This window comes from Triticum aestivum, chromosome 2D (genome assembly GCF_018294505.1).
Source record: "Triticum aestivum cultivar Chinese Spring chromosome 2D, IWGSC CS RefSeq v2.1, whole genome shotgun sequence".
In the NCBI taxonomy this organism is placed as follows: domain Eukaryota; kingdom Viridiplantae; phylum Streptophyta; class Magnoliopsida; order Poales; family Poaceae; genus Triticum; species Triticum aestivum.
The window spans coordinates 388,147,415-388,219,503 of NC_057799.1; positions in this window are offsets into that span (position 1 = coordinate 388,147,415).

Sequence of the window (72,089 nt, forward strand, 5' to 3'; positions counted from 1 at the left end):
ATATACCTTTCACTTTGCCATCCTTCTTATCCGCCAAATACTTGGGGCAGTTCCGCTTCCAGTGACCAGTCCCTTGATACGTCTCCAACGTATCTACTTTTTCTCACGCTTTTCCTCTTGTTTTGGACTCTAATTTGCATGATTTGGATGAAACTAACCCCGGACTGACGCTGTTTTCAGCAGAACTACCATGGTGTTGTTTTTGTGCAGAAATAAAAGTTCTTGGAATGGAACGAAACTTTGCGAGGATTTTTTATATGACTAATAAGAATTTCTGGAGCAGAGACCCACCAGAGAGGGGCCCTTTGGCGCGCCCAGGTGGGTTGTCCCCACCCAGTGGCCCCGCAGACCTCAACCCTGATACTATAAATTCCTATTTTCAGAGAAAAAAATCAGGGAGAAAGAATTATCACGTTCCACAAGACGGAGCCGCCGCCAAGCCCTGTTCTTCCTCGGGAGGGCAGATATGGAGTCCGTTTGGGGCTCCGAAGAGGGGGATCTTCATTCTTCGTCATCACCAACCAATCTCCATCGCCAATTCCATGATGCTCCCCACCGAGAGTGAGTAATTCCTTCGTAGGCTCGCTGGTTGATGAGGAGTTGGATGAGATTCATCATGTAATCGAGTTAGTTTTGTTAGGGCCTGGTCCCTAGTATCCACTATGTTCTTAGATTGATGTTGCTATGACTTTGCTATGCTTAATGCTTGTCACTTTGGGCCCGGGTGCCATGAACTCAGATCTGAACCGTTTATGAATTCATCATTATATCCATGTTTTAGATCCGATCTTGCAAGTTATAGTCACCTACTACGTGTTATGATCCGGAAACCCCGGAGTGACAACAACCGGGCCCACTCCCGGTGATGACCATAGTTTGAGGAGTTCATGTATTCGCTACGTGTTAATGCTTTGTTTCGGTTCTCTATTAAAAGGAGGCCTTAATATCCCTTAGTTTCCAATACGGACCCCGCTGCCACGGGAGGGTAGGACAAAAGATGTCATGCAAGTTCTTTTAATAAAGCACGTATGACTATTTACGGAATATATGCCTACATTATATTGATGAACCAGAGCTAGTGCTGTATCGCCCTAGGTTATAACTGTTACATGATGAATATCATCCAACAAGTCACCGATCCAATGCCTATGAATTTATTTATTTATATTGATCTTGCTGCGTTACTACTGCTATCATCACTATTACAGTTGCTACAAAATTACTGCTATCACTGTTACTGTTATTGTTGCTGCTGTCACTACTATCAAAACTATCTTACTACTTTGCTACTGATCATGTTGCTGCAGATAATTAATCTCCAGGTGCGATTGAATTGACAACTCAGCTGCTGATACCTTCAAATATTCTTTGGCTCCCCTTGTGTCAAATCTATAAATTTGGGTTGAATACTCTACCCTCGAAAACTGTTATGATAAGGATTATGAATTCTCTGTTGACCCAGAGTTAATTACTTTGGTTGAATCTGATCCTTTCCATGGTTATGAAATTGAAACTGTTGTGGCACATCTTACTAAGTTGAATGATATAGCCACCCTTTTTACTCATGATGAGAAAACTCGCTATTACTTTATCCTCAAAATATTTCCTTTCCCATTAAAGGGTGATGCTAAAGCATGGTACAATACTCTTACTCCTGGTTGTGTGCGTAGTCCCCAGGATATGATTTATTATTTCTCTGAAAAATATTTTCCTGCTCATAAGAAACAAGCTGCCTTACAGGAAATATTTAACTTTGTGCAAACTAAAGAAGAGAGTCTCCCACAAGCTTACGGGATGCTTTGCCAGTTACTTAATGCTTTGCCTGATCATCCTCTTAAGAAAATTGAAATACTTGATATCTTCTATAATGGACTAACCGATGTTTCTAGGGACTTCCTAGATAGTTGTGCTGGTTGTGTTTTCAGGGAACGAACTATTGCTCAAGCTGAAGAATTATTGAATAATATATTGAACAATTATGATGATTGGACTCTTCCTGAACCACCGGCTAAACCCACTCCGAAGAAGAGGGGTATATTATATCTCAGTCCTGAAGATATGCAAGAGGCAAAGAAATCTATGAAGGAAAAAGTCACTAAAGCTGAGGATGTTAAACATTTACCTCCTATTGAAGAAATACATGGGCTTAATACACCAACACTGCCTAAGGTGGTAGAGGTAAATTCTCTAATGAAGTTGAATGAAAATGATAATCCTCACAATATGCATCCTAGTCAATGTCTTTATGAGTTTGAAAACTACATTAGAAAACAAGATCACTTCAATGCAAATATTATGAAACAATTGAAACACAATTCTGATATGATTGCTTACTTGAGTGACTTGTTATTTAGAATTTCAAATGATGTTAGAGGTGTTGGAAAACATGCTTCTATGGTACAAACCCAGTTAGAGCAAGTTGCTAAATCACAAAGAGAACTACTTGATGAAATGAATAATAATATGCATGACTTTGCTGTTGGAGTTGCAACTAGAGGAGGTAAAATTACTCAGGAACCACTTTATCCTGAGGGACACCCAAAAAGAATTGAACAAGACTCACAAAGAAATAACACCACTGCACCTAGTCCTTCTAAAAAGAAAAAGAAGAAGAAAAATGATAGGACTTTGCATGCTTCTAGTGAACCTGAAATAGAAAAACCTCCTGATAATGAAAATGAAACTTCTATCTCTGATGCTGAAACTCAATCTGGTAATGAACATCCACCTAGTGATAATGAAAAAGATAATGCTGATGTTCATGAAGATGCTCAACCTATTAATGATAAAGAACCAGATAATGAGGTTGAGATAGAACCACCTGTTGATCTCGATAACCCACAACCTAAGAATAAAAGATATGATAAAAGAGACTTTGTGGCTAGAAAACACGGTAAAGAAAGAGAACCGTGGGTTCAAAAACCTATGGCTTTTCCACCCAAGTCAAACAAAAAAGAATGATGATGAAGAATTTGAACGCTTTGCTGAAATGCTGAGGCCGGTCTTTTTGCGTACTCGCTTGACTGATATCTTGAAAATGCCTCCTTATGCAAAGTATATGAAAGACATCATCACTAATAAAAGAAAAATACCGGAAGCTGAAATCTCCACTATGCTTGCTAATTATACTTTCAAAGATGGAGTACCTAAAAAACTTTGAGATCCAGTAATACCACTATACCTTGCTCCATCAAAAAGAATTATGTGAAAACTGCTTTGTGTGATCTAGGAGCTGGTGTTAGTGTTATGCCTTTCTCTTTATATAAAAGACTTGACTTGAATAAACTCACACCCACTGAATTATCTTTGCAAATGGTTGACAAGTCAACTACCATACCTATCGGTATCAGTGAGGATGTGCCCGTTGTTGTTGCTAATGTTACTATTTTGACTGACTTTGTTATACTTGAGATGCCCGAGGACGACAACATGTCGATTATCCTTGGTAGACCCTTCTTGAATACTGCAGGGGCTATTATTGATTGCAATAAAAACAAGGTCACTTTTCATATCAATGGTAATGAGCATACGGTGCACTTTCCGAAGAAACAATTCCAAGTGAATGGTATTAATGTTATTGAAAAATCTCCGACAATCACTATTGGAAGTTTTCAAAAACCTCTATCTACTGTCGAAAAGAAATATGAAATGCTTATTGTTGGGGACATCCAAATCCCCATTGAGGTAACTTAGTGATTTACGAAAGTTCTTCGGTTTCATGCTAATCGAAAGTGGTTGTTAATAAGACCTGATCAACCTTATTAACGAATCATTTTTGAGCGGTATGAAGTTGATGAATTTACTAAGCACTACCTTCTGTCCCTACTTTTGTTTTCTGTTCTTTTAGTTGAATAAAATAAAATGCCATGTTTAGTCTATTTTCTGAATTTTCCGTGCAATAAAAAATGACCTAAAATAAAAGTTCTCAGAATGCCCTGAAAATTTTATATGATTTTTCTGAATATTTAAGAATTTTTGAGGCAAATAATTCCAGAGGGAGGTGCACCAGGTGCGCACAACCCACCTGGGCGCGCCTTGGTGGGTGTTGGTCCCCACGTGGGCCCACTCACTTATCTCTTTAGCCTACATCATCACTCACCTCCAGAAAAAATCCCTCTTAGTCTCTCCCCCCGTGTTCTTGAGCTCAAACCTGCGGATTTCCATCTCTTTGCTCGAAGCTCCGTTTCCGAAACTGTTTCGGGGGATTGTTGCTTGGTATGTGACTCCACCATTTGTCCAATTAGTTTTTGTTTTAGTGGTTTATACTTTGAATAAATAGCTACTCTTGGTGCTGCTGTAGATGTGCTTGCATGTCGAATTCTTAGTGTTCTAAGTAGTTTGAATGCTTCCTCTAGCCTCTATGTATCCCTATGAGTAGTTGCTATCAATTTTGTGAAGATTCGTTGGAAAAAATTGTGAACTAAAAATTCAGATTTTTGTTCATAGGAAAAACTGTACGCGGACATGAATATCTTCAGGAAATTTGGCTCAAAGAAGAACTCCAAGGGTGTTATTGGGGAGTCTTCTGACAGTGATCTCCACCCACGGAGGTTGGCAGAGGTACGGCCGTGCGAATGGCCGCACACCCCGTTCCTGCAAGAGGCTGGAATTCATGAGGAGTTGATACGTCTCTGTCGTATCTATAATTTTTTATTGTTCCATGCCAATATTATACAACTTTCACATACTTTTTGGCAACTTTTTATACTATTTTTGGGACTAACATATTAATCCAGTGCCCAGTGCCAGTTCCTGTTTGTTGCATGTTTTATGTTTCGCAGAAACCCCATATCAAACGGCCAAACGGAATAAAAACGGACGGAGAATATTTTTGGAACATTTGGAAAATATGGGAAGAAGAATCAATGCGAGACGGTGCCCGAGGTGGCCACGAGGCAGGGGGTGCGCCTGCCCCCTCGTGGGCCCCCCGTAAGGCAGTTGCTGCTCTTCTTCGGCCGCAAGAAAGCTAATTTTCAGAAGAAAAAAATCTTGACGAAGGTTTCAATCCAATCGGAGTTACGGATCTCCATATATATACGAAACGGTGAAAGGGCAGAACACCAGAACACAGAAATAGAGAGAGACAGAGAGACAGATCCAATCTCGGAGGGGCTCTCGCCCCTCCCATGCCATGGAGGCCAAGAACCAGAGGGGAAACCTTTCTCCCATCTAGGGAGGAGGTCAAGAAAGAAGAAGAAGAAGGGGGGCCCTCTGCCCCTCACTTCCGGTGGCGCTGGAACGCTGCCGTGGCCACCATCATCATCACCGCGATCTTCACCAACACCTCCGCCATCTTCACCAACATCTCCATCACCTTCCCCCTCTATCTACAACGGTCCACTCTCCCGCAACCCGCTATACCCTCTACTTGAACATGGTGCTCTATGCTTCATATTATTATCCAATGATGTGTTGCCATCCTATGATGTATGAGTAGATTTTCATTGTCCTATCGGTGGTTGATGAATTGCTATGATTGATTTAATTTGCTTTTGGTTATGTTGCTGTCCTTTGGTGCCCATCATATGAGCGCGCGCATGGATCACACCATATGGTTAGTTGTATGTTGATAGGACTATGTATTGGAGGGCAAGAGTGACAGAAGCTTCTACCTAGCATAGAAATTGATGCATACGGGATTGAAGGGGGACCAATATAACTTAATGCTATGGTTGGGTTTTACCTTAATGAACGTTAGTAGTTGCGGATGCTTGCTAATAGTTCCAATCATAAGTGCATAGAATTCCAAGTCAGGGATGACATGCTAGCAGTGGCCTCTTCCACATAAAACTTGCTACCGGTCTAGTAAAGTAGTCAATTGCTTAGGGACAATTTCGCAACTCCTACCACCACTTTTCCACACTCGCTATATTTACTTTATTGTGTCTTTATCTAAACAGCCCCTAGTTTTTATTTACATGCTCTTTATTATCTTGCAAACCTATCCAAAAAAACCTACAAAGTACTTCTAGTTCTATACTTGTTCTAGGTAAAGCGAACATCAAGCGTGCATAGAGTTGTATCGGTGGTCGATAGAACTTGAGGGAATATTTGCTCTACCTTTAGCTCCTCGTTGGGTTCGACACTCTTACTTATCAAAAGAGGCTACAATTGATCCCCTATACTGGTGGGTTATCAAGACCTTTTTCTGGCGCCGTTGCCGGGGAGTCATAGCGTGGGGTGAATATTCTCGTGTGTGCTTGTTTGCTTTATCACTAAGTAATTTTTATTTGCTGTTCTTAGTTGTTCTTTATCTTTAGTTATGGATATGGAACGCAAAATACCAAAAAAAGTAGTTGTACCTACTGAACCAATGGTTGAAAAACCACTCAAAATCTATCACACTCCTGAAGCTTATTACTTGGATCATCTTTGATCCCTATGTGCTCGTGCTGAAACCCCAACTAGCATAGTTGAGGGAAAATCTTTAGATGAGCATGCTTGTTATGTGTGACACCGCATATCTGAAAAAGGGAAATGTTTACTAGATCAAATTCATCGCTTGCAATGCTATGCTTGGAATTTATGCAAAATATATGATATTACTTGTTGTTCTGAAGACCCTAAGAAACACCTTCCCTACCAATGTTTGTTTAGTGATAATGGAATCGTATCTTCTTATGCTAAGGATGTTTATAATTACTATGATGTTCAACAAATTGAAGAATTTGTTGCTTTTAAGGGTGCTTATGAAGTTGCTTCTTTGATTGAAACGTATGATGCTACTCTTTACAAATCTGAAAATTTTGCCATACTTCAATATTGTTATGATAATTATGCTTCTAATGCCCCATATATCGAGGTCTCCTGTGCTGTCCAAGAAGAGACTAATATTTTGCAGGAGTCTATGGAAGAAGAAATTGATGAAACTGTGAGCTCATTGGATGAAAAAGATGATGAGGAGAGCGAAGAACAAAAGGAGGAAGAGTGGATTAGCTACCCATGCCCATCTTCTAATGAGAGTAACTCTTCAACTCATACATTGTTTAATTTCCCTTCGTGCTTACCGAAGGATGATTGCTATGATGACTGTTATGATCCCGTTGATTCTCTTGAAATATCCCTTTTTGATGATGCTTGCTATGCTTGTGGCCAAGATGCCAATATGAATTATGCTTATGGAGATGAACTTGCTATAGTTCCTTATGTTAAAAAAGAAATTGTTGCTATTGCACCCACGCATGATAGTCCTATTATCTTTTCGAATTCTCCCGAGTACACTATATCGGAGAAGTTTGCACTTATTAAGGATTATATTGATGGGTTGCCTTTTACCGTTGCACATGATGATTTTGATGAATATAATATGCATGTTCTTGCTTCTCCTACTTGCAATTATTAGTAGAGGGTAACTACATCTCTGCCCCTTTATGTTTCCAACATGAAAAAATTGCATGAAACTGTTTATACTATGCATTGGCCTTTACTATGTGTGCATGAATTGTTCTTTTATGACATGCCGATGCATAGGAAGAGAGTTATACTTCATCATTGTTTGATATATGTTGCTTTGTGCTCACTACTAAATGCCAAATCATTGCTAAATAAAATTGGCTTTGATATACCTTGGGATCCGGGTGGATTCACTACTTGAGCACTATATGCCTAGCTTAATGGCTTTAAAGAAAGCGCTGCCAGGGAGACAACCCGGAAGTTTTAGAGAGTCATTTATTTCTGTTGTGTGCTTTTATATAGTTAAAAAACAAAAAAATAAAGAGGGGAACCTAAAACTTTTCAAAAAGAAAAGTGAAAGTGAGATAGACAAGCATTGTGAAAGTGGGGGACGTCCTTGAACTTTGTTCATGCCCATGGAAACTTTGTGAATCTTAATTACAGAAACTTTTCAACAAAAATAATTATCCCCTTGTAAAATTCCATTGTATTATAAAAATAATGTGCCAAGGTTTGCCTTTAGGACGCTTACAATGCTTATTGGTTTGTACGGTGCAGGACAGAAACTTTGGCTGTAGTGCGCAATTTTTAATTTTTTACTGGAAAGTCAAAAGGTTCTGATTCTTTTTGAACTGTCTTTACCTACAAATTTTTATTTTTAGTAATTTTGGCAGAATTTTTCAAGTATCATAAGTATGGTTAATGTTCAGATTATTACAGACTGTTCTGTTTTAGACAGATTCTGTTTTTGATGCATAGTTTGCTTGTTTTGATGAAACTATCGATTTATATCAGTGGATGAAGCCATGAAAAAGTTATACTACAGTATACACAATGCAAAAAAAATATGAATTGGTTTTCAACAGTACTTAGAGTAGTGATTTTCTTTATTATACTAACGGATCTCATTTGAGTTTTCTGTTGAAGTTTTGTGTGGATGAAGTGTTCGATGATCGAGAAGGTCTCGATGTGAGAAGAAGGAAGAGAGGCAAGAGCTCAAGCTTGGGGCTGCCCGAGGCACCCCAAGTAAATATTCAAGGAGACTCAAGCGTCTAAGCTTGGGGATGCCCCGGAAGGCATCCCCTCTTTCTTCAACAAATATCGGTATGTTTTCGGATTCGTTTCATTCATGTGATATGTGCAAATCTTGGAGCGTCTTTTGCATTTAGTTTTCATTTTTTTATTTTATGCACCATGCTGGTATGAGATAGTCCTTGGTTGATTTATAGAATGCTATTTCCACTTCACTTATATTCTTTGAGTATGGCTTTATAGAATGCTTCACGTGCTTCACTTATATCATTTGAATCTTGGATTGCCTGTTTCTCTTTACATAGAAAACCGCCATTTGTAGAATGCTCTTTTACTTCACTTATATTTGTTAGAGTGTGGGCATATCTTTTGTAGAAAGAACTAAACTCTCTTGCTTCACTTATATCTATTTAGAGAGATGACAAGAATCGGTCATTCACATGGTTAGTCATAAAATCCTACATAAAACTTGTAGATCACTGAATATGATATGTTTGATTCCTTGCAATAGTTTTGCGATATAAAGATGGTGATATTAGAGTCATGCTAGTGGGTAGTTGTGGACTAGTAGAAATACTTGTGTTGAGGTTTGTGATTCCTGTAGCATGCACGTATGGTGAACCGTTATGTGATGAAGTCGGAGCATGATTTATTTATTGATTGTCTTCCTTATGAGTGGCGGTCGGGGACGAGCGATGGTCTTTTCCTACCAATCTACCCCCCTAGGAGCATGCGCGTAGTACTTTGTTTTGATGATTAATAGATTTTGCAATAAGTATGTGAGTTCTTTATGACTAATGTTGAGTCCATGGATTATACGCACTCTCACCCTTCCATCATTGCTAGCCTCTTCGGTACCGTGCATTGCCCTTTCTCACCTTGAGAGTTGGTGCAAACTTCGCTGGTGCATCCAAACCCCGTGATATGATACACTCTATCACACATAAGCCTCATTATATCTTCCTCAAAACAGCCACCATACCTACCTATCATGGCATTTCCATAGCCATTCCGAGATATATTGCCATGCAACTTCCATCATCATCATATACATGACTTGAGCATTCATTGTCATATTGCTTTGCATGATCGTAAGATAGCTAGCATGATGTTTTCATGGCTTGTCCATTTTTTGATGTCATTGCTACGCTAGATCATTGCACATCCTGATACACCTCCAGAGGCATTCATATAGAGTCATATCTTTGTTCTAGACATCGAGTTGTAATATTGAGTTGTAAGTAAATAAAAGTGTGATGATCATCATTATTAGAGCATTGCCCTAGTGAGGAAAGGATGATGGAGACTATGATTCCCCCACAAGTCGGGATGAGACTCCGGACTTTATCAAAACAATAAAAGAGGCCAAAGAAGCCCAAATAAAAAAAGAGGCCAAAGAAGCCCACCAAAAAAATATAAAAATATAAAAAAAGAAAGAAAGAAAAAATGAGAGAAAAATAGAGAAGGGGCAATGCTACTATCCTTTTACCAGACTTGTGCTTCAGAGTAGCACCATGTTCTTCATATAGAGAGTCTCTTGAGTTATCACTTTCATATACTAGTGGGAATTTTCATTATAGATCTTGGCTTGTATATTCCGATGATGGGCTTCCTCAAATGCCTGAGGCCTTCATGAGCAAGCAAGCTGGATGCACACCCACTTAGTTTCTAGTTTGAGCTTTCATACACTTATAGCTCTAGTGCATCCGTTGCATGGCAATCCCTACTGCTCACATTGACATCGATTGATGGGCATCTCCATAGCCCGTTGATTAGCCGCGTCGATGTGAGACTTTCTCCTTTTTGTCTTCTCCACACAACCTCCACCATCATATCCTATTCCACCTATAGTGCTATGTCCATGGCTCATGCTCATGTATTGCGTGAAAGTTGAAAAGGTCTGAGAACGTCAAAAGTATGAAATAATTGCTTGACTTGTCATCGGGGTTGTGCATGATGTGAATATTTTGTGTGGTGAAGATGGAGCATAGCCAGACTATATGATTTTGTAGGGTTAACTTTCTTTGGCCATGTTATTTCGAAAAGACATGATTGCTCTATTAGTAGGCTTGAAGTATTATTGTTTTGATGTCAAAAGATAGACTATTGCTTTGAATCACTCATGTCTTCATATTCATGCCATGATTAGATTACATGATCAAGATTATGCTAGGTAGCATTCCACATCAAAAATTATCTTTTTTATCATTTACCTACTCGAGGACGAGCATGAATTATGCTTGGGGATACTGATACGTCTCCGTCGTATCTATAATTTTTGATTGTTCCATGCCAATATTATACAACTTTCATATACTTTTTGGCAACTTTTTATACTATTTGTGGGACTAACATATTAATCAAGTGCCCAGTGCCAGTTCCTGTTTGTTGCATGTTTTATGTTTCGCAGAAACCCCATATCAAACGGAATCCAAACGGAATAAAAACAGACAGAGAATATTTTTGGAATATTTGGAAAATATGGGAAGAGGAATCAACGCGAGACGGTGCGCGAGGTGGCCATGAGGCAGGGGCGCGCCTGCCCCCCTCATGGCCCCCCCGTAAGGCGGTTGCTGCTCTTCTTCGGCCGCAAGAAAGCTAATTTTCAGAAAGAAAATCTTGGCGAAGGTTTCAATCCAATTGGAGTTACGGATCTCTATATATATACGAAACGGTGAAAGGGTAGAACACCATAATGCAGAAACAGAGAGAGACAGGAGACAGATCCAATCTCGGAGGGGCTCTCGCCCCTCCCATGCCATGGAGTCCAAGGACCAGAGGGGAAACCCTTCTTCCATCTAGGGAGGAGGTCAAGAAAGAAGAAGAAGAAGAAGAAGAAGGGGCCCCTCCCCTTCTCTTCCGGTGGCGCCGGAACGCTGCCGTGGCCACCATCATCATCACCGCGATCTTCACCAACACCTCCGCCATCTTCACCAACATCTCCATCACCTTTCCCCTCTATCTACAGCGGTCCACTCTCCCGCAACCCGCTATACCCTCTACTTGAACATGGTGCTCTATGCTTCATATTATTATCCAATGATGTGTTGCCATCCTATGATGTATGAGTAGATTTTCGTTGTCCTATTGGTGGTTGATGAATTGCTATGATTGATTTAATTTGCTTGTGGTTATGTTGCTGTCCTTTGGTGCCCATCATATGAGCGCGCGTGTGGATCACACCATAGGGTTAGTTGTATGTTGATAGGACTATGTATTGGAGGGCAAGAGTGACAGAAGCTTCTACCTAGCATAGAAATTGATGCATACGAGATTGAAGGGGGACCAATATAACTTAATGCTATGGTTGGGTTTTACCTTACGTTAGTAGTTGCGGATGCTTGCTAATAGTTCCAATCATAAGTGCATAGAATTCCAAGTCAGGGATGACATGCTAGCAGTGGCCTCTTCCACATAAAACTTGCTATCGGTCTAGTAAAGTAGTCAATTGCTTAGGGACAATTTCGTAACTCCTACCACCACTTTTCCACACTCGCTATATTTACTTTATTGTGTCTTTATCTAAACAGCCCCTAGTTTTTATTTACACGCTCTTTATTATCTTGCAAACCTATCCAAAAACACCTACAAAGTACTTCTAGTTTTAGACTTGTTCTAGGTAAAGCGAACATCAGGCGTGCGTAGAGTTGTATCGGTGGTCGATAGAACTTGAGGGAATATTTGTTCTACCTTTAGCTCCTCGTTGGGTTCGACACTCTTACTTATCGAGAGAGGCTACAATTGATCCCCTATACTTGTGGGTTATCAGGAGTTCATGCAATTTATTGCTAATGTGGCCTCATCGACTTCATCGCAGATGAGTGTGACCAACACCAAATCCTCACAAACATCTTTGTTCAAAGTTTTACTTTTCTGCCTAGAAATAATCCTCCTGAAGTGAGCTTTGACTAATATGCTGAAAACCATCAGATACCACTTACTGAGTTTTGTAACATATGCGTGATCCCTTCTGATGGGAGCTTGGCTGAGCCTAGGCCGGCTGAGTTTAAGGCCTTCTGTCGCACTTTGACAGTGGGTGATGAGAGAGTAGTGTGAGCCATCACTGCCGGTGGCTTACATTTTCCTGCTGTTTGTTACTTTGCACTCTTCATTACCAAATGCTTGCTTGCTAGAGAGAAGGTTGGTGTTCTCAGCTCACCAGACCTTGCTGTTTTACGTCGTGCATTAGAGGGCGACAACACTTATAGCTTGGGAGCTATTGTGGCTCGTCGCCTCCATCTTAATAAATCCCAGGGTAAAATACATGGTGGGATTTTTGCTACTCGGTTGGTGGCTCACTTCGAGGTTGAGATACACCCTGATGATTACCCTCTGACCAAGGTTTGCCTAGACCGAGCAGCCATGGATCACCATCACTTTCTTGCACATGATCGTCCGGATATTGCCATTCCTTATAACCTCGTCTATAGAATTGAAACTCATGATGTTATCCTCTTGCCTGCACCTGCTTTGTTTGATTCTGTTGCCAGGGGCGGATACCGGATTATGCCTGCAGACATCATCGCCTACTGGAATGCTCACGCTGCTATAGAGGCTGCACAGGTACCTCAGCAGTGGGATGAGTGGATGCCCGCTCCTCAGGATCCCTACTACCCTCCAGGCTACTGACCGACTACCAAGGAAGGCCAAAAGCCTAAGCTTGGGGGAGTACGTGTTTCTCACCGACATTATACTCATGTTCACTCATATCATTTTATTTGTCGGTGTTCACACTTTTTCATTGTATCATCCATGCTTAAATTTATTTTCTTGCTTTCTTCTTGTGTGTTTGAAGAACTTTAGAAAAACCAAAAAAATTAGTTGTACTAATTTACTTTCTATGCATGCTTAGTAGTAGCACTTAAAAGAAAACCCAAAAACATTTCCTTGTTCTTCTTTTGTTTGTTGGGAGCTTTCCCGTGTAAATAATTTTTCTCGTTTTTGCTTTTACTTTTTATTTGCTTGTCGAAGAAAACCAAAAACTCCAAAAATATTTCAGTGTGTTTCTCTGAATTTCTTTTCTTTTTATTCGAGTCTTACCGAGGAGAAGACCACGATGAAAATGTTGAGTGGCTCCCATATGAATAATTATTGAACTAATAAGAGCCCATTTTACCTTGTCTTCTCCTGTTGAATAAAATGTTTTGCAGACTCCAGCTTAGTCCATGGCACTCTTGCAAGTGAAAGGCAATAATGACGATATTCAATGAACTGGCCGTGGCAAAGAGAAACTGGTATGAACTCGACTTGTTCTTTTTGTGTAAATATGTTTAACCTAGTATCCAGGCTTCAGCCCGTTATGATTAAACATGTTTGCAATGACAATTAGAGATTATAGTTTCTCATGCCATGCATAAGTAGCTGGGAGTGGATAATGATTTATCTTGGATATCAACATAGCGTTAAAATGATTGTGATGTAGTATGACGATATGGTATCCTCCTCTGAATGTTCGAGTGGCTTGACTTGGTACATGTTCATGCATGTAGTTGAACCAAAACATGAAAAATAGTTCATCTCTTAAGTAATCAAACAAAAACTCCCAATGGAGTCAAAACCTTTACTTTTATCGCTTGGGAACCGCCACTAGCGTGCTTAGCATGGAAGATGTTGATAACTGATGGTCGTGAAGTGAATGAGAAGGGTGCATGTCTCAAAATATCATTTCTCTGTTTTAAAAATTGAGCTCTGGCACCTCTGCAAATCGCTGCTTCCCTCTGTGAAGGGACTTTCTATTTACTTTTATGTTGTGTCACCACCTTCTAAAACAAGCGCCGGAAACTGAGTAGAGCACAGTTGTCATGATTTATACATTGTGTATAGATAATGTTGGGTGCATCATGATTGGATCTTTTCTACCATGAACTACAATGTTTAGTCGCTTCTTGAACTTTGGAGGTGCTCTGCATTTATGTTTTGCGGTCTCAGAAAGGGCTAGCGAGATACCACTATTGTCATATTATATCATGATTGTTTTGACAATGTGTTGCTGTTTGAGATATCTTATTATTGCTCGCTAGCTGATTATGTCATTGATATGAGTTAATATAATCTTTAAATGTTATTTTTGACATGGTTAGTTATGATGTTGTCTGAAAACCTGGGTACTGTTTAAGCTTATTTATGCAAACCAAGAGCAAAAAAGTTCGTAAAAGTTTTTCTTTCTCACTTTCAGTTTATTAATTGAATTGCTTGAGGACAAGCAAAGGTTTAAGCTTGGGGGAGTTGATACGTCTCCAACGTATCTAATTTTTCTCACGCTTTTCCTCTTGTTTTGGACTCTAATTTGCATGATTTGGATGAAACTAACCCCGGGCTGACGTTGTTTTTAGCAGAACTACCATGGTGTTGTTTTTGTGCAGAAATAAAAGTTCTCAGAATGGAACGAAACTTTGCGAGGATTTTTTATATGAATAATAAGAATTTATTGAGCCAAGACCCACCAGAGAGGGGCCCCTGCGTGGGCACAACCCACCAGGGCGCGCCCCCTCTTCTGGCGCACACAGGTGGGTTGTACCCACCTGGTGGCCCCGCAGACCTCAACCCTGATACTATAAATTCCTATTTTTGGAGAAAAAAATCAGGGAGAAAGAATTATCGCATTCCACGAGACAGAGCCAGCGCCAAGCCCTGTTCTTCCTCGGGAGGGCAGATCTAGAGTGCGTTTGGGGCTCCAGAGAGGGGGATCTTCATTCTTCGTCATCACCAACCAATCTCCATCGCCAATTCCATGATGCTCACCACCGGGAGTGAGTAATTCCTTCGTAGGCTCGCTGGTCGGTGAGGAGTTGGATGAGATTCATCATGTAACCGAGTTAGTTTTGTTAGGGTCTGATCCCTAGTATCCACTATGTTCTTAGATTGATGTTGCTATGACTTTGCTATGCTTAATGCTTGTCACTTTGGGCCCGGGTGCCATGAACTCAGATCTGAACCGTTTATGAATTCATCATTATATCCATGTTTTAGATCCGATCTTACAAGTTATAGTCACCTACTACGTGTTATGATCCGGCAACCCCGGAGTGACAACAACCGGGCCCACTCCCGGTGATGACCGTAGTTTGAGGAGTTCATGTATTCACTATGTGTTAATGCTTTGTTCTGGTTCTCTATTAAAAGGAGGCCTTAATATCCCTTAGTTTCCAATATGGACCCCGCTGCCACGGGAGGGTAGGACAAAAGATGTCATGCAAGTTCTTTTAATAAAGCACATATGACTATTTACGGAATACATGCCTACATTATATCGATGAACTGGAGCTAGTGTCGTATCGCCCTAGATTATAACTGTTACATGATGAATATCATCCAACAAGTCACCGATCCAATGCCTACGAATTTATTTATTTATATTGATCTTGCTGCGTTACGACTGCTATCATCCCTGTTACACTTGCTACAAAATTACTGCTATCGCGGTTACTGTTACCGTTGCTGCTGTCACTACTATCAAAACTATCATACTACTTTGCTACTGATCACGTTGCTCCAGATAATTAATCTCCAGGTGTGGTTGAATTGACAACTCAGCTGCTAATACCTTCAAATATTCTTTGGCTCCCCTTGTGTCGAATCTATAAATTTGGGTTGAATACTCTACCCTCGAAAACTGTTGCGATCCCCTATACTTGTGGATTATCATCCTTTTGCAGTAGAACCACTAAGTTTCATGCTTAGGTCCATACTTGGGCTTCTTCCCCGGAGCAGCAACTTGCCTTCTTTTCTTCTTGAAGTTCCCCTTCTTCCCTTTGCCCTTTTTCTTGAAACTAGTGGTCTTGTTAACCATCAACACTTGATGCTCCTTCTTGATTTCTAGCTCCGCAGCCTTTAGCATCGCGAAGAGCTCGAGAATTGTCTTTTCCATCACTTGCATGTTATAGTTCATCACGAATCCTTTATAGCTTGTGGCGGTGATTGAAGAACTCTGTCAATGACAATATCATCAGGAAGATTAACTCCCAGTTGAGTCAAGTGGTTATGGTACCCAGACATTCTGAGTATGTGTTCACTGACAGAACTATTCTCCTCCATCTTGCAGCTATAGAACTTGTTGGAGACTTCATATCTCTCAACTCGGGCATTTGCTTCGAATATTAACTTCAACTGCTGGAACATCTCATATGCTCCATGACGTTCAAAACGTCTTTGAAGTCCCGATTCTAAGCCGTAAAGCAAGGCACACTGAACTATCGAGTAGTCATCAGCTTTAGTCTGCCAGACGTTCATAACGTCGGAGTTGCTCCTGCAGCGGGCCTCGCACCTAGCGGTGCTTTCAGGACGTAATTCTTCTGTGCAGCAATGAGGATAATCCTCAAGTTATGGACCCAGTCTGTGTAGTTGCTACCATCATCTTTCAACTTAGCTTTCTCTAGGAACGCATTAAAATTCAAGGGAACAGTAGCACAGGCCATTGATCTACAACAACATAGATATGCAAAAACTATCATGACTAAGTTCATGACAAATTAAAGTTCAATTAATCATATTACTTAAGAACTCCCACTTAGATAGACATCCATCTAGTCATTTAAATGACCACGTGATCCATATCAACTAAACCATGTCCGGTCTTCACGTGAGATGGAGTAGTTTTCAATGGTGAACATCTCTATGTTGATCATATCTACTATATGATTCACGTTCGACCTTTCGGTCTCGGTGTTCCGAGGCCATATCTGCATATGCTAGGCTCGTCAAGTTTAGCCCGAGTATTCTGCACGTGCAAAACTGGCTTGGACCCGTTGTATGTGAACTTAGAGCTTATCACCCGATCATCACGTGGTGTCTCGGCACGACGAACTATAGCAACACTGCATACTCAGGGAGAACACTTATACCTTGAAATTTAGTGAGGGATCATCTTATAATGCTACCGCCGTACTAGGCAAAATAAGATGCATAAAAAGATAAACATCACATGCAATCAAAATATGTGACATGATATGGCCATCATCATCGTGTGCCTTTGATCTCCATCTCCAAAGCACCGTCATGATCTCCATCGTCATCGGCTTGACACCTTGATCTCCATCGTAGTGTCGTTGTCGTCTCGCCAACTATTGCTTCTACGAATATCGCTACCACTTAGTCATAAAGTAAAGCAATTACATGGCAATTGCACTTCATACAATAAAGTGACAACCATAAGGCTCATGCCAATTGCCGATAACTTTTACAAAACATGATCATCTCATACAACAATTTATATCTCATCATGTATTGACCATATCACATCACAACATGCCTTGCAAAAACAAGTTAGACGCCCTCTACTTTGTTGTTGCAAGTTTTACATGGCTGCTACGGGCTTCTAGCAAGAACCGTTCTTACCTACGCATCAAAACCACAATGATTTTTTGTCAAGTGTGCTGTTTTAACCTTCAACAAGGACTGGCCGTAGTCAAATTCGATTCAACTAAAGTTGGAGAAGCAAACACCCGCCAGCCACCTGTATGCAAAGCACGTTGGTAGAACCGGTCTCATGAACGTGGTCATGTAATGTTGGCCCGGGCCATTTCATCCAACAATACCGCGAATTCAAAATAAGACGTTGGTGGTAAGCAGTATGACTGTTATCACCCACAACTCTTTGTGTTCTACTCATCCATATCATCTACGCATAGACCTGGCTCGGATGCCACTGTTGGGGAACATAGCATGCAATTACAAAAATTTCCTACGATCACGCAAGATCTATCTAGGAGATGCACAGCAACGAGAGGGGGAGAGTGTGTCCACGTACCCTCGTAGACCAAAAGCGGAAGCGTTAGGTTAAGGCGGTTGATCTAGTCGAACGTCTTCACGATCCAATCGATCTTAGTACCGAACATAGGGCACCTCCGAGTTCAGCACACGTTCAGCTCGATGACATCCCTCAAACTCTTGATCCAGCAGAGGGTCGAGGGAGAGTTCCTTCAGCACGACAGCATGGTGACGGTGATGGTGATGTGATAGGCGCAGGGCTTCGCCTAAGCACTACGATGCTATGACCAGAGAAGTAAACAGTGGAGGGGGGCACCGCACATGGCTAAGAGAACAATTGTTGTGCCTTTGTGGTGCCCCCTGCCCACGTATATAAAGGAGGGGAGGAGGAGGTGGCTGGCCAGGAGGGGCGCGCCATGGGGGGGAGTCCTACTAGGACTCCACTCCTAGTAGGATTCGTCCCCCCTCTTTTCCTTTCTTAGCGGAGGGGAAAATGAAGTAGTGGGGGAGAGAGAAGGAAAAGGGGGCACTGCCCCCTTCCCCTAGTCCAATTCGGACTGCCATGGGGGGCGGCCACCCCTTGCGGCCCTCCTCTCTCTCCACTAAGGCCCATGAGGCCCAATACTTCCCCCGGGGGGTTCCGGTAACCCCTCGGTACTCCGGTAAAATACCCGAACCACTCGAAACCATTCCGATGTCTGAATACTACTTTCCAATAGATGAATCTTTACCTCTCGACCATTTTGAGAATCCTCGTCATGTCCGTGATCTCATCCGGGACTCCGAACAAACTTCTTCCACCAAAACACATAACTCATAATACAAGTCGTCATCGAACGTTAAGCGTGCGGACCCTACGGGTTCGAGAACTATGTAGACATGACCGAGACACATCTTTGGTCAATAACCAACAACAGAACCTGGATGCTCATATTGGTTCCTACATATTCTACGAAGATATTTATCGGTCAAACCGCAATAACAACATACGTTATTCCCTTTGTCATCGGTATGTTACTTGCCTGAGATTCGATCGTCGGTATCATCATACCTAGTTCAATCTCGTTAACGGCAAGTCTCTTTACTCATTCCGTAATGCATTGATGTCTACTACGCAACTTTATTCTTGTAGACACGTGTTGGGCCTCCAAGCGCGGAGTTTTGTAGGACAGTACAATTTTCCCTCAAGTGGATGACCTAAGGTTTATGAATCCGTGAGAGGTGTAGGATGAAGATGGTCTCTCTCAAATGACCCTGCAACCAAATACAAGAAATCTCTTGTGTCCCCTACACACCCAATACAATGACAAATCCTATAGGTGCACTATTTCGGTGAAGAGATGGTGATAAAACTATAATATGGATGGTAGAGATATATATTTATAATCTGAATAAATAAAAACAGCAAGGTAGCAAATAGTAAACGGGCACAAAAACGGTCTTACAATGCTTGAAAATGAGGCCTAGGGTCCGTACTTTCGCTAGTGCAATCTCTCAACAATGCTAATATAATTGGATCATATAACCATCCCTCAAATTGCGATGAAGAATCACTCCAAAGTTCCTATCTATCGGAGAACATAAGAATAAACTGTTTGTAGGGTACGAAACCACCTCAAAGCTATTCTTTCCGTTCAATCTATTCAAGAGTTCGTACTAAAGTAACACAAAGCTATTCTTTCCGTTCGATCTATCCTAGAGTTCATACTAAAATAACACCAAAGCAAATTCATATTCATAATACTCAATCCAACACAAAGAACTTCAAAGAGTTACCCAAGATTTCTACCGGAGAAACATAGACACGAACGTGCATCAACCCCTATGCATAGATTACCCCAATGTCACCTCGGGAATCCGCAAGTTGAGTGCCAAAACATATATGAAGTGAATCAATATGATACCCCATTGTCACCACAAGTATTCAATTGCAAGACATATATCATGTGTTCTCAAATCCATAAAAGTATTCAATCCGATAACAACGAAATCTCAAAGGGGAAAACTCAATTCATCACAACAAGATAGAGAGGGGAAAACACCATATGATTCGACTATATTAACAAAGCCCGCGAAACATCAAGATCGTGACATCTCAAGAACACGAGAGAGAGAGAGAGAGAGAGAGAGAGAGAGAGAGATTAAACACATAGCTACTGCTACAAACCCTCAGCCCCGAGGGTGGACTACTCCCTCCTCATCATGGTGGCCGTCGGGACGATGAAGATGGCCACCGGAGATGATCCCCCTCCGGCAGGGTGCCGGAACGGGGTCTAGATTGGTTTTCGGTGGTTACAGAGCCTTGCGGCGGCGGAACTTCTGATCTAGGTCTACCCCGAAGGGTTTTGGAATATTTGTGAATTTATAAGGTAAAGAGGGGGTGCGAGAGGCCACCGAGGTGGGCACAACCCACCAGGGCGCGCCTGGGTTGTGCCCCCCTCAGGGCACCCCGCAGGTGCTGCTCTGGCCCAATGGATGTCTTCTGGTCCATAAAATATCTCCGTGGAGTTTCATTGCATTTGGACTCCATTTGGTATTGATTTCCTGCAATATAAAAAACAAGCAAAAAAACAGCAACTGGCACTAGGCACTGGGTCAATAGGTTAGTCCCAAAAATGATATAAAGTTGCTATAAAATTATTGTAAAACATCCAAGAATGATAAAATAACAACATGAATACTTCATAAATTATAGATACGTTGGAGACATATCAGCATCCCCAAGCTTAATTCCTACTCGTCCTCGAGTAGGTAAATGATAAAAGAAATAATTTATGACGTGTGAATGCTAGCAAAGTGCACAAGTTTGATCAATGAAAATTTCAATCACTTTTCCTAGCATCATAACATCAATTCTTTCTTATAGAACTTCTCATGTTACAGTAGCAACCAATTCACATGTTAAGGTTCAAACAATGAACTCTCTTGAAACTCAACAACCTATGTTGTTAGTCAGCAAGCAATTGCAATTCAATTTATTCAATAGAGTTTAAGTAAGAGTTCCACATACTCAACCATCATATAGTCTTCTATGATTGCTAACACTCACCACATACACATGAGCAAAATGTTTCAACCGGACACATAGAAAGATAGGGGCTTATTGTTTTGGCTCCCAACGTATTCACCTCAAGGGTGATGTCAACAATAATAACTCATGCTACCCATATTCAACTGGACATATGTGCCTAGATCCTTCCTCACCACATGATGCTTGCCGAAAGAGAAAAATAAAAGGGAATAGAGAGAATAACTTTGACTCTTTGCATAAAAATTAATACTGGAAATTAAAAGATAGGCCCTTCGCAGAGGGAAGCAGAGGTTGCCGTGCGCTTATTTGTTTGTATGCTCAACCCCTTAGTGCAAAAGAACGTCACGCTATATTGCCCCTTATGATAGCAACCTTTATTATGCAGTCCGTTGCTTTTATTGCTTTGCCATCACAAGTTCGTACAACACTCAGTTTTCTCCTACAGTAAATGATCTAACATTTTTAGAAGCATTTTTATTGCCTTATTGCACCAATGACAACTTACTTGAAGGAGCTTGCTCAATCCTTAGGTAGGTATGGTGGACTCTTGAAGATAAGATTTGGGTTTAAGGGTTTTTGGATGCACAAGTAGTATCTCTGCTTGGTGTGGAATTTTTGGCTAGCAAAGATGGGGGCAAGCACCACATGTTGAAGGATCTATGACAATATAACTTCTATGTGAATATGAACAAACATAAACCATTACGTTGTCTTCCTTATCCAACGTCAACAATTTTGGCATATAATATTTTGATGGGGGCGCACAATCACAAAAGATTTCCAAGATAGTGTATTTGCATGTGAAAGTTCTCTTCCTTATACTAATTATCCGTGAATTGCTTGTATGAACAATATTGTGATTGTCAAGCCTCAAAAGATTTCACTTTCTAAACCCAATGTGAAGCTACCACTAGGCATGACATGATTTCAACTTTATGACATTCGATTTATTCAACAATTTACTCATAGGATATAAGTGAAGCACAAGAGTAAATGACACAGAAAAGAGCTTCGTTGACGGGATGTGAATGCCGCTTACTTAGCCTCCTTGGCAACTATTTGAGGACTCTATTTTATTTAAAAACTTTGAGATCTAAGTATTTTATTAAAACAGCAATCAAAAAAATAATATGACATTCCAAGGATAGAAAAACTCATGTGAAGAGGCAAAAACTTAGGCTCAACCGATACTAACCGATAATTGTTGATGAAGAAAGGTGGGATGCCTGCCGGGGCATCCCCAAGCTTAGATGCTTGAGACTTCTTGAATATTATCTTGGGATGACTTGGGCATCCCCAAGCTTGAGCTTTGGTGTGTCCTTAATTCTTCTCATATCACGGCTTTCCTAAATCTCAAAAGCTTCATCCACACAAAACTCAACAAGAACTCGTGAGGTAAGTTAGTATAAACTAATGCAAAAACCTTATCAATCTCTACTGTAGCAAATCACTAAAATTATTATTCAACATTGCATACTAAATGCCTCCGCATATTTAATACTCCTATCCTCAAATAGATTCATCAAACAAGCAAGCATATGCAAACAATGCAAACATAACAGCAATCTGCCAAAACAGTGAAGTGTGTAAAGAATGTAAGAGTATCAATACTTATTCAACTCCAAACATTATGAAATTCTACCACACTGTAGAAAAATTATCAGAGCTTATTATGCAAAAAGTTTCAACATTTTATCACATTCTAACTTTCCTCGGGAATTTTTGCAACATTGATAAACTTTCTGTTTTCAAACAGCAACATGTATACTTGCAAGATAAGCATGGCAAAGGGTATCAATGCCACTTTTATTGGAATAAAAGATGCAAAAAATTATTCTAAATAACAGCAAGCAAATTCTTAACAAAATAAATTGACGCTCCAAGCAAAACACATATCATCTGACGAATGAAAACATAGCTCCAAGTGAGGTTACCGATAATGTTGAAGACAAAAGAGGGAATGCCTTCCGGGGCATCCCCAAGCTTAGTTGCTTGGATCTTCCTTGAATATTACCTTGGGGTGCCTTGCGCATCCCCAATCTTAGGGTCTTATCACTCCTTATTCTCCTCACTTTGGTACTGTCAAAGAAAAGATTCATAATTGTTTCCACATAATGCCTACTGTACCTCATCATTTCCACAATTTATATTGAGCAATATGAGCCATACAAACTAGAAAGCAAGCAAACTATGCATTGAAAACAGAATCTGTCAAAAACAGAACAGTCTGTAATGATCTACATAACTACCATACTTCTGTTACTCCAAAAATTATGAAAAAATTAGGAACACGTGAGAAATTTGTATATTAAACTTCTGCAAAATGAATCAACTCAAAATCACTCTTCTGTTAAAAATGAGACTTATTTTCGTGAGCGCAAAAGTTTCTTTTTATCAGCAGGGTCAAATCAACTATCACCCAACATGATCCCAAAGGCTTTACTTGGCACTTTATTGAAACAAAAGCGATAAAAAATGATTACTAAAGTAGAATAATCATGTGAACACACAAAAATAGTAAGTAAAAGTGTTGGGTTGTCTCCGAACAAGCGCTTTTATTTAATGCCTTTTAGCTAGGCATGATGATTTCAATGATGCTCGTATAAAAGATAACAATTGAAACATAAAGAGAGCATCACGAGTCATAAGTTCCTCTCTCATAATAATTTTCAGTAGCATCATGAATATATTCATTAATATAACCATTACATAAAGCATTCTTTTCATGATGCACAAGCATAGAAAATTTATTACTCTCCACATAAGCAATTTTATTCTCATTCATAATAGTAGGAGTATCATAGGAAACTCGAATACTATAAATTGTTCCCACATTAAAAGAGTAATGTTCAGTAAAAGGATATTCAAAATTATGACAATAACTATCACTACTTTTTATAACATAAGTATCATCACAATAATCATCATAAGTAGCAACTTTGTTCTCATCATAGATAGGAGGCATGCAACCATCATAGAAAGTTTGATCATTCAAAGTAGGGGGACTAAAAAGATCATCTTCATTAAACATAGCATCCCCAAGCTTGGGACAAACATTAATTGCAGCAAATAAATTCTCAAACATGTCATTCTCATCAAACATAGCATCCCAAGCTTGTGGCTTGGCATATCATAAGCATAATCACTATCATCATAATTTCCCAAGTTGGTGCCAAAAAGATTTCCAAGATTATAAGAAGTATCATTATCTTCCCAATCATAATCATCACAACAAGAAATAGGCATAACAAAATCATCATCCAGTGCATCATCTTCCACAATTATTTTTGATTCATTTTCATGAGGCACAACAATATTAGGAGCAACATTATTTGGGAGAGATACCTTTTTACCTCTATTCTTTCTTATTTTCTTCTTCTTCACCACATCATGTGTGGGTTTAATTAATATTTTCAAGCTTCTTATTGACAAGGTTGGTTGGATAGGAAGCTCCTCCTCGTTACCTGATTCATCATAATAAACACTAGGAGGGTATTGGGAAATATTTTCCCTTTCATTAGTACTCTCTTCATATTCTATTTGTTTTCTTGACTTTAGATAGTATGCAATATAAGGATTCTCAATGCAATTTACCACACAAAACATATAAATTTCCTCTAGATCAAAATCAAGAAATCTCTCAAGATTAAATTTTGGAATGCCCTTAGTTATACGTTTCATTTCTTCATACCCCAAAAGAAGACTAAGCTCTTTATGATGCACAAGGGTAATCAAGTTATCACAATTTTTGGACACGATTTGATCATGAAAGAATTTGCATTGTAGATTTAAATGACCACGTTCATTCCAAAGTTCACAAGGATGGTGAAAAAATTAAATCTTTCAGCACAATCATCTAGCCTCTCTTGCAACTTTTTCGTTTCTAAATATTTATGCTTCTTACAAAATCTATCTTCCCTTTTTGGTGTGCAATTGCACTCCCAATTCACTCCACAAAAAGTGACATGCTTATAAGAAACACCTTTGTCATGACTTGTGCAATCATCATTAGCATTTTGGATATTCAAAGAATTCATACTAACAACATTGCAATCATGATCATCATTCAAATGTTTTGTGCCAAGCATTTTATTGACTTCTTCTTCTAGCAATTGAGCACAATTTTCTGAACCATCGTTTTAAAGAAAGATATTATAAAGATGATCAATAATATGATGCAACCTAAATTCCATTTTTATGTAGTTTTCTTTTATAGACCAAACTAGTGATAAACAAGAAACTAAAAGATTGAATTGCAAGATCTAAATATATACCTTCAAGCACTCACCTCCCCGGCAACTGCGCCGGAAAAGAGCTTGATGTCTACTACGCAACTTTATTCTTGTAGACACGTGTTGGGCCTCCAAGCGCAGAGTTTTGTAGGACATCAGCAATTTTCCCTCAAGTGGATGACCTAAGGTTCATCAATCCGTGAGAGGTGTAGGATGAAGATGGTCTCTCTCAAACGACCCTGCAACCAAATATAAGAAATCTCTTGTGTCCCCAACACACCCAATACAATGGCAAATTGTATAGGTGCACTAGTTCGGCGAAGAGATGGTGATAGAAGTGTAATATGGATGGTAGAAATATATTTTTATAATCTGAATAAATAAAAACAGCAAGGTAGCAAATAGTAAACGGGCACAAAAACGGTATTGCAATGCTTGAAAATGAGGCCTAGGGTCCGTACTTTCGCTAGTGCAATCTCTCAACAATGCTAATATAATTGGATCATATAACAATCCCCCAAAGTGCGATGAAGAATCACTCCAAAGTTCCTATCTAGTGGAGAACATAAGAATAAATTGTTTGTAGGGTATGAAACCACCTCAAAGCTATTCTTTCTGTTAGATCTATTCAAGAGTTCGTACTAAAATAACACAAAGCTATTCTTTCCCTTAGATCTATCCTAGAGTTTGTACTAAAATGTCACCAAAGCAAATTCATATTCATAATACTCAATCCAACATAAAGAACTTCAAAGAGTGCCCCAAGATTTCTGTCAGGACCCCGATTCCAAGTCACATCGATCTAGCCGGTAACACCTCATATCACTTTGCGGCCTCACGCACGGTATTCCCACAGGTGTCGCCTTACCATGGCCCGGGACCGTTTGCGCCTTTTGGCTCACGTATATGATAGTATTGCTAGCATCCATATGACAGAGAACCCGGGCCGACATGACTAGTCGTGAACCCAAAGTGGCACTAACTTACGGGGACATGCATACATGAATCAACATCGAGCATGTCGGCCAGCAGCGTGCGAATCCGGCCTGTAGCACTGGGCTAATAGGACTCCGGTGAACCGGGCCGTAGCAGGCTAGGCAAGAATCCGGATGTCACCGCGTGACATTTCCCCGAAGGGACAGACACAGGAACAAAGTGAATCACATGCCGGCCAGTCAAGTGTTCCGGAGCAGTAGTGCTGGGCAAGCAGGACTCCGGTGAACCGGGCTGTAGCGGACTACTATGGCTCATGTAAGCACAAGACTACATTTCCCCATAAGAGAGGATACCAAGGATAAAAAACTAGGTTGTCGGATCTCACACATACCAAGCATTTCAATCATACACACAATATGCTCAATATGTGCAATAGAACATGGCATCACAACAAGACTCCATGACTCAGAGTATTTATTCATTAGGCTCCGAGGAGCCAAGTATTACAAACATGGGTCTCATGACCCAACATACAGAGCATACAAGCAACCAGAACATGCGTAAGCTAAACTTGTCTGACTACAGACATCTACAAATGAAAAATGCTGAGAAGCCTGACTATCTACCAGATCCTACCGAGGGCACAAGATCGTAGCTGAGGTATCAAGCTAAATGTCGAAGTCCACACGGAACTACTAGCGAGACTGACGTCTCTCTGCAAAACATAAAATAGGCAAACGTGAGTTCAAATGTACCCAGCAAGACATACATCAGAACTATCTACATATACATCGGTATCAATAAAGGGGGGGTGGAGTTTAACTGCAGCAAGCCAGCTTTGACTCAGTGGCTAACCTGAACTACGACTGTAAGTAACTCTTTTGAGGTGGCGCACACGAGTCCACATATTCACCATATCAATACACCACTATGGATCCGCTCCCGTCTCCCTATGAGAAGGCCATCCATAGCACTCACGCTTATCTTGCGAGTTTTAGAGTATCCACTTTCACTTGTCTATGAACTGTACAGGCAACCCAGAAGTCCTTTTCCGCGGACACGGCTATTCGAATAGATGATGTTAACCCTGCAGGGGTGTACTTCTTCACACACGCTCTCGCCACTTACCACCATGTACACGTCGTGTATCTCGGCAACCTTCAAGTGGAAGCCTGGCGAGGGAGTCGGCCACGACCTGACTAACCACACAAGTCTCTATTCCAGGTTTATCGCATATTCGGGTTCCATCCGTAAGGAGATCCGTCCGGGGTGTCGCTCACGGCCCCAAACGATGTCTGCAGGGTTCCCAAGCCCACCTCGACGGATGGATCTACGCTTGGTAAACCGTGCCATGGTGCCTAGTCTGTCCCAAGCCCACCCGTACCGGGTACCATTTCGTAGACTACTAACACTACCTACAAACACCAGAAACTAGTTGCAACTCCTGGACAGAGATCAGGTTGATTAATAAGTCGAGAAAGGCTTGGAGCGCCCGGAGCCCAATGTGTGGATCACAAACGCAGAACTCACTTCTTGAGGATGGCTGCAATGAGACAACCCACCATATACTCCTACATGGCCTCTCACCGCTGCCTTTACCAAATCGTGTTCACACACTTAGCTCTCAGCAGTAGGACATGTTCACCACATTCCAATTCATCCCCAATGAATCCGACCTGACTCAACTCTAAGAAGTAGCAGGCATGACAAACAAGCATGAATGAGTAGGCACATCAGCGCTCAAACAACTCCTACTCCTGCTAGTGGGTTTCATCTATTTACTGTGGCAATGACAGGTCATGCAGAGGAAAGGGGTTCAGCTACCACAGCATGTAACAGTTGAAACGTTGTTGTCCTAATATAGTAAAAGAGAGTAGGAGTGAGAGAGTGGGATTGTATCGAAATGTACAAGGGGTTTTGCTTGCCTGGCACTTCTGAAGATGATATAACTCTTCATCGCTGTCATCGAACTCATCGTCGGAACATACGTCTACCGAGGGGGAACAACCACCGGCAAACACAGAAAGAAAACAATCAATGCAATGCACAATATGATGCATGATCATGACATGTCAATATGCTGTGATTTGAGCTAATGCAGCTAAGAACAGAAGGGTTTGAGTTGATTTGAACGAAAGGTTCAAATTCAAATTCAAACTAAGAACTTATAAAGTGCATTATCATGTTTTGATCTAAACAGCAAGTTTAAGTTGTTTAAACATGCATTAAACCTGTATAGATGGAAAGATTGGATTTTTCTGATCATTTTTCATATATAAATCTTTGCATTTGGAGTTACAGATTAATTTCTATGATTTTTAGAAGTTAGCACTATTTTCTGGAATTTCCTGAATAAGAATAAGTCCAGAAAACCTATTACTGCGTCAGCATTGCGTCATGCTGACCTCAGCAGGTCAACAGGCGCTGTCTAGGTCAAACCTGACGGGTGGCGTCCACACATTAGTGACTAACTAACTAACCTAAGTTAATTAGTGTTAAACTAATACTAACTAAAAGTGTCAATGGGGGGGTGGCCCACGCGTCAGTGACACAGGGGAGGTCAAACCCCCTAGTCAGCAGGGTCAAACCCATCGGACTTGGTCCACGGCTCATCGCCGGTGAAGCCCGAGGCGGCGGAGGGGCTCGGGATTTACCCACGGTCGACCAAATCGACCGCTATTTGGTCCTACGCGTAGCTGGGGCTCGCGCGCATCTGGTAGGGCAAGCGGGAGGAGCTGGGGTGGAGCAAGCTCACCGGGGTCGAGCTCGTGGCGGCGGCCGGAGTACGGGCACACTTGGGAGCGGTGCTGCGGTGCCCGTGGGGTGGCGTGCTTGGCTCCTACGGCACCTACGCGGCGTGGTGAGCACATGGGTGTGCTCGGTTGGGGGTTGCGGCGGCTGTGGCCACGTCGGTGAGAAGCTCGGCGGCGGCACGGTTCGGTCTCCGGCGGAACAACGGCTACGGCATGTAAACAGAGTGCAGAAGAGGGGGGTTCAGGTGAGTGGCTCACGGAGATTGCAGCAGTGCAGACGGCGAGGTCGGGGAGGGTCTGGAGCTCGCGAATCCACGGCGAGGTTGCCGGCGGCCGATGGTTGAAGATGAGGTCGGGGACGACGCTGCAGGGCGCTTCCACTCGCGTGGCTTGGCGGAGACGGTGTAGAGGTCGACGGCGGGGCTTCTTGGCGCGTCGGGGAGGCGTGTGGAGGCCGGTGGCCGTCGTGGTGCTCGTCGGCGTTCCGCGAGGCGCTCGGTGGCTGCGCGCGCGAACACTAGGGGGTGAGAGAGGAACCAGGGAGAGAGGGGAAGAGGCAGAGGGGTCCGTGGCAGCTCCGCGACGCGACTAGAGAGCTGGGGAGGCAGGCAGGCTGCTGTCGGCGTGGCGCGCTCACGCGGGGGTGTGCTCCGCTTCTCCTCTGCCTTCTGGCAAGAGGAGGGGGATGACTGGCAGCGATGGTGGGCTGGGCCAGCTCCTGGGCTGGACATTGCTGGGCCTCTGGGCTGTAGGTAAGCGCCAGGTAACTCTCTCTCTTTCATTTCTCTTTTTCTATTTTCTGTAATTGTGTTTTGGCTTTATTAAAAATGCCAGAGCATTTCCAAACATCATGCAACTGACTATGGCCACTGTTTGGATATTTCCAACAGTAAACATTTTAGTTTGTGATTATTTGGGCATTTAATATATTTTATTGGATTTAAATGCCCAAATGCAAGTACTATATGATTTAATTCAGTGACCCCCAATTGACCTAGAAAAATGTGCAATAGCAAAGGTTCAAGACCAATCCAAAGATGATACATTTTTGGGAAGGCATTTTGGGTTCATTGAAAATATTTTTATTTTGATCCTAATTGCATTTCATTTGGTGCTAGGGTTTGTCATCCCCATTTCAAATTTCAAACAAATATAGACATGATGCATGGATGCTTATGAAACTAATTGTAATCAAATTCTAGGGCTGTGACAACTCACCCCCACTAAACAAGAATCTCGTCCCGAGATTCAAGACGTGAGGTAAGAAGACAGAGGGGACACTAGCTAACACGATCTTCACAATCCAGGTTGCACTTCATAAGAACGTTGATTTGATCATCATCTTTGATTATGACATCCTTTCCTTTGAGAACTTGATCCAACATGGCGATAAGAGAGCAAGACAACCTCACAAGAATGGATCATCGATCTTAATGAACACAAGATAACTCATGGAATGAGACGTAGAAACATCCCTTGAGCTGAGACGCAAAACACACATCAGAGATGATGGCTGAGAAACATATGACAAAGGTTCAAATTGGTAGGCAACAATTCGACGCTTAAATAGATGGTGAGAGGGGTTTCAAAGTAGCGAGGAGTTTTGTTGCCCATGATACCATAACGGGACACCTCGGGGAAGGTGACTCGTAGAATTATTCCCTTAAGTGGCAAAAAGAATTACTTTTGATATAGAGATCGTTGAAACTCTCTATACCAGCCTAAGGAAAATCACAATTGATCATTTGAATGAATTCGGAAGAATGGCATACTCAGTTTGGAGAGGAAACTAGAGTTATAGGACAACTCGGCAACGGAAGGCACATTCCAATTGATACCGAGGATATAACCCAATGACTGAGCATGCTCTCAGGAACTTGAGCATTTCCTTATTCATCAAGGTTTTACCAACATCCGCGCCGAGGATCCTGGCAACACATCATACTACCATGATAAACAGTGATGGAGGATGCAGATGCAAAGGAGGCCATCACTTTCTCAGATTTTTCCTTAGTAATGCCAAAGAAGCAAATCTGGATGATCGACCGAGAGACATTTAGCACTCCGCTTCTAATGTTCTCCTTGATGTACTAGGTACCACGGTCAATGCTTAAAAGCATCAACATGGCCATCAAGTAAAGGCCGGACTTCGGGAGCACAAAAATCCATAAGGAACAACTTGTGGAATAAGTCATACCAAATCCTCATGGAGAAGATGGTCGAATTGCTCGTTCAAGATCCTACAATAATAGATCTTCCGGCTAGGTGTGTCGGCCAGAACATCAACCTCGTCGGAACCTACATCATAGATCTTGGAAATGTTCTAGCCATCATATCTGCCTGAGATTCAGATCTGGCTGGTAACAGGATTTTTCAGACAACATATCTAGAAAAGAAAGATTGCAACACAACTCGACGAGATAACGTTGCGAGACTCTCGGGAGATGAACTACGATAGCAAGCTCCAAAACATGAGCTGGTTCTGCTACACACATGTGAACATGTTGTCCAAGACAAGCATGACCACAGAGTAGTCTTACAATAAAACACTACCAAAGTTCAGGTGAGGAACCATCATTAATGATATCAAAGTCTCCGTGCGGAAGTCTAAAGTGATAACCTTAGAACAAACTCCTTTATCTTGAACAAACCAATCAGTGGCTTGGTGTGCTAGGAATTACCTATGGAATGGAGGTGGTCAAACCTATCAAACCATTGAATATTTCGCGCATACATGACTGATTTGGGATGATTCCAAAGGAAACAAAACAAACCTTTCTCAAATTCATGGCGGCAACTTACACCTAATGCACCTGAACTTGGAGAAAGTCACTTCTTTCACCAAAACATATACTTCATGAATAGGAGATGGAGAAATGCTTACAAAAGTTTCCAACATCAATGAGCTCTGAATCAAAAGTAATTCTTTTTGCCACTTAAGGGAATATTTCTATGAGTCATATTCCTTAAGATGTCTCGTTATGGTATCATGGCAACTCAACTCCTCGTGACGTTGACAACCGTTCACCACCTTCTTAAGTGTGGAATTGTTCCCTACCTAGTGAATCTTTGTCATATGTTTCACTCCATCCCTCTGGATGTATGCCTCGTGTCTCGGCTCGAGAGATGTTTTCAATGTCTCACTCCATAAGTTGATCCTGAGTTGTTCGATATTCGAGAAGATCGATCCTACTAGAGTTTTCCCTTTCCTCTCATTGTCGTGTTGGTTGGAGTTCTCAGAGCAAGACATCGAGACAAAGATGGTGATCAAATCAACGTTCTTATGAAGTGCAACCTGGATCGTGACGATCATGTTAGCTTTGTGTTCGCTCTGTCTTCTTACCTCACGTCTTGAACCTTGGGACGAGATTCTTGTTTAGTGGGGGTGAGTTGTCATAGCCCTAGAATACTGCATGTAATTAGTTGCATCAGAGTGCATCATGCATCATGTTTAAATTCAAATGAAATTTGAATTGATGAATTTTCAAAGCCTCAGAAACCTTTTAAAAATGATCAATATTAAAATCTTCTCAAAGAAGCCCAAGAAAATGTTCCTGTTAAACCTTGAAAAATATTGGCAAGAATAAAATTCAAACTAATATTTTTGGAGGCTTTAAATTATTATTTTGGGCCTTCGAATTAAATTAATAACATATTTGAGTTGGACTTATTTCTGTTATATAAGAGATAAAGTTCAAATAATTTTTGTAAGTTTGCATGTGGCCTTGGACAAGTTTCCTAAGCTCACATAAAAATTTATAGAATGTTCTAAATGATTTGATGCTTCAAATCAAATCAAACAAATTACAGAAAATAGAAAACAGACAAGAAATGAAAGAGAGAGAGGAACCTCACCTGGGCTTACCTGGCGGCCCAGCAGAGGCCCAGCCCGCTGGCCTCTGCCAGTCACCACCTACCTCCCGCCAGGAGGACAGCGCGCGCGTGGCCGCCTCGCGCGAGCACGCGCCCCGCCACCTCCTGCTTCCCGCCGCTGCCCCGACGCGTCTGGACGACGCCACGCATCACCCCGGACCCTCTCGCCCACTCCCTTGTCCTCATCCCCTCCTCTCTCTCTTGCTCGACACCTCATGCCCGTGCGAGCTCGCCGACGTCGATCGCCGTACCCGTAGCCAGAGCCACCCCCTCGCCTCTCCGACGCGTCCCCGAGCTCCGCATCGTCGTCCTCTTCGTCCACACTGAGCCAAGCAACCGGGGAAGCACCGCATCGCCGTCCCTGACGTCTTCTTCAACCTCGGTGCCGGTGATCCCCGCTGCTTGATTCGTCGCGTCTAGAGCTTCCCCGGCCCCGCCGTCTGCACCGGCCGACTCACCGTGAGCCACTGACCTTCTCCCCTAACTCAGCATGCTCGTCCCCATGCCGTAGCGCCGTTCCCCACGAGCACCGAAGCCGCCGTCCGCCATTGCTGTTGCACGCATAGCCCCCGTGCTCCCCTGGCCTCACCGTGCTGCTCTTAGTGCTCCCCGTGTCTAGCAGGTGCTGCCCAGCCTCTCCATTTGCTCACTGATGCACCATAGCGACGCGCCCGTGCACCACCGAACGCCGCCGCCGCCAAAGCTCGTCGCCGGCATGAGTTACCGTGACCCCGCGACCTCCCACTTGGTCCTCTGGATGCGCGAGAGCAAGGGCTATCCCCTGGTGCCCTCAATGTGCCAAGCTGACGCCTCTAGCGCAAGTCCGGCGTGCCCCTGCCGTGTCCTGTGGTCGCCGCCGGCTGGTCTCCGGTGGCTGACGTGGCACCATTAGTTTAGGTGCTAATTGCGTTTAGTTAGTGTCGCGTGTCAATGAAATATGGGCCCCACGCCCTTAACTAACCACGGTTTAATCCCTATTTAGTTTAAGTTAATCACAGTGGCCCCACGCGTCGGCGTTGACCTCGCTGACGTGGCCGTTGACCGGACCCACCTGTCCGTGTCACTAACTGACACTGGGTCACCGACCAATGGGTCCCACTGGTCAGGTTTGACCTGGACCGTGTCTGTTGACCTGCTGAGGTCAGCATGACGCCATGCTGACGCAGTAATAGGCTTTTTTGGATTTATTCTTAATTCAGAAAATTCTAGAAACTTCTAAAAATCATATAAAATCAACCATAGCTCAGAATGAAATAATTTATATATGAAAAATTATCAGAAAAGTTCAATCTATCCATCTGTACTATTTTCATGCATGAAAAACCAACCTAAACCTGCTGTATAGATGAAAGCACATAAAAGGCATTTAAAATGCTTAAGTTTGGAGTTGCATTTGAATCCTTGATTCAAATGAGCTCCATTGAACTTGTTGTTGTTTGCATTAGCACAAACAACATCACATATACATGCCATGTTCATGCATCATATTTTTCATTGCATTGATTGTGTTTATTCTCTGTTTGCCGGTGTTGTTCCCCCTCGGTAGACGTTGTTCCGATGCTCTGATCGTCGACACTGATGAAGACCCAATGCTACCTTCAGAAGTGCCAGGCAAGCAAAACCCCCTTGTTCATTCCGATACAATCCCACTCTCTCGCTCCTGCTCTCTTTTACTGCATTAGGACAACAACGCTTCAACTGTTACATGCTGCGGTAGTTGAACCCCTTTCCTCTGCCACAGTAAATAGATGAAACCCACTAGCATGAGTAGGAGTTGTTTGAGCCCTGATGTGCCTACTCATTCATGCCTGTTTGTCATGCCTGCTATTGCTTAGAGTTGTGTCAGGTCTGATTCATCGGGGATGAATTGGAGAGTTGTGAATATGTCCTACTGTTGAGAGCTAAGCGTGTGAACACGATTTGGTAAAGGTAGCGGTGAGAGGCCATGTAGGAGTACATGGTGGGTTGTCTCATTGAAACCGTCCTCAGGAACTGAGTTCTGTGTTTGTGATCCATGAATAGCTACTACCACACATTGGGCTCCGGGCACTCCAAGCTCTCTCGACTTATTAATCAACCTGATCTCTGTCCAGGAGTTGCAACTAGTTTCTGGTGTTTGTAGGTTGTGTTAGTAGTCTACCAAGTGGCACCCGGTACAGGTGGGCTTGGGACAGACTAGGCACCGTGGCACGGTGTACCAAGCGTAGATCCATCCGTCGAGGTGGGCTTGGGAACCCCGCACACATCATTTGGAGCCTTGAGCGACACACCGGCCGGATCTCCTTGCGGATGGAACCCGAATAGGCGATAAACCTGGAGTAGAGACTTGTGTGGTTAGTCAGGTCATGGCCGACTCCCTCGCCAGGCTTCTGCTTGAAGGTTGCCGAGATACACGATGTGTACATGGTGGTAAGTGGCGAGAGCGTGTGTGAAGAAGTACACCCCTGCAGGGTTAACATCATCTATTCGAATAGCCGTGTCCGCGATAAAGGACTTCTGGGTTGCCTGTACAGTTCATAGACAAGTGAAAGTGGATACTCTAAAATGCGCAAGATAAGTGTGAGTGCTATGGATGGCTTTCTCGTAGGGAGACGGGAGCGGATCCATAGTGGTGTATTGATATGGTGAATATGTGGACTCGTGTGCGCCACCTCAAAAGAGTTACCAGCAGTCGTTGTTTAGGATAGCCACCGAGTCAAAGCTGGCTTGCTGAAGTTAAACTCCACCACCCCTTATATTGATACCGATGCATATCGAGCATATTGTGTGTATGATTGAAATGCTTGGCATGTGTGGGATCCAACAACCTAGTTGTTTATCCTTGGTAGCCTCTCTTATGGGGAAATGTAGTCTTGTGCTTCCATGAGCCATAGTAGTCCGCTACAGCCCGGTTCACCGGAGTCCTGCTAGCCCAGCACTACTACTCCGGAACACTTGACTAACCGGCATGTGATTCACTTCATTCATGTGTCTATCCCTTCGGTGACATCCGGAGTCATACCAAAGCTGTCGGGACCCTGATCCTAAGTCACACCGATCTAGCATGTAACACCTCATATCACTTTGCGGCCTCACGCACGGTATTCCCACGGGTGTCGCCTTACCTGGCCCGGGACCGTTTGCGCCTTTTGGCTCACGTATATGATAGTGTCGCTAGCATCCATATGACAGAGAACCCGGGCCGACATGACTAGTCGTGAACCCAAAGTGGCACTAACTTATGGGGACAGGCATACATGAAACAACATCGAGCATGTCGTTCAGCAGCGTGTGAATCCGGGCTGTAGCAACTGGGCTAACAGGACTCTGGGAACCCGGGCTGTAGCAGGCTACCAGGACTCCGGATGCCATCGCGTGACATTTCCCCGAAGGGACAGACACAGGAACGAAGTGTATCACATGCTGTCCAGTCTAAGTGTTTCGGAGCAGAAGTAACTGGGCTAGCAGGACTCCGGTAAACCGGGCTGTAGTAGACTACCATGGATCAGTGGAAGCACCAGACTACATTTCCCCATAAGAGAGGCTACCAAGGATAGACAACTAGGTTGTCGGATCCCGCACATACCGAGCATTTCAATCATACACGCAATATGCTCGATATGTGCAAATACAACATGGCATCACAACAAGACTCTACGACTCAGAGTATTTATTCATAAGGCTCCGAAGAGTCAAGTATTACAAAGCTGGGTCTCATGACCCAACATACAGAGCATACAAGCAACAAGCACATGCGAAAGCTTAACTTGTCTGAGTACAGACAACTACAAATGAAAAAGGCTGAGAAGCCTTACTATCTACAAGACCCTCCCAAGGGTACAAGATCGTAGCTGAGGTAACAAGCTAAACATCGAAGTCCATGTGGAACTACTAGCGAGACTGAAGTCTCTCTGCAAAACATAAAATAAGCAAACGTGAGTACAAATGTACCCAGCAAGACTTACATCAGAACTATCTACATATGCATCGGTATCAACAAAGGGGGTGGTGGAGTTTGACTGCAGCAAGCCAGCTTTGACTCGGTGGCTATCCTAAACTATGACTGCAAGTAACTCTTTTGAGGTGGCGCACACGAGTCCACATATTCACCATATCAATACACCACTATGGATCCGCTCCCATCTCCCTACGAGAACGCCATCCATAGCACTCACGCTTATCTTGCGCATTTTAGAGTATCCACTTTCACTTGTCTATGAACTGTACAGGAACCCAGAAGTCCTTTTCCGTGGACACGGCTATTCGAATAGATGATGTTAACCCTGCAGGGGTGTACTTCTTCACACACGCTCTCGCCACTTACCACCATGTACATGTCGTGTATCTCGGCAACCTTCAAGCGGAAGCCTGGCGAGGGAGTCGGCCATGACCTGACTAACCACACAAGTCTCTAGTCCAGGTTTATCGCCTATTCGGGTTCCATCCGCAAGGAGATCCGGCCGGGGTGTCGCTCACGGCCCGAAACGATGTGAGCAGGGTTCCCAAGCCCACCATCCGGGTGCCACTTGGTACATCGTGCCACTGTGCCTAGTCTGTCCCAAGCCCACCTGTACCGGGTGCCACTTGGTAGACTACTAACACTACCTACAAACACCAGAAACTAGTTGCAACTCCTGGACAGAGATCAGGTTGATCAATAAGTCTAGAGGGGCACTTAAGCATTCCAATGCGTGGTAGTAACTGATCATGGATCACAAACACAAAACTCAGTTCCTGAGGACGACTGCAATGAGACAACCCACCATGTACTCCTACATGGCCTCTCACTGATACCTTTACCATATCGTGTTCACACACTTAGCTCACAACAGTAGGACAAGTTCACACACCTCCGATTCATCCCCGATGAATCAGACCTGACTCAACTCTAAGCAGTAGCAGGCATGACAAACAAGCATGAATGAGTAGGCACATCAGGGCTCAAACAACTCCTACTCATGCTAGTGGGTTTCATCTATTTACTGTGGCAATGATAGATCATGAAGAGGAAAGGCGTTCAACTACCGCAGCATGTAACAGTTGAATCGTTGTTGTCCTAATGCAGTAAAAGAGAGCACAAGCAAGAGAGTGGGTTTGTATCGGAATGAACAAGGGGGTTTTGCTTGACTGACACTTCTGAAGATATTATAGCTCTTCATCGGTGTCATCGAACTCATCGTCGGGATACGCTTACCGAGAGGGGACAAGCACCGGCAATAGAGAAGAACACAATCAATGCAAATGCGACAATATGAAGCATGATCATGACATGGCAATATTCTATGATTTGTACTCATGCATATAGCAACAATTTAAATGAAGTCCATATGAACCAAGGGTTCATATGCAAACTCCATAAGGGGTATTTAAAATGCCATTATCATGTTTTCACTTATACAGGGGGTATACATTGGTTGAACATGCATGAAAGTAGCATAAATGGATAGATTGGATTTTTCTGATAATTTTTCATATATAAAACTTTTCATTTGGAGTTACGGTTGAATTACTATGAATTTTTGAAGTTTAAATCATTTTCTGGATTTTCCTGGATTATTTAGAATTAAACAAAATCTAGTAAATGATTTAACGCGTCAGCATAACGTCAGCATGATGTAAGCGAGTCAACGGGGCAGGATCCAGGTCAAACTGACCAGTGGGGTCCACTAGTCAGTGACCCAGTGATGGTTAGTGTCGCTGACAGGTGGGGTCGGGTCAACAACCATGTCAGCAAGTCAGCACTGACGTGTGTGGCCGGTCAACAGGTGACGTGGCCAGGTCAAACTGACCTCCAGGGCCCATGGGGTTAGTTTAGTCTAAACAGGAGCTAAGCAGGGTTAATTAGGCCGTGGGGCCCAGTAGTCAGTGACAGAGGAGGGTAGTTAGCCTCGTCATTAGTGCTAATGACGGTGCCACATCAGCTTCGCCGGAGTTCCACCGACGACGACCAAGAACGTGGCGGAGATGCATTGGGGTGGCTCGGGTTTCACCTACAGGCTGTGGTTTGAGCCGCGATTGGTCTCTACGGCTAGCTGGAGCTCGCGCGCATCTAATGGAGCAGGCATGGGGGCTACGGTGGCCTGTGGTGGCGGCAGCAGCAAGCTTGGCGGCGCCCGGAGCTCGGGTGAGCTCGGGGTCGAGGCTACAACGGCTGTGGCGATGCGGGGTTGGCACCTATGGCTTCTACGCGGTGCGGCGAATACGTTGGACGCATGCCCGGGACCAAATGGTCACCGGAGTGTCACCGGCGTCGAGCTCATGCGGTGGTGTGTCTCGGCTCCGGTGGAGGAGGCAGCTAGAGCTCGAAAACGGGCATGGAGTTACGGGTAAACGAAGCAGGGGCTCACATGGAGTCGGTAGGGAGGCTCAGCAAGCTTGGGGAGGACCAGACGGCGGCGTAACAGCGATGGCGATCCGGCGGCCGTGCGCGGAGAAGACGGGTCGGTGGCGAGGCAACAGGGCGTCCGGTGGTGCGTGGCTCATTAGGGACGAAGAGGAGGTCGTAGCGGAGCTCCCGGAGTCGACAGTGGAGCGAGGGGTGGCCGGTGAGCAAGGTGGCAGCGAACGGCGGTGACGGCTCCGCTCGGCTTCGGGAGAGAGAGCGAGAGAGGCGAGGCAGGGGGAGGGGAGCGGTCGAGGGGGTCCAGGGTGCTCCGTGGCGTCGCCTGGTGCATCGAGAAGGAGCCAGGCAGGCTGGGAGGGAGGAGGTGGCCACAACATGTGGCTACGCGCGGCGGGCACACGCCCTCGCCTACTAGCGCGAGGAGGAAGGTGACAGGGAGGAGCTGGTGGACAGGGCTGCAACAGTGCTGGGCCAACTGGGCGCCAGGTAAGCTACAGGTACTTTCTCTCTCTCCTTTATTTCTGGTTTTCTATTTATTCCTCTGTTTTGAATTAATAAAAATACTAATTCATTTCCAAAATTCCTGAAATGACTTGTGGGCACATTTGGAAATATCTCCAACAGCACTCAACCACTTCCAGAATTAATTTTTTTTGAATATTTACTGTGAGGCAAAGCCCCACAGCCCTTTATTAGATAAAGTACCACTGTACAAGTAAAATACAAACTATACAAGGAAGGAAAACAAAAGGGAAAAGAGTCTACCTATTTGCTAACTAACTGTACTTGCTTTACAACAAAGAAGCAATCCAAGCCAAAAGCTTTGGCTTGTTACAGTCCTTCACCCTGTGAGCAAGCAAAGAAATATCATGGATGAATTTACACTTCCAAGCACTGAAAGTAGCTCTCTCAGCTCTGAAGATTCTGCCATTTCGCAAAATCCAAATATTCCATGCTGCTGTTAGCATAACTTCAACGAAGAAAGGGTGTGTGAAGCTGGACCTGGCGTGCAGGATACATTGCAGAATATCTGAGCCTCCAGACCAATCAATACCCAAATAGTTCCAGACTCTACAGCTGAAGGTGCAGTTAAAAAATAGATGTATTCTATCCTCATATGCCAGCTCACTGCAGGTGAGGCAAAGATTGTCATCCTGGTTTGAGCGCCAGTGTCTCCTAACCAGCATATCCTTGGTGTTAAGTCGGTCAAAGAATAAAAGCCAGCCGAACACCTTGATCTTCATGGTGCACTTACTCTGCCAAAGCCATTTGCAAGGTTGTATTGTAGGTAAGTGTGAGTGCATGATCATGTAAAAACTTTTCGCAGTGTACCCTCCTGATTGACCAGGCCATATCCAAACATCAGGTAAGGTGGGGTCTCTGTCTAACTGCATGATCCAACTTTCCAGTATTTGCAACTCAGCAACAGCCTCATGAGAAAGGGGTAAATAAAACATAGAGAAAAGATCCTGGGATTGAAGAAATTCCCGCACAGAGATCCTGTCATTATTGACAAAAGAAAACAACCTTGGCAATCTCCAACATAGGGGTCTAACAGAGCCCCCAATGTGCCAAGAATTAGTCCAGAACAGAGCAGAATCACCCATGTTGATATGTACTGAGGCAATAGCAGTGTAAGCCTCATGCAGCTTCAGAACATCTCTCCACCAGAAAGATCTAGCATTAGCTGTTGCCTGTGGAACCCCATGATCATAGTAGCTATTCCATATCAGGGTCACCCAAGGAACATCAACCTTGTTATAGAATTTGTGAAGATGCTTGAGAAGCAGTCCTTTGTTCTGGATGTTCAGATTAATAATACCCAAACCACCCTTATCTCTTGGCCTGCAAACTAGCTCCCAAGCAGCCAGCGACTGTTTTGGAACATCACTATTACCCCTCCAAAGGCAGTGCCTGAAGATTCTGTCTAGTTGCTTAATGATCCTAGCTGGGATATTGAGGCTACACAGAAAGTATATTGGCAGAGAGGTCAGGACAGAGGTGAGAAGCTGCAAACGAGAGCCTTGATTCAGCATAGAAGAGCTTGCAGTTAACCTCCTTTCAAGACTGTCAACTAAGGGCATGAGGTCAATGATCCTTGGGCTTGTAGTTCCCAAAGGCAATCCAAGATAAGTAAATGGAAGCTGGCCAATTTTACAACCAAGAATAGCAGCAAGTCTGTCAGCCTCCTCATTAGGCATATTCAGTGGGATCATTGAGGATTTAGCAAAGTTGACCTTTAAACCAGTGGATTGTTGAAATGTAAGCAGCATATTCTTGAGGGCAACAAGCTCATCATCCTTAGCTGCAAGAAATAGGATCGTGTCATCCGCATATTGAATGATGGGAAAATCCCTGTCATGGGTCTGAAGAGGCAAAGAGAGTGTGCCAGACACCAGCATTTGATTGACCACAGATTGCAACAGATCTGTTGCGATGACGAACAGCAGAGGTGAGAGTGGATCACCCTGCCTGACGCCACACTTACACAAGAATTGCTTTCCAGGAATGCCATTTAACAGTACAGACGAAGAACCTGTAGACAACAGCTGTTTAATCCAAAGAATCCATTTGGCATCAAACCCTTTATGCTGCAACATCTGAAGAATAACCTCATGTTCAACGGTGTCAAAGGCCTTAGCAAAGTCCAACTTAAGGATTATAATTGGACGCTTGGATTGTTTACATTGATGAATATACTCAAAACTCCAGGCCAGACAATCCTGAATCTACCTACCCTTAAGGAACCCATACTGGTTTTTGTGGATGCACTTAAGGATCACCCTCTGCAATCTATTGGCCAACAATTTTGTTAGGAATTTAAGACAAGTGTTGGTGAGGGAGATTGGCCGGAAATCATCGGGCCCTTCTGGTGAAATGATCTTGGGTATGAGCGTAATGAGGGAGGAATTGATATTTTCCAACGAAAGCTTCCCCTCATAAAAATCCCGAATCATCCTCAGGAAGTCCTCCTCAATTATAGGCCAACAGCGCTTGACGAACATCCCATTAAAGCCATCTGGACCAGGTGCCCGATCCACCGGCAAATCCTTCAAAACTTTGTTAATTTCCTCATCAGAAAATGGCAAGGATAGCTCCTCCAGTCCCGGGATGGGTTGGATTAAATGATCCAAATCAAAGCCCATAGTGATCCCTTGGGCCTGGCCCATCCTAGATTTGAACGAGGCCCAAAGGATTCCCGCCATTTGAGCGTGATCAGTCACTGGATCAAGCATGGAACTGGTTTTCAAACTGGAGATGGAGTTTCTCCTCATACGCTCAGAGGCCATGGCATGAAAAAAATTTGAATTCTCCTCGCCAACCTTGATGTACCTAATAGTGCACCTCTGTTTCCAATATATATAGTGAAGTTTTAACAGATGTTCATAGTGAAACTTCACAAGTTTCTGGAAGTTGAATTCCAGCCGTTAAAAGGTCGTACTTCCTCCAACTGATCAAAGTGCAGGATCACCTTTGAACAATCAACAGTAAGCTTTTTGATGTACGATAGCTTTTTGCTCCAAATTTTCAAGTCATACCGCAGTCGCTTAAATTTCCTTGTGATAACCGCAGAAGCAAAAAGATCAGAGAAGACAGGTGCATTCTAGGACTTGGAGACACAATCCATGAACCCCGGCATATCCAACCAGAAATTTTCAAACCGAAAAATCGTGGCCGCAGGAATGGTAGTGTCAATGGACACCACACAAGGCACGTGATCGGAGGTAGTTCTGGCTAGTGGTGTAACCACAGTGTTTGGGTAGTGTGAAATCCAATCAGCAGTAGTAAAGAACCAATCAAGTTGCTCAAGCAGGGGGTTTTGCTGCATATTAGACCAGGTGAAGCTACGGCCCTTCAAGGGCAACTCCAAAAGTCCAAGGTGACCAATAATTTCATTGAATAGGAAGATATCGTTGGTATCACCACCCGGGAGGTTTCGGTTCTCCAAAGATCTGATGAAATTAAAGTCCCCCAACAAGAGCCAATTTTCATCGGGAGGGATTTGTAGGTGATAAAGCCAACTAACGAAATTGTCCCTAGGCTGACCCTCACATGGCCCATAGACAGAGGTTAGGGTCCATTTTTCAGAATTCTGCAACGATTGGAAGGAGATGACAACACCAAACCTCTGAATATCCACAAGCTAGCCATGAAAGATCGAGGAATTCCAGACGACGAGAATCCCGCCAGAGGCTCCAACAGAAGGTGAGAACGCGAATTGATCAAACCGCCTAGGGCAGAAGGATCTAATCGTACGAATATCAAAGCTCTCACATTTAGTTTCTTGCAGACAAAGAACATAACATCTGCTCTCCTCAATCTTGGCACGTAGATCACGCTGCCGAGCCTCACAATTGAGCCCACGCACATTCCAACAGAGCACATTCCAGTTTCGAAAATAGCAATTATCCATAAAAAAAACAGCGCAGGGGTATAGTTGCAGATCCAGCTGCTTAACAGCATGGACATAAGCGGAACATAAGTGGCAGTAACAGTAACCAAGTATTGCAGACAATCACTGAAAACAAAAAACAAGCACAAAAGCAAAAGCGCCCAACTCTACATGAAGCTTCGTGGGCCGTCAAGCATCATGTGAACCATCGCCTTCTGCAGCAAGACGGGGAGAAGCCATAAGCTTCTCAACCGATAACTCAGACGGATCAATGCCCAAAGCCACTCCAATGGCCTGCAGCGTCAGAATAGGCGTCGGAGGTGGGAGAGGGAGCATGCTGGGCTCATCATCAAGACGAAGCTTCTTGGCCTTCGGGCGACGCTGGGGGGCAGACCTCGGAGGGATGGCAGAGACTGGCTTCATGCCCGTCCTCTTGGCAGAACTGCGCGTCATCCTTCTAGTGGAGAAGTCCAGAACTGGCTCCACAAGCGTGATAGAGCGCCTGGAGCGTGCAGACTGACGTGGTCGCTTGCCCAGCGGAGATGGAGTAACCGAAGAAAATTGAAAATCCTCTTGAGAGACCGGGGAGGGAGAAGGTGGAACTTGGTAATTGGAGCACGAGAGATCATCAGGTGCCAACTCCTCAATGACCACCGAAGAGCTGAGTCCAGGAACGGAGACACCTTGCTTGGCAGATAGGAGCTGATACTTCTCTTGCAGATCGGCAGACCCAAATTTGACTTGTAGCAACGTCACAGAAAAACTAGGCGGACAAGCTGGTATATCCCTGATGAAGAATTCAGGCAACAAAGACTTGAATGATCTCTCCCAGATCATGGACGGCGGCAGAACTGGCCCATAAAAAACCCGGACCATACCAAGATGAATCGGCTCCAGCTGCACTATCGGTGGGGCTTGTAGAGGCTGCTGGACCTCAGCCATATCCTCATCATTAGAAGAATCCGCAGATGGGTTCAAAATCATAGAGTTCTGGTCCTGGACAGGTTGAACCACCTCATGCTGCTGCTGATGATCAGGCTGAATCTGCTCCTCCCACGGGCCCCATCCTGTTGCCTGCTGCACATTATCAGCCCATCCCGCCACCTCATTCTGCCCTTGATGAGGGCCCGGAGGAACGGCATTCCATCCCAGAGCAGGGTATGGAGGCATTGCCCAAAACGGTTGCGGCACCTGAACTCCAGGCAACGGGTGGGGATTCCCATTGAGGGGCATTGGATCCTCATCCGCTGGGATCATGGCACCAGCATATTCCCCTGATAAGATATAGCAACCAGCAGACCAAGACACCATGACATCGCCCCAATTGGCAAATTCCCGAAAGGTGACCGAGCGAGGAACTAGCACATTGTCAGGGAACGAGGCATGGACCAAAGCTCTAACTTTACGCCTGTCAGTGCTATTCCAGTAGTGGAACTGTCCAAAAGAGCCAACCATATCAGCAATGCACTGGGTGTTTCTGTAGTCTAAAGGGATGCCGATGAACATCAACCACCCCGTCCGCTGGCCATGAATAGCACGAAAACCTTCACCCTGATTATGCGGGATAAAACGGACAAAAAACTCATTGCCATCATCATCGACCCCTAAGGGAAACGGCGGATGCAGAGTAAAAGAGCCCCGGACAACTGGATCTTCCATCTCGAACAGACCAACTCATTGAAACCAAGTCTGTGCAGAAATAACTGGAACATGTATAACTTGAACTAGGAAATCAAGAACCTGCTGACGACGGACCCCAACTAGCTCTGGAGGCGGGATCGGCTCCACAATGGCCACCATATACTGCTCATGCGCTCGGGGTGGCGGGACGGCCGGCGTGTAGAAGGTGCGGGGTAGACGATCTGCTCCGCCATCTTCAATGTCGAAGCCCGCAGGGATGAAGCGATGCGGGTCAATCTCAAACACCGCCATTGGAGGCTGCGGAGCAGGAGCCGGACCAGAGCTGGGGGAAGTAGAGGATGGGGTTTTCTCCGGAGTCGTTTGGTCTCGGGAAACTAGAGAGACGGGGGGAGAAAGGAAGTCCTCTGTTCGGTCCCGCTTCCCAAAACCCGGCGATGGGACTTTAGGCACCCAGACAGACAAGTCAGGCGGCTTGCCGGTCTTCCAGAATTATTTGGTCATTTTAATTATTTATAGCAATTAAATGCCCAAATTCAAATACTTAATGAGTTCATTCAAAAATCCAAATTGATCTAGAAAAATGTGCACCATTTTTGTCAGAGGTGCTAGGCAAATTCAAAAATGATGAACATTTCTAAAGGGCATTTTGGGTTCATTGAAAAGATTTAAGTTGAACCTAGTTGAATTTCATTTGCTGCTAGGGTTTATCAGTCCCCATTTCAACTTTCAAATAAATTTTAGACATGATGCATGGGTGCTGATGCATCTAATTACAATCAAATTCTAGGGCTGTGACAACTCACCCCCACTAAACAAGAATCTCGTCCCGAGATTCAAGACGTGAGGTAAGAAGACAGAGGGGACACGAAGCTAACACGATCTTCATGATCCAATTGCCCTTCTCGAGGATGTTGATTCGTTCCGTCATATTGATCTTGATGTCTTGCTTTGAGAACTTCATCCAACATGACAACGAGAGGAAAGGGAGAATTTTAGAAGAATCGATCTTCTTGAGGTTCGAGCAACTTAGGATCATCACAAGGATCACAAGATCAACTCACGGAATGAGACGTAGAAACATCTCTGGAGCTGAGAGGCAAAACATGCATTAGGAGGGACGGAAGAAACAATTTGACGAGGGTTTCAAAGTAGCGAGGAAGCAATTACCATGATCCCATAACGGCTCGTAGAATTATGCCCTTAAATGGCAAAAAGAATTACTTTTGATATCTAGATCATTGAAACTCTTTATACCAGCCTAAGGCAATCACAATCGATCGTTTGGTGGAGTTCAAAGGAATGGCATATACGGATTCGAATGGATGATGTGGACTACGTTGTTGAAGACAACGCGATGGATGATTTTTGCTTGTCACCGGAAATGGATGGGACCCATGGTAGGCCCAATTTTGAAGATGATCCTGAATAACAATTACTGAAAAAGGCACACCATAGTAAAATGGCACAAACGCGGGTGCAAGCTGGGAACAAAATGCAAATGTTGGGAATGTTCCAACCATCATATCTGCTTGAGATTCAGATCCGATTGGTGATAGAATACTTCAGACTCCGCGTGTCTGAAAAGGAAGGTTTGCAACACAAATCGACGAGATAACATTGCGAGATTCTCGTGAGATGAACTATGGTAGTATGCTCCAAAACATGAGCTGGTTTTGCTACGAAAATGTGAAAACACTGTCCCAGACAAGCATGACCATAGAGTAGTCTTACAATGAAACACTACCGAGTTCAGGTGGGGAACCATCATCGAGGATATCGAGGTCTAGTGCATTACCATGGATTAGCACTTAACTCCTTTTCCTAGAACAAATCAGTCAGTGGCTTGGTGTGCTAGGGAATATGTATGGAGTGGAGGTAATTAATCTACCAAAGAATAGAATACTTCGCATGTATGCATGACTGATTTGGGATGATTCTAGGGGAAACGAAACAAACCTTTCTCGAATTCATGGCGGCAACTTACACCTAATGCACGTGAACTTGGAGAAAGTCACTTCTTGCACCAAAACATATACCTCATGAGCGGAACACGAAGGCAATGCTTACAAAGTTTCCAACACTAGCTCAATGTTCAACATGAATCATGGGGGAGACAAGATGCTGCTGATGGGCTCAACAGCAACTCACTGGAATTTCCATATGACCGGAGTTCCACCATTATGTCAACAATGTGATAGTATTGGTCAGATCAAAAGATGTAATGGTGTATGCTCGAGGGATCAACCACGAGTAAGACAACATTACGATTATTGTTGAGGATATAACCATTAGAGTCACCCGCCCAGGAGGGGCCGGGTTACGTCGAAATGGTCATCACGCGAAGCCCAGTACCAAGCTTGAAAACGGCGGGTTAGATAATGGGCTTAAGACCCGGAGGAGGCTTAAGGCCCGTAGTGATAAACCACCGTATGGCAAGACTTGTAGTGTAAGGCAAGAATAGCTGAGAGTCCGAGCCGGACGCTCTTATGAGCCGGCCGGGACTCTGAGAGCCGCTGGGCGTCAACCTCTCTATATAAGGGGACGACCCGGCGGCGGTTTAGGGATGAGTAAGATCTCGTTGAGAGCCAGGGATAGCAATCAAGCTCCCTGGTCATCGAAACCATAATCAATACCACCTCAACTGGACGTAGGCTTTTACCTTCACCGTAAGGGGCCGAACCAGTATAATCCCTGTGTTCCTTGTCCCGTTTAACCCCTTTAAGCTTCCTAGCTGCGATGGCTCCACGACTAAGTCCTAGCTCGAGGACATCTGCCGTGACAATTCCACGACAGTTGGCGCCCACCGTGGGGCCAGCGCACGGTGGATTTGAGTTCTTGAAGGGAAGCTTCGAAGGGCTCAAGGGATACGCTATGGGCCGGATGACCAAGAGTTGTCGCGGCAAGCTCTACATCAACAATGCAAACTGGGGCCCCGACGCCGGCTCAATTGAGTACGGGTACCGGGTCCCCTTTGGCAGAATTCATGTCTTCATTGGCAAGATTGGTGAGCCGGGCCCTGAGCCGGATCACTGCGCCGATCTCATCGAGACGGCTCAGCGCGCACGCCCCGCCCGGGCCCTACCTGCCTTGAAGCATGCTTTTGTGGGATGTGTTCATGGAGGATTCTCTGATGGATCTGGATCTGGTGATGAGACGGCCGCCGGCTCTGACGGCGAGTCGTCTACGGATGAGTCAAACCCGTTGTATCAACTTCAAGATGGCAGGCTCAGGGGTTGTTCCGATGGCGACAGCATTCCGGACCCCTTTGAACCGCCGAGCCGGGTTGGAATCTTCATGGCCGGCGCGCAACCTGTTCAAAACCCCGCCTCCGGGTCAGGAAGCCCGGTGCCTTCGCTGGCTCAGGTGCTAATGGATCTTACAGATAAGATGACGGTCCTGTTGACCGCTACGGTAGCTCCAGTGGATCAAGTTCAACATGACGCGGAGGTGGCATAGTTAAAGTTGGATCTAGCAAAGGCCAAGGAGGATCTGGCGGCGGAGGGGATCAGGATGGCTGCAGAGAGGGCGGCCCTCGACGCCCAGACTCAGCTGATTCAGGCACAGTCCTTCCGGCTCACGATGGATCAAAACGCATCCAATGAGGTCATGAGAAGGAGGCATCAAAAGGCCCAATCTCGACTCCCTCAGGTTTACGATCCTCGAAACCTCTTCAACATGCCAGGTGCAGAGTCTAGTAACCCGCCGGAGATCATAGTGCCCGGGGCTGGGACACCAATTCAGCCCCAAGTAATGGGACCGCCCCGGGTGAACCCTGCCCCGCCTCAGTATGTGCCAATACCACCGGGTCATTATGCCAACCCGTTGGAAAACATGGTCGCCACGGCGGCACGGCTGGCGGCTCTCCCAATTGATGGCGACTCTCCGACAGCGGTCGAAACCCGCCGGGTCAGGGAGATCCTTCAGACAGCTCTGGCGCAGCAAGAGGCGTACTCTTATAGCCGGGACAGGATCCATTCAACCCCTCGTCCAGGCCGGAGCCCGAGTTATAGCAGACACATGGTCTCAGCGACCGGCTCAAGTAATGTCCGACGCTGTGACTTGCCACCTGGCCACGGCCCGGCTCATAACGGAGCCTTTCACGCAGCAGACCAAGACAGAGCACGGCAAGAGGCGGAGCAGGTGCCTCAGTTGACGGCTTACCAGACACTCCCGGCTTATCCGACGGCCTCTGTCGACGTGGGTATCCCTACGAGGACTGGAGGTGTCCCTTGTTTAGTGCCGGCTCTCCGCAATGAACGTCTACCCAAGGACTTCAAAGGGCCTAGGAAGGTGCCTAATTACACGGCTCATTTGCAACCCGGAGCCTGGATCAAGAGTTACGAGATGGCCATGGAATTGCTGGAGGTCAGCGAAGCGGCGATGGCCAAGTACTTCACCATGATGTTAGATGGGACTGCCCACACTTGGTTGAAAGGGCTGCCGCCGAATTCTGTCGGGTCTTGGGCTGAGCTAAAAGCCCGGTTCATACAAAACTTCAAAGATACCTGTAGGCAGTGTATGTCAATTGTGGATTTGACTAACTGTAAACAGCAGGAGGGTGAGTCTACGACACATTGGGTTCGCCGGGTCAAATAGATAATACATTCATCTGATAAGATGGATGCCGGCTCTGCAGTCTTAATGTTGGAGCAGAATTGTCGCTTCGTGCCCCTGAAGATGAAACTCGGGCGGCTCAAACGCGACTGCAATGATATGGGTACGCTGATGGCGGCTCTCGTCAAGTACGCTGACTCTGATAGTACCAAGGACCCCGCTTCAGATGATGAAAGGACAGGGAAGGGAAGGAAGAACGGCAATGGCAAGGGTCCTCAGCATAACCCGGCAAACCAAGGAGGTAACAAGCGTAAGGCTGATGGCAGCATGGAGTTTGTGGCCAATGCCAACTCACAGGGTAACAACCAGCGACGTAAAGGGAGGCCACCTCCCCGAGCTGGCGGGTCAGGCCCGACGCTCGAGCAGTTGTTGAACGAGCCTTGTCCGAGGCATGGCTCTAGGGAGAAGCCAGCTACTCATCTATGGAAAGATTGCGCAATCATGAAGGCCTTTAAGAATTCCAATGCCTTTAATGGCAACAATGGCCCGGGTGGCGGCTCAAGCGCTGGCGGTTTTCATGGCCCGGGCGGCGGCTCAAATCTTAATCCTCAGAATGGTCAAGGGGGCTTTAATCAGCAGTCCGGCCAGGGTCATCAACAACAGCAGGGGGATTACCAGACCAATCCAAAGCAGCTTAACGGTGGACAGTATCACATGTTTACCACCAGTCTGTGTAAGCGAGATCAGAAGCTTCATAAGAGGGCTGTGAATGCTGTTGAGCCGGCGGTTCCACGCTATTTAAGATGGTCTGAGCAGCCTATTGTGTGGAGTAGGGAGGATCACCCTCCCCGGGTTGATAATCCGGGTCACTTGGCCCTGGTGGTGGCTCCTCAGGTGGGAGGATATAAGTTCACTAAGGTGCTCATGGATGGAGGCAGCAGCATCAACATCCTCTATTATGAGACCTTCCGTCGTATGGGGTTGATTGATAAGAACCTCAGCCAGTCCAATACTGTTTTCCATGGCGTGCTGCCTGGTAAGTCGGCTTATCCAGTTGGTAAGATCGAATTGGAAGTGGCCTTTGGAGATGAGTACAACTACAGGGTGGAAAAATTGACCTTTGAGGTGGTCAAGATAAGAAGTCTGTATCATGCCATATTTGGGCGGCCGGCTTACGCCAAGTTCATGGCACGGTCGTGTTACATATACTTACAGCTCAAGATGCCGGGTCACAATGGGACCATTACGGTTCATGGTAGCCGAAAGGTAGCCTTGGAATGTGAGGAAGGTGACACGGCTTATGCAGAATCTGTTTGTGCAACAGAGGAGCCGAAGTTTTACAAAGATAATGTTGACCCAACAGATATGACATCTCTGAAAAAACCAACCACGGAGCATGAGCCGGCAATGAAATTTAAGTCAGCTGATGAGACTAAACTTGTTGATTTCGTTCCAGGTGACTCATCTCAGCAGTTTAGCATCAGTGCCAATTTGGATCCAAAATAGGAAAGCGCGCTCATCGAGTTCATCCGTGAGAACAGGGACATCTTTGCATGGAAACCTTCTGACATGCCAGGTGTACCTAGAGAACTCGCTGAGCACACTCTCAATATTATCCGAAATTTAAGCCGGTCAGGCAATTCCTTCGGCGGTTTAATGAAGAGAGGCGGAAAGCCATTGGTGAGGAGGTGGCCCGGCTCTTGGCGGCCGGGTTTATTGTCGAAGTCTTTCATCCAGAATGGTTAGCTCACCTGGTGCTCGTGCTCAAGAAGAATGGCACCTGGCGGATGTGTGTGGACTACACGGACTTAAACAAGGCATGTCCGGCTGATCCTTTTGCCCTCCCCCGTATTGATCAAATCATTGATGCCACGGCGGGTTGTGAGCGTTTAAGTTTCTTGGATGCATATTCTGGATACCATCATATTAAAATGGCAGTTAAGGACCAATAGAAGACGGCGTTCATCACTCCCTTTGGAGCCTTCTGTTATGTGTCTATGCCTTTTGGACTCAAGAGTGCACAGGCGACTTACCAGCGTTGTGTGCAGAATTGTCTTCATAACCAGATTGGGCGCAATGTTCACGCCTATGTGGATGATATCGTGCTTATGTCCAGGGAGAAAGAGACCCTGGTAGATGACCTTAGAGAAACCTTTGATAATCTCCGGGTTTACAAGATGATGCTTAACCCGGCCAAGTGTGTTTTTGGTGTTCCTGCAGGCAAGCTCTTGGGTTTCCTGGTTTCTAACAGAGGCATTGAAGCTAACCCGGAAAAAATCAAGGCAATCACCTCTCTGGCTAAGCCGGCGTGTATAAACGACGTCCAGCGCCTGGCGGGTCGTATCGCTGCTTTAAGCCGGTTTATAAGCCGTTTGGGTGAGAAGGCCATGCCGCTGTACCAGTTGATGAAGAAAACTGATGACTTTATCTGGAATGATGCTGCTAATGCTGCTTTTGAGGATTTGAAGAGACAGCTGGCCGAGCCCCCAGTCCTCGCTGCTCCGGTTGACAAGGAGCCCTTATTACTGTATGTAGCTGCTAACACACGAGCCGTCAGTGTGGCTGTGGTGGTGGAGCGCAAGGAAGAGGGTAAGGAATATCCGGTTCAGCGGCCGGTTTATTACGTCAGTGAAGTGCTCATCGAGTCCAAACAGCGGTATCCACATTGGCAGAAGCTTGTTTATGGTGTATTCATGGCAAGCCGGAAGCTTAAGCACTATTTTCAGGGTCACCCCATCACTGTGGTTAGTTCTGCTCCCCTTGGAGATATCATCCAAAACAGAGAAGCCACAGGGAGAGTGGCTAAGTGGGCTATAGAACTTGGGCCTCATGGTCTGAAATACGTGCCACGCACTGCTGTTAAATCTCAAGCTTTGGTGGATTTCATCAACGATTGGACAGAGCTACAGGTGCCTGAAGAAAAGCCGGATAATACATATTGGACTATTCACTTTGATGGGTCTAGGCAATTGGAGGGCTCGGGGGCTGGAGTTGTATTGGCTTCCCCTAAAGGTGACAAGTTTCATTATGTGCTACGGTTGATGTTTCCTTGTACTAACAATGCGGCTGAGTACGAGGCCTTGCTCCATGGTCTTCGGATGGCTAAGGAGATGAGCTTGAGCCGGGTAAGATGCTTCGGTGACTCAGACTTAGTGGCTCAACAAGTATCAGGCAAGTGGGACTCCAAGGACCCTCTCATGGCGGCTTATCGCCGTGAAGTTGATGCCATTGCTGGACACTTTCAGGGTTACCAAGTAGAGCACATCGATCGCAGGAAGAACGAGGCGGCTGATGCATTAAGCCGGCTGGGCTCTCAGCGAAAGCCGGTGCCGCCTAATACTTTCTTGGACATCCTGCATAACCCTTCTGTCAAGTTACCTACAGAAGAAGACTTGGCTGTCCCTGACCCGGAGGCACAGTTGGTGGCGGCTCTCCACATCACCCCAGACTGGACAGTACCATACTTGGCATACATGACCCGGGGAGATTTGCCTGAGGACGAAACTCTGGCCAGACAAATAACCCGGCGGTCTAAGTCAATGGTCGTCATCAATGGTGAGCTGCATCGCCGCAGTGTTACTGGAACGTTCCAGCGTTGTGTTTCCCCTGAGGAGGGTCAAGAAATCTTACGTGAGATTCACGAAGGGGATTGTGGCCATCATGCCGGCTCAAAATCCCTTGTGGCCAAGGCTTTTCGTCATGGTTTTTATTGGCTGACAGCTCATGCTGATGCGGAGGACTTGGTCAGTAAATGTGATGGTTGCCAGAGGTTCTCGCGACGGGCTCATGTGCCGGCTCAGGAGCTGAGGATGATACCAATCACTTGGCCATTTGCGGTCTGGGGGCTTGATATGGTTGGGCCTTTTAAAAGGTCCAAGGATAAGAAGACTCACCTTTTGGTGGCAGTTGACAAGTTCACAAAGTGGGTTGAGGCAGAGCCCGTTAGCAAGTGTGACGCAGCCACGACGGTTCAGTTCATGAAAAGGGTGATTTTTCGCTTTGGTTTTCCGCACAGCATTATAACTGACAATGGGACTAATCTGTCTAAAGGCGCCATGGAGGAGTTTTGTCAACGTGAGCATATTCGACTTGACGTTTCCTCAGTGGCTCACCCTCAATCCAATGGTCAAGCTGAGAGGGCTAATCAGGAGATCTTGAAGGGTATCAAGCCCCGGCTTTTGGTCCCTTTGCAACGGACGCCGGGTTGTTGGGTGGAGGAGTTACCCTCCGTGTTATGGAGCATCAGTACTACTCCTAACAGGTCTACGGGTTACACGCCTTTCTTCATGGTTTATGGAGCGGAAGCAGTCCTCCCCAGTGACATCCGTCATGACTCGCCTCGAGTGGCGGCTTATGTTGAGGCGGATAATGAACAGGCGCGCCAAGATGCTCTTGACTTGTTGGACGAACAGCGTGACGTGGCAGCAGCTCGCTCAGCGATTTACCAACAAGACCTGCGCCGTTATCACAGTCGCCGGGTTAAGTCCCGGGTCTTCCAGGAAGGTGATCTGGTGCTCCGGCTCATCCAAGATCAAACAGATGCACACAAGCTATCCCCGCCTTGGGAAGGGCCCTTTGTGGTCAGCAAGAACTTGCACAACGGGTCATACTACCTTATTGACGTTCGGGAGCATAAAGATTCACGCAAGTCGGAGGAAGAGACCCGTCGGCCGTGGAACATAGCTCAGCTTCGGCCTTATTACACTTGAGCCACCGGCTCTCATAATGTACATATTTCTATAGCCATGTATATATTATGTTAAATAATAAAGCAGGACCTCTGTCCTTTTCTCCTCCAAAGGTAAAAGTGTTATTTCCATTACACCATCACATGGTCACTTGGAGGTGGATCCGGCTTATGATCGTATTCGAATCTAGCCGTACGCAATATAATCACCTGGGGGCTTCCTGTTCAAACATAGGTCGTATTCGAACCAAAGAGAACATAGCTGTCGATACCCACTTGATTGGCAAAGTGCCGAGCTCATTGGGGAGTTTTCTTTGATCATATTTGAATCATAGCTCAACCCCCTTTGGGAACCGACGTGGATCGTATTCGAATCAGCGTCGTTAAACAACTCTTAAGGTCATTTGGGGGCTTCCTGTTCAAACATGGGTCGTATTCGAACCAAAGAGAACATAGCTGTCGGTACCCTCTTGATTGGCATCGCCAAAGCCACTGGGGGCTATATCATTGCATTCGAATCTTAGCTTAACCCCTTTGGGACGGTTCTCTGGTCGTATTTGAACCGGAAGTCCCTAAAGTTTTTGATCTTCTGACTTACAACAAGTTTTGTTGGTCACATCAACCGTGTGCAAGGGCGGCTTTTCCTTTGCCGACTTAATTTTGATTCACAATGTTGATAACATATGGTAAGTATTCTTGACGCTGGTGAACCGGAGTTGAGATCTTCACCTCATTATTCGGGTTACATAAGCCGGAACTATACTCGAAGGCTCGTAAGTATGCCATTATGGTTACATCAAAGATGTAATTAAGGGCCAGTCTTCGGTGATTTTTAATTCATATTCCAGGTTATATATATAAGGTCTATGGTTCTCAGTGCGGTAAGCCGCCTAGAGACTTGTGACTTGTTTTTCTATGCAGGATGGTTAAGAACAACAAATGATCAATTATGACCCGGAGGAATATAAGGAAGCAACTTTAACGGAGCTAAGCATTCAACATGTGCACGATGGCACAACAAGATTAACATGTTTGTCCTACTCTATTACAAGACTCCCCGAGTCCAAAAGATGAGGCATTGTTTTAAAGGTATAACCATGGGCCGCCTAAGAGTCAAGATGCTTGCTGGGTCGAAGCTTCCGGCTCATCCCTCTCCGCTCCTCTGGCTGTTCCCATGACCTAGAAGGTTGACGATTTCCAGTCAATGCCGCTCAAAGCTTCAAATTGAGCCTCCTCGTCAATTAACCCGGCCGGGTCAACTTCTGGGGCGAAGATATGCTTACGAGTCGGCGGGATCAAGCTGATTGCTTCGTAGCGTGGAGTGGGGATCCTCTGATTGTCCGAGTCATAGCCCGGCTGATACTTGGTCAGGTCGGTGTCATTCCCAATCGAGGTAGCCACCGGGAGCACACTCTTCACGCAGGCAGCAAAGTCTTTTTGATCGAAGGGAGTGCCGTCTTCCTTCAGACTGGGGTATCCAAGCGCGATCTCCGCCGGGTCTAGCTCCGGGAGGAAAGCCTTGGCCCGGCTCAGAGCAGCTATGGCTCCGGCTCTTGCAGAGGCCCGTCGCAGCTCTTGGAAACGCTGAGGAAGAACGGCAAGCCGCCGCAGTACGTCCGCCAAGTGAGTCGGAACCTCATTGGACAGGGCCACAACGGCCAAGGCGCGCTGTGACCCGGTGTAGAGTTGCTCCACCAGAGTGTACACGGCCTTCAGCTTGGTCAGCACATTTTGATTGAGGTTGGCGCTTCTGGGACCTGTTTTACAGCGTCAGGTAAGCCGCTAGCAATAATGGGACTTATGAGACATAAAGAAGGTACACTTGTTGAAAGCTCGCAGAATGACTTACCGAAGATTGCGGCGACCATCTGTGACACATGGCGTTTTAAGCCGGAGAGTTCGGCGGTTCTCTCCGTCAGAGCCGCCTCCGCCTGTTCGGCCCGGCTGACCAGAGCAGCCTTCTCTTCGGCCCAAGTCTTCCTTTCGGTTTCAAACTTCTTCTTCAGCTTCTCTTGTGCAGCAACACTGGACTCAAATTTAGCGTTGGCCTTCCGGGTCTCAGTTTCCTGAGTCTTCAGGCGGTTTTTCAGCTCAGAGATATCAGCTTCAAATTTCTTGCAAGCAGCCTGTACAATTTCCGGGTTATAGTATGAATAATTATTATACAACTTTAAAGTCCCAAGCACTTTCCAAGCAAAGACACTTGGCACTTGGGGGCTAATGCATGCTGAAAGGTTCTATCTACAAATTGCCGGTTCATGAAAGTAAGCCCGAAGTTAAGTCTACAACATATTCTATCATAAGTAGTAGACTTGGGGGCTAGTATGGTAAAGATGACTATGCAGTAAGCAAGAGAGTAGTACCTCAGATTTCTATTGTATCTGCTTCACCATGTCAATCTCCAGATCCCGGCTATTGTGCACCTGATTGACATAGCCGGAGATGATATCTCCAATGCTCAAGTTAGCGTAGTTGGTGATGTCCAGCTTGGCCCTGCGGCGCTCTAGCAACTCTTCCTTGGCAGAGCACTTAGCCAGCGCAGTGGGTCTCCCCGGCTCGACAAACTCCGTCCGGGTGATTACCACGTCCGGGTCATCGGCCGGTTGAGCTGGGCTGGAGATCTCCGGGTTAGCAGAAGTCTCTATGATTGGCTCGTTGGTTGGAGCGGTGGCTTCAGGAGTAGAGGCAGCTGGCGGCTCTTGAGCAGAGGCCTCCGGTTCAGTCAGGACCGGCTCTTCGACCGGTTTATTCTTCTTTGCCCTCTTACTGAGCTTTGCTTGAGCACTGACAGGACAAAAGGTTAGTACAAAAGCATGAGTAAAGATAGGCACAACAAGAGATGATCATCATTACCCGGGTGCGGTCTTGAAAGCCGGCAGGTTCGATTGCATAGAATCACCAGAGGAAGGTGAAGTTTCCTGATAATTTGAATCAGAAGAATTGAGCGGTTGACGTGTAACGCCCGCCAAAGGATGAAAAGGATATAAGTTGGAGATAACCTCGGTCCGGCGCTTCCTTGACGCTTCAGGTAAGCCGGAGGAGAGGTCTGCATCCTTGTTGGTCCGGGTGTGCCGCCGGCTCTCATGAATCTGTTGCTTCAAAAGAAATTGAGGATCTTGATAAGCTAAAGGATGTGAAAATCTTACTTTCCGGGTTACTCTTTGGACTTTCAGCCTTGGCAAGGGCTCCGAGTCAGAGGAAAGTGTTGTTACCTCTTCATTCACCGGGTTACTTGCTCCGGTGTCATCCTGCTGATGATCAGTATCGATAAGGTGGATAGGAATAAACAAGAAACAAAACAAGAGCCTACAGATTCAGGAGTTACCTCTGACTCGGAGCTGTCACTTAGCTGAACCAGCTCTGAGGCAGTAGGCCTGCTTCCCTTCTTGCGGGGGGCGGCTCTCCTGGCGGCTTTCTTAGCCTTCCTGGCTTTTTTGGCTGCCTCATGGTCATATTTGACCTTCCAGAACTTGTCATTAGCCTGAAACATACAACAAAGATTTCTTAAAGTTCAGATGGAAACTATTAAAAGGAAACCCAAGGTGTTCAGATCAGTGGCTTACCGCCGGAGCCGGGTTAGCTTGGCAGAAGGGGTTTAAGCCGGTTCTCCCACAGTCGGCTAAGCTCTCATTTAGGAGAGACTTGGTCATGTCGTCCACAACGTCCTCAGGGAGATCGTTGGGGCTGTGCCGTAGAGGGTCATCTTTCCGGCCCGTGTAATCGCACATTAAGCCGGGGCGGCGGCTCAAGGGAATCACCCGCCAAGAGATCCAGACCCGGACCAGATCAATGCCGTTGAGGCCGTTTCCCAGGAGAGCCTTGATCTTGTTGATGGTGGGGATCAGAGGTTGACGCTCCGCTTGAGATAGTTTGTCTGGCAGAGGGTGATTTGGCTCCAGACGCAGGGCACGAAAGCCGGGTAGAGGGCTCTCGTCAGCCGGAGAGGTGTCCTGGTAGTAGAACCACGTCTGGTTCCAGTCCTTTGGATGGCTCGGCGGTTCAGCATAAGGGAAAAGGCAGTCTCTCCGTCGTTGAATGGAGATTCCGCCAAGTTCCAAGCTAGGCCCGTTGGCACACTTATTCTGGCGGTTCAGATAGAACAACTCCCTAAAGAGCAGTAGGCTGGGCTCTTCTCCAAGATAGACTTCGCAGAATACTTGGAAGTTGCATATATTTGACACGGAATTGGGTCCTATGTCTTGCGGCCGCAGATCAAAGAAGTTCAGAACCTCTCTAAAGAATTTTGAGCCGGGTGGTGCGAAGCCCCGGCTCATGTGATCAGCAAATATCACCACCTCACCAACTCTAGGTTGAGGTCTCTCCTCCGACGGGTCAGGGGCACGATAAGACATGATTTCCTTCTTGGGCAAGTAACCTATCTTCACAAAATCAGCTAAAGTGTCGTCGGTGACATTGGATCTCATCCAGTTGCACGTGATGGGTGCCTTGGGAGCTTTGGGTGGCATTGTGAAAGATGAAGCCTATGACAAAGGGAAAATGTCCGGTTCAATTATAAGCCGGCAGACGTGTACAGTTCAATACTTAAATGGCGGCTTATGAAGGGGCCTAATGACATATGGCTAAGTGCATCGAGTTATCTAAGCCGCTGAGGGCATCGTGAGTAATTCAAATTGTCTACAGCTTTATCATAAATGAGCCGGAAGTTTTATAGTGCGTGGCTTCTTTTAAGCCGGAAATGTGAGCCGCCATAGTTAAACAGATGCAATTTTTGACTAAGTGTGGTGAAAACAAGTTTCACAGATCGCAGTAATTATTTTGGATCAAACGGTTGGCTAAAAGGAAAATTTTCTAGACCTAGAACTGACGCAGAAGAAGTTCATGGATTCAGAACGAGATCTTATTGCAGACAAAGCGGATCTACTAGCATAAAAATGGATGCGCAACAACTACCGTAGGAGCTCTGTACTACTCTTGGATCAAACATGACTATAGTGGAAGAACTACCGGAAACCCGAGAAGAATAGCGAGGAACAGAGGAAGAACAGTGGAGCCCTAATGTGGATCTACGGTGGAGAGGTGCAGGGACTTACAGATGCGGAGTTACTGCGGAGGTTCGTCGCGTTTCTCTGGTCACGTCAGGTTGATGCAGCGGCCTGAGTTGGTGAAGATGAGGGAACCCGCGGCGGCGGCGGCGGAGCTCGGGCGGCAGCACAGTGGCGAGAGGAGGAAGAAGATGGAGGCGACGAGTAACTGAAGGCTCATGGGCCGGGCTATTTATAAGGTGAGGCTCATAAGTGAGCGCGAGAAACGAGGAGGCCACGGCGTGATTATCTCGCCACGAAAGCGCCTCGATTTTCGGGATAGCCATTAAAGATAAGATCCGTTGGAGTATAACAGAATAAAAAAATGGACTTAATAGAAGATGACGTCATGGCAGGTTACCAGGAATCCGGAAGATGATGTCACGGCGGGTTATAAACTTCGCCCGACCATAAGCCGGAAGATTTTTTCTCTCAAAAGGAATTGAAGATTGACATGAACCAGTTCAAATCAATCTGGGGCCTAATGTTGAGGATATAACCATTAGAGTCACCCGCCCAGGAGGGGTCGGGTTACGTCGAAATGGTCATCACGCGAAGCCCAGTACCAAGCTTGAAGATGGCGGGTTAGATAATGGGCTTAAGACCCGGAGGAGGCTTAAGGCGCGTAGTGATAAACCGCCGTATGGCAAGACTTGTAGTGTAAGGCAAGAATAGCTGAGAGTCCGAGCCGGACGATCTTATGAGCCGGCCGGGACTCTGAGAGCCACTGGGCGTCAACCTCTCTATATAAGGGGACGACCCGGCGGCGGTTTAGGGACGAGTAAGATCTCGTCGAGAGCCAGGGATAGCAATCAAGCTCCCTGGTCATCGAAACCATAATCAATACCACCTCAACTGGACGTAGGCTTTTACCTTCACCGTAAGGGGCCGAACCAGTATAATCCCCGTGTTCCTTGTCCCGTTTAACCCCTTTAAGCTTCCTAGCTGCGATGGCTCCATGACTAAGTCCTAGCTCGAGGACATCTGCCGTGACAATTCCACGACAATTATCGTTGGTTCTGATTTGATTTGACGATAACCCACACTCAAATCAAAGTTTTGACAAGACAATAGATCCAACAACTGATACGAGGGCCAATTGATGAAGATATCATCTTTCTACAACAAACACACAAACACAAGATATCCCTTAACATGAACTAAGTCAGACAAGCTTTTGTCTTCCAAGTCTCCAAGTTGTTGTTTGGCTTAACCAACTAGCTCAGGGGTATCCAACACAGATTCTTGGAGAAAAAGTGGTTTATTGGAAAACCAACTTGATCACGAACTCAACATATCAGTCAGGGGACGACCTGGTGATACTTCCGTGAAGATATCCGGAAAATCACGAACCACCGAAATGTTATTAAGTTCGGGAGCAATCTTGCTATGAGGCAAGATGATATGATCAAAAGGGCGAGGGATTGACACAATCCTAACTCTTTGATCATAGAGTGCACCACAAATAAGGACTAGGTAGCACGATCATTCTTAGGATGATGACTCAATAACCAGCACGCTAAGAATGAGAGTATTGTCCATTAACTGCCAAGCAACATGGTCCCTAGGAATATTGATTTCACACATCATGATTCACTTGTCGGCATTCCGATTACAACAACATGGGATCGAGGAATGAATAATGATGGAGAGAAGTATCACTGCGTCAAGAGTTCATAAGAGGTGGTGCAATTCTCATGACATTCTTGACATAAAGAGGGTAATACTCCAGGGTAGAACAGAGCAAAAGCTGGATTGGCATTTGATCTACAGAGCACAACTACTTTGACCCAATCTTGGAAATGGACGAGGTACTCGAGTTTGTTTCTCCTAGTCATTCCGGAATAGAATGGCTTGATGGACCACAAGAATAGTAGGCATCGATGAACACGATCGCACACATACCCTTGACTATCAATTGCTAGAAGAAGGTCGGAATATAACTGAAGGGGGACAACTCGAAGGAACATATAACTTTCTGAGTTGTGGATGCATAGATTAGTATGTCGAACGAGTTCAACATATTTCTTCCGGATAACCCATGCAGAAAGGTAGAACTGGCAGAGTCACAATATAGAATGCGGGACTCATCGAGAGCACTCTTGTTGTGATCTTTAGGTTCAAGAACTTCTTCCATAAGCAGTTCATGGTATTTGGAAGAAGGATATACCACGGACCTCGAGGATTATCGCAAAGGTTACTAATATCTTAAAGGAACTGGCAAACACTATCAACATGAATGAGTCAAGTGAATCTCGGGTTCAAGAACCCAGGAATAGAATGCCTAGTAACTAAATGACATCACAGGATGCTTTCGAGGATTATGGCCAGAATCATCACACTGGGATATAAAGCATTGCTCGAATAGTGGGTGGTTCTCTAGGATGCCTAGGGTCATAATAATGGCTTCAACATATACGCTGAGGCAACGGAGTACCTCAACTCGACGATTAGTGTGGTTAATCTGGCCCAAAGGAACATCGAGAACGGAAAGAAGGGATTTGCAAATGCATCCGACTATTTAGAAACCTGGGATGACTCGGACAGCATAACGGCTGTAAATGCTCAAAAAAAAATTGAGACATCCTGCAAAAATGGTGGCATAACCACTCAACATCACAATAGCAAGGTTCTGAGACCAACTATGAACACACGAAAGTAATAGAACTGAGATGAGGCTTGAAACCATCAATCCTATAAGTCTACGGATTAGTAACACGTGAACCTGATAGAAAGATGAGAAGCCTAGTTCTTAATCCCCGTAGAAAAGAAGGGGTTGACTCAGATCAGAAGGGCATAAGGTAAAGGAGTAAAAAGACCATTACGTTCCCTTCCACAATCAATTCCCCTATATAACTAAAGCATTTCTAGACTCAACTTCAACCAGTTTGGCTTGGTAATCCTATAGGCAGTCAGGCTCTGATACCAAAGCTGTCAGGACCCCGATTCCAAGTCACATCAATCTAGCCGGTAACACCTCATATCACTTTGCGGCCTCACGCACGGTATACCCACGGGTGTCGCCTTACCATGGCCCGGGACCGTTTGCGCCTTTTGGCTCACGTATATCACAGTGTCGCTAGCATCCATATGACAGAGAACCCGGGCCGACATGACTAGTCGTGAACCCAAAGTGGCACTAACTTACGGGGACAGGCATACATGAATCAACATCGAGCATGTCGGTCAACAGCGTGCAAATTCGGGCTGTAGCACTGGGCTAACAGGACTCCGGTGAACCGGGCTGTAGCAGGCTAGGCAGGACTTCGGATGTCACCGCGTGACATTTCCCCGAAGGGACAGACACAGGAACGAAGTGAATCCCATGCCGGCCAGTCAAGTATTCCGGAGCAGTAGTGCTGGGCTAGCAGGACTCCGGTGAACCGGGCTGTAGCAGACTACTATGGCTCATGGAAGCACAAGACTACATTTCCCCATAAGAGAGGCTACCAAGGATAAACAACTAGGCTGTCGGATCCCACACATAACAAGCATTTCAATCATACACACAATATGCTCGATATGTGTAAATACAACATGGCATCACAACAAAGCTCTACGACTCAAGTATTTATTCATTAGGCTCCGAGGAGCCAAGCATTACAAACATGGGTCTCACGACCCAACATACAGAGCATACAAGCAACAAGCACATGCGGAAGCCTAACTTGTCTGAGTACAGACAACTACAAATGAAAAAGGCTGAGAAGCCTGACTATCTACAAGATCTTGTTGAGGGCACAAGATCGTAGCTGAGGTAACAAGCTAAACGTCGGAGTCCACGCAGAACTAATAGTGAGACTGAAGTCTCTCTGCAAAAACATAAATTAAGCAAACGTGAGTACAAATGTACCCATCAAGACTTACATCAGAACTAACTACATATGCATCATTAACAACAAAGGGATGGTGGGGTTTAACTGCAGCAAGCCATCTTTGACTCAGTGGCTAACCTGAACTACTACTGCAAGTAACTCTTTTGAGGTGGCGCACATGAGTCCACATATTCACCAATCAATACACCACTATGGATCCGCTCCCGTCTTCCTACGAGAACGCCATCCATAGCACTCATGCTTATCTCGCGCATTTTAGAGTATCCACTTTCACTTGTCTATGAACTGTACAGGCAACCAAGAAGTCCTTTTCCGCGGACACGACTATTCGAATAGATGATGTTAACCCTGCAGGGGTGTACTTCTTCACACACGCTCTCGCCACTTAGCACCATGTACACGTCGTGTATCTCGGCAACCTTCAAGCGGAAGCCTGGCGAGGGAGTCGGCCATGACCTGACTAACCACACAAGTCTCTAGTCCAGGTTTATCACCTATTCGGGTTCTATCCGCAAGGAGATCCGGCCGGGGTGTCGCTCACGGCCCCAAATGATGTGTGCAGGGTTCCCAAGCCCACCTCGATGGATGGATCTACGCTTGGTACACCGTGCCACGGTGCCTAGTCTGTCCCAAGACCACCTGTACCGGGTGCCACTTGGTAGACTACTAACACTACCTACAAACACCAGAAACTAGTTGCAACTCCTGGACGGAGATCAGGTTGATTAATAAGTCGAGAGAGCTTGGAGCCCCCGGAGCCCAATGTGTGGTAGTAACTGTTCATGGATCACAAACACAGAACTCAGTTCCTGAGGACGGCTACAATGAGACAACTCACCATGTATTCCTACATGGCCTCTAACCGCTACCTTTACCAAATCGTGTTCACACACTTAGCTCTCAGCAGTAGGACATGTTTACCACATTCCAATTCATCCCCGATGAATCAGACCTGACAGAACTCTAAGAAATAGCAGGCATGACAAACAAACATGAATGAGTAGGCACATCAGGGCTCAAACAACTCCTACTCATGCTAGTGGGTTTCATCTATTTACTGTGGCAATGACAGGTCATGCAGAGGAAAGGGGTTCAACTACCGCAACATGTAACAGTTGAATCGCTATTGTCCTAATGCAGTAAAACAGAGCAGGAGCGAGAGAGTGGGATTGTATCGGAATGAACAAGGGGGTTTTGCTTGCCTGGCACTTCTGAAGATGGTATAACTCTTCATCGGTGTCATCGAACTCATTGTCGGAACCTACGTCTACTGAGGGGGAAACAACCACCGACTAGCAAAGAAGGAACACAATCAATGCAATGCAATCGTATGATGCATGATCATGACATGGCAATATGATGTGATCTGGCCTAATGCATCTAGCAACGATTTAGATGAAGTCCATATGAACCAAAGGTTCATATGCAAGCTCCACATTAAGCACTTAAAATGCAATTATCATGTTTTCACTTATACAGTAGGTATAAGTTGGTTTGTCATGCATGAAAATGGTACAGATGGATAGATTGCATTTTTCTGATAATTTTTCATATATAATTTATTTCATTTGGAGTTACGGTTGATTTTCTATGATTTTTAGAAGTTTTGGCTATTTTCTGGAATTTCCTGAATTAAAATAAACTCAGAAAACTGTTAATTGCGTCAACACTGCGTCATGCTTGTGTCAGCAAGTCAGCAACACTGAATGGAGTCAAACCTGACGTGTGGGGTCCACACGTCAGTGCCACAGGGTTAAACGGAGGGGTTAAAATTAGCCTAACTAAAAGATTAGGGCGCTGGGGCCCATCTGTCATTGGCACAGAGGGCCATTAGGTTAGTGTTAATGGGGGGTTTGCCGGTGTTAAGCCACCGGCGAGGCCCAAGACGGTGGCGCGGCTCGGAAACGCAGCACAGGCGACGAAACGCGCGGCCGTCTGGCTTGGCGTGAAGCTGGTGCTCGTCCGCATCCAACGGAGCCATCAGCACGCGCCGGAGTGGACAGTAACGACGGCGGCGATGGCAAGCGCGGCGGCCGGAGCTCGGACAAGCTCGGCAACGACACTGCGGTGCACGGGAGGACTAGCTGATGGTGGTGTTGGTTTTCTGGGGACATGCTGAGCACATAGTAGTGCTCGTACGCCACGGTTGCTAGCCTATTCGCCCGCGACGACGAGCGCGGCGGCGATGAGCTCTCGGGTCCGGTGGCTAGCACGGCTAGAGCATGCAAATGAACGCGGGAGAAGGGTGGGAAGATGGCGGGGCTCATGGCGAGTCTTCTGGTGCGGTCGTTGAGCTCGGGGAGGCACAAACGGCGACGTAACGACGATGGCGATCTGGTGGCCGTGCGCGGAGAAGACGGGTCGGTGGCGAGGCGACAGGGCATCCGGCGATGCTCGCATTGATGGGGAGCTTCAAGGCGTCGAGGCGGACGTAGGGAACAGCATGGGGAGGCGCTGGGATGGCTGTGGCTGCGCGTACGGCGGTTGGCGTCGACGACCGCGCTCGGTGGACGCGCGTGAGAGAGACAGGGGAGGGGAGAGAGGGCGAGGAGGGAGCGAGCGGTCCAGGGGTGTCGTGGCGTCGTCCAGGGCATCTGGGCGAGCAGGCAAAGAGGAGGTGGCACGGGCGCGTGCCCGCGCGCGGTGGCCACACGCCTCGCGTCGTTCTGGCGCGAGGTGGGAGACGATGGCGGCTCTGGTGGGCTGGGCCAGGTAAGTGGGCCCCCAGATAGGTTTGGGGCCAGGTAGGTTTTTCCTCTCTTCTATCTTTCTATTTCCTTTTGTTTTCTATTTTCTGAAGTTTGTTTTGATTTGATTTAAAATATCAAATCATTTTAGTAGCCTCTGAAAAGATTTATGTGGCTTGATACTAAATATTCAAAGCCACTCACACGTTCTCATGGTTATTGGATTTATAATGTATACATAGCAAATATAAATCCAGTTCAAATAATTATTGATTTAATTAAAAGTCCCAAAATAATCATTTCTGAGATTCCAAAAATATTGGTTTGAGTTTTAGCTCTTGCCAATATTTTCAGAGATCAGAAGGAACATTTTCTTGAGCTCATTTGAAAAGATTTTAATGTTGATCATTTTTAAAGGTTTCTGAGGCTTTGAAAATTCCCTCAATTCAATTTCCTTGAATTTAAAATGATGCATGGATGCTCTCTGATGCTACTATTAACAAGCAAATTCTAGGGTTGTGACAACTCACCCCCACTAAACGAGAAGCTCATCCCGAGATTCAAGACGTGAGGTAAGAAGACAGAGGGGACACAAAGCTAACACAATCTCCATGACCCAACTGCCCTTCATAGGAATGTTGATTCCCTGCTTCATGTTGATCTTGATATCCTTGCTTTCGGGATCTTCATCCAACATGATGACGACAGAAGAAACTCTATAGGAATTGATCTTCTTAAAGATCGAGCAACTCACGATCAACTCACGGAATGAGATGTTGAACATCTCTCGAGCTAAGACACGAAACATACATCCAGAGGGATGGAGTGAAACAGAGAACGAAGATTCAAGTTGATAAGTACAATTCCACGCTGAAAAAGATGGTGCATGGTTTCAAGATAACGAGGAGTTATCTGCCATGATTCCATAATGGCACCTTAGGGTAAGTGACTTGCAGAAATATTCCCTTAAGTGGCAAAAAGAATTACTTTTGATACAAAGATCATTGAAACACTTTATACCAGACCAAGGAAAAAATACAAACGATCGTTTGAAGGAGTTCGAAGAAATGGCATACTCAGATCGGAAAGAGAACTAGAGTTATAAGACAACTCGGCAAACGGAAAGTACATTCCAGATGATGCCGAGGATATAACCCAGAGACTGAGTGTGCTCTCAAGAACTTGAGCATTTCCTTACTCATCAAGGTCTTACTAACATCCGTCCCGAGGATCCTGGCAACACATCATACTACCATGATGAATAGTGATGGACGATGCAGATGCAAAGGAAGACAACACTTTCTCAGATTTCACCTTAGTGATGCCAAGGAAACAAAATCTGGATGATCGACCGAGAGACATTTAGCACTCCGCTTCTAATGTTCCCCTTGATGTGCTAGCGTAACCCATTTATAGATATGGTTCGGTATCTAGAACATCAAGTAAAAGTTCGGACTTCGGGAGCACAGGAATCCATAAGGAATAACTACGGAAGTAAATCCTACGAGATCCTTATGGGGAGGTGGCCAACTTCCTCAATCAAGATACTACAATAATAGGTCTTCCGGCTGGTGCGTTGACCATGACATCCACTTTACCAGGTTACAGAGAGACCAATATTATAGTTCTCGAGAAACGTTCCAACCATGATATCTGCCTGAGATTCAAATCTGGTTGGTGTCAGAATATTCCAGACTCATCCAGTCTAGAGAGAAAAAAGAAAGTTTGCAACACAAATCGACGAAATGGCGTTGCGAGATTCTCGGGAGATGAACTACGATAGCAAGCTCCAAAACATGAGCTGGTTCTGCTACGCCCCCGTGAACACACTGTCCTAGACAAGCATGACCACATGGTAGTCTTATAATAAAACACTACCGAGTTTTGGTTGGGAACCATCATCACGGATAACGAGGTCCTTGCATAAGTCATATGATTAGCTCTTATGAAGGAACTTCTTCTCCTTGAACAAATCAGTTAGTGGCTTGGTGTGCTAGGGATACAAATGGAATGAAGGTTGCGAGCCTGTCAAACCATAGCATACTTCGCACATGCATGACTGACTTGGGATGGTACCAGAGGAAACAAAAACAATCTTTCTCGAACTCACGGCGGCAACTTGCACCAAATGCACGTGAATCAGAGAAAGTCACTTCTTTCATCCAACATATTCTTCACGAATGGGACATGAAGATAATGCTTATAAAAGTTTCCAACACTAGCTTGATGTTCAACATGAATCATGGAGGAGACAAAATGCTGCTGATGGGCTCAACAGCAACTCATCGGAATTTCCATATCACTGGACTTCCACCATTATGTGAACAATGTGATAGTATTGGTCAGACCATAAGATGTAATAGTGTATGCTCGAGGAATCAACCACGAGTAAGACAACATTACGAATATCGTTGGTTCTAACTTGATTTGACGATAGCCCATACTCAAATCAAAGTTTTGATAAGACAATAGGTCCAACAACTGATCACAGGGACCAATCGATGAAGATATCATCTTTCTTCAATTAATACACAAACACAAGGATATCCCTTTGGAACGAACTAAGTTAGGCAAGCTTTTATCTTCCAACTCTCCAAGTTGTTGCTTAGCTCAACCAACTAGCTCATGGGTATCCAACACAGATTCTTGGAGAAATGGGTGGCTACAAGAAACCAACTTGATCACGAACTCAACATAGCGGTCAGGTGACAACCTGGTAACACTTCCGAGAAGATATTCGGAAAATCATGAACCACCGATATCTTACTAAGCTCGAGAACAATCTTGCTTTTCAGGGCAAGACGATGTGACCAAACAAGAAAGGGATTGATACAATCCTAACTCTTGATCGAAGGGTGCACCAGGAAAAATGGACTAGGTAGCACAATCAGTCTTAGAATGATAATTCAATAACCAGCATGCTAAGAATGAGAGTATTGTCCATTAAATACCAAGCAACAGAGTTGCTAGGAGTATTGATTTCGCACATCACGGTACACTTGTCGGCATTCCGGTTACAATAACACAGGAACCGAGGAATGAACAATGATGGCAAGAAGTATTACTGCGTCAAGAATTCATAAGAGGTGGTGCAATTCTCATGACACTCTTGACATAAAGATGGTAACACTCCAAGGTACATCAGAGCAAAAGCTGGATTGGCATTTTGATCCGCGGAATACAATTGCTTTGACCCAATCCTAGATATATGAGGTTCTGGAGTTTGTTTCTCCTATTCATTATGAAATAGAACGGCTTGACGGACCACAAGAATAGTAGGCATCGATGAACAAGATCGCACACATACCCTTGACTATCAATTGATAGGTGAAGGTCGGAATATAACTGAAGGGGAACAACTCAAAGGAACATATAACTTTCTGAGTTGTGGATGCATAGATTAGTATGTCGAACGAGTTCAACATATTTCTTCCGGATAACCCATGCAGAAAGGTAGAACTGGCAGAGTCACAATATAGAATGTGGGACTCATCGAGAGCACCCTTGTTGAGATCTTTAGGTTCAAGAACTTCTGCCATAAGCAGTTCATGGTATTTGGAAGAAGGAAATACCACGGACCTCGAGGATTATCGCAAAGGTTACTAATATCTTAAAGGAACTAGCAAACAGTATCAACATGAATGAGTAGAGTGAATCTCGAGTTCAAGAACCCAGGAATAGAATGCCTACTAACTAAATGACATCACGGGATGCTTTCGAGGATGATGGCCAGAATTATCACACTGGGAATATAAAGCATTGCTCGATTAGTGGGTGGTTCTCTAGGATGCCTAGGGTCATAATCATGGCTTCAACATATACGCCGAGGCAACGGAGTACCTCAACTCGATGATTAGTGTGGTTAATCTGGCCCAAAGGAACATCGAGAACGGAAAGAAGGGATTTGCAAATGCATCAGACTATTTAGAAACCTGGGATGACTCGGACAGCATAACGGCTGTAAATGCCCAAAAAGATTTGAGACATCTTGCAAAAATGGTGGCATAACCACTCAACATTACAATATCAAGGTTCTGAGACCAACTATGAACACACGGAAGTAATAGAACTGAGATGAGGCTTGAAACCATCAATCCTATAAGTCTACGGATTAGTAACACGTGATCTTGATAGAAAGATGAGAAGCCTAGTTCTAAATCCCCGTAGAAAAGAAGAGGTTGACTCCGATCAGAAGGGTATAAGGTAAAGGAGTTAAAAGAGCCTTATGTTCCCTTCCACAATCAATTCCCCTATATAACTAAAGCATTTCTAGACTCAACTTCGACCAGTTTGGCTTGGTAATCCTACATGCAGTCAGGCTCTGATACCAAAGCTGTCAGGACCCCGATTCCAAGTCACATCGATCTAGCCGGTAACACCTCATATCACTTCGCGGCCTCACGCACGGTATTCCCACGGGTGTCGCCTTACCATGGCCCGGGACCGTTTGCGCGTTTTGGCTCACGTATATGATAGTGTCGCTAGCATCCATATGATCGAGAACTCGGGCCGAGATGACTAGTCGTGAACCCAAAGTGGCACTAACTTACGGGCACAGGCATACATGAATCAACATCGAGCATGTCGGTCAGCAGCGTGCGAATCCGGGCTGTAGCACTGGGCTAACTTGACTCCGGTGAACCAGGCTGTTGCAGGCTAGGCAGGACTCTGGATGTCACCGCGTGACATTTCCCCAAAGGGCCAGACATAGGAATGAAGTGAATCACATGCCGGCCAGTCAAGTATTCCGGAGCAGTAGGGCTGGGCTAGCAGGACTCCGGTGAACCAGGCTGTAGCGGACTACGATGGCTCATGGAAGCACAAGACTACATTTCCCCATAAGAGAGGCTACCAAGGATAAACAACTAGGTTGTCGGATCCCACACATACCAAGCATTTCAGTCATACACACAATATGCTCGATAGATTTGTGTGGGATAAGGTAGTTATGAAACTTTGACCTATGTACCATGTAGCACGTATTGTTTGTTGACCATAACTCATGAACCCAGTTACCATAGGGAACATATTCATTCTAAATATCTATGAAAAAGATATGTTTCTTTCTCTTGTTTGAGAGAGCTTTTGTGTTGAAAATATTCTTACTATTATTGTATTATCTTATTTATAGTGAAACAAGTTGAGAAGAGGTGTAAATACAACATGGCATCACAACATAACTCTACGACTCAAGTATTTATTCATTAGGCTCTGAGGAGCCAAGCATTACAAACATGGGTCTCATGACCCAACATACAAAGCATACAAGCAACAAGCACGTGCGGAAGCTTAACTTGTCTGAGTACAGACAACTACAAATGAAAAAGGCTGAGAAGCCTGACTACCTACAAGATCCTGCTGAGGGCACAAGATCGTAGCTGAGGTTACAAGCTAAATGTCGAAGTCCACGCAGAACTAATAGCGAGACTGAAGTCTCTCTGCAAAAACATAAATTAAGAAAACGTGAGTACAAATGTACTCAGCAAGGCTTACATCAGTACTAACTACATATGCATCATTATCAATAAAGGGATGGTGGGGTTTAACTGCAGCAAGCCAGCTTTGACTCAGTGGCTAACCTGAACTACGACTGTAAGTAACTCTTTTGAGGTGGCACACACGAGTCCACATATTCACCAATCAATACACCACTATGGATCCGCTACCGTCTTCCTACGAGAACGCCATCCATAGCACTCATGCTTATCTTGCGCATTTTAGAGTATCCACTTTCACTTGTCTATGAACTGTACAGGCAACCCAGAAGTCCTTTTCCGCGGACACGGCTATTCGAATAGATGATGTTAACCCTGCAGGGGTGTACTTCTTCACACACGCTCTCGCCACTTACCACCATGTACACGTCGTGTATCTCGGCAACCTTCAAGCGGAAGCCTAGCAAGGGAGTCAGCCACGACCTGACTAACCACACAAGTCTCTACTCCAGGTTTATCGCCTATTCGGGTTCCATCC